This window comes from Oncorhynchus tshawytscha, linkage group LG31 (assembly GCF_018296145.1).
Source record: "Oncorhynchus tshawytscha isolate Ot180627B linkage group LG31, Otsh_v2.0, whole genome shotgun sequence".
NCBI classification, from domain to species: domain Eukaryota; kingdom Metazoa; phylum Chordata; class Actinopteri; order Salmoniformes; family Salmonidae; genus Oncorhynchus; species Oncorhynchus tshawytscha.
In genome coordinates, this window is record NC_056459.1 from 31484052 (window position 1) to 31556140 (window position 72089).

At 43.8% G+C, this 72089-nt stretch overlaps 3 protein-coding genes and 3 non-coding genes across 6 annotated transcripts; 4 read left to right on the forward strand and 2 right to left on the reverse strand.

Annotated features, from left to right (window-relative positions):
• Positions 1-15932: 15932 nt before the first annotated feature.
• Positions 15933-19607, reverse strand: LOC112260831 (60S ribosomal protein L14). Its single transcript, XM_024436191.2, has 6 exons — positions 19512-19607; positions 17740-17841; positions 17223-17317; positions 16737-16836; positions 16265-16318; positions 15933-16028 (listed from the first exon to the last, which is right to left on the reverse strand). Exons 1-6 carry the CDS (start codon positions 19512-19514, stop codon positions 15966-15968), a joined length of 417 nt encoding a protein of 138 aa, XP_024291959.1. The 5' UTR covers positions 19515-19607; the 3' UTR covers positions 15933-15965.
• Positions 19608-21142: 1535 nt separating this feature from the next.
• Positions 21143-21214, reverse strand: trnap-agg. The gene has a single exon. It is a non-coding gene; the product is annotated as a tRNA-Pro (tRNA).
• A 714-nt stretch (positions 21215-21928) lies between these two features.
• On the forward strand, positions 21929-22000 carry trnap-agg. Its single transcript has one exon. It is a non-coding gene; the product is annotated as a tRNA-Pro (tRNA).
• Positions 22001-26540: 4540 nt separating this feature from the next.
• Positions 26541-26612, forward strand: trnap-agg. Its single transcript has one exon. It is a non-coding gene; the product is annotated as a tRNA-Pro (tRNA).
• Positions 26613-30424: 3812 nt separating this feature from the next.
• LOC112260830 (serine/arginine-rich splicing factor 6) lies at positions 30425-38351 on the forward strand. Its single transcript, XM_024436190.2, has 6 exons — positions 30425-30637; positions 31711-31889; positions 33771-33883; positions 36255-36472; positions 36861-36926; positions 37390-38351. Exons 1-6 carry the CDS (start codon positions 30531-30533, stop codon positions 37880-37882), a joined length of 1176 nt encoding a protein of 391 aa, XP_024291958.1. The 5' UTR covers positions 30425-30530; the 3' UTR covers positions 37883-38351.
• Positions 38352-40580: 2229 nt separating this feature from the next.
• On the forward strand, positions 40581-57134 carry LOC112236737 (transmembrane protein 200A-like). Its single transcript, XM_042310374.1, has 2 exons — positions 40581-41001; positions 54696-57134. Exon 2 carries the CDS (start codon positions 54728-54730, stop codon positions 56075-56077), a length of 1350 nt encoding a protein of 449 aa, XP_042166308.1. The 5' UTR covers positions 40581-41001; positions 54696-54727; the 3' UTR covers positions 56078-57134.
• Positions 57135-72089: the final 14955 nt, after the last annotated feature.

The following is a 72089-nucleotide window of genomic DNA, read 5'->3' on the forward strand; positions in this document are numbered from 1 at the left end:
ATACATTACATAGATACATTACATTACATAGATACATTACATAGATACATACATTTAGATACATTACATTACATAGATACATTACATAGACATTACATTACATTACATACATAGACACATTACATTACATAGACATTACATTACATTACATAGATACATTACATAGATACATTACATAGATACATTATATAGACACATTACATAGATACATTACATAGATACATTACATAGATACATTACATAGATACATTACATAGATACATTACATAGACACATTACATTACATAGATACATTACATTACATAGATACATTACATAGATACATTACATAGATACATTACATAGACACATTACATTACATAGATACATTACATTACATAGATACATTACATAGACACATTACATAGATACATTACATTACATAGATACATTACATTACATTACATTACATAGATACATTACATAGATAGACATTACATAGATACATTACATTACATAGATACATTACATTACATAGATTACATTAGATACATTACATAGATACATTACATAGATACATTACATAGATACATTACATAGATACATTACATAGACACATTACATAGACACATTACATAGACATTACATTACATTACATAGACATTACATTACATTACATTACATAGATACATTACATTACATAGATACATTACATTACATAGATACATTACATAGATACATTACATACATAGATACATTACATAGATACATTACATAGACACATTACATTACATAGATACATTACATAGATTACATAGATACATTACATTACATTACATAGACACATTACATAGACACATTACACATTACATAGACATTACATTACATAGATACATTACATAGATACATTACATTACATTACATAGATACATTACATTACATTACATAGATACATTACATTACATAGATACATTACATAGACACATTACATAGACACATTACATAGATACATTACATTACATAGATACATTACATAGATACATTACATAGACACATTACATAGATACATTACATAGATACATTACATTACATAGATACATTACATAGATACATTACATAGACACATTACATAGATACATTACATAGATACATTACATAGACACATTACATAGACACATTACATTACATAGACACATTACATAGACACATTACATAGACACATTACATAGATACATTACATAGATACATTACATAGATACATTACATAGATACATTACATAGACACATTACATAGACACATTACATAGACACATTACATATACACATTACATAGACACATTACATAGATACATTACATAGATACATTACATTACATAGATACATTACATAGACACATTACATAGACACATTACATAGACACATTACATAGACACATTACATAGATACATTACATAGATACATTACATAGATACATTACATTACATAGATACATTACATAGATACATTACATAGATACATTACATAGACACATTACATAGATACATTACATTACATAGACACATTACATAGACACATTACATAGATACATTACATAGACACATTACATAGATACATTACATTACATAGACACATTACATAGACACATTACATAGATACATTACATAGATACATTACATTACATAGATACATTACATAGATACATTACATAGATACATTACATTACATAGATACATTACATAGACACATTACATAGACACATTACATTACATAGACACATTACATAGATACATTACATAGATACATTACATAGATACATTACATTACATAGATACATTACATTACATAGATACATTACATTACATAGATACATTACATTACATAGATACATTACATAGATACATTACATAGATACATTACATAGATACATTACATTACATAGATACATTACATAGACACATTACATAGACACATTACATTACATAGATACATTACATAGATACATTACATAGATACATTACATAGATACATTACATAGATACATTACATAGATACATTACATAGATACATTACATAGACACATTACATAGACACATTACATAGACACATTACATAGACACATTACATAGATACATTACATAGACACATTACATAGACACATTACATTACATAGATACATTACATAGACACATTACATTACATAGATACATTACATAGATACATTACATAGATACATTACATTACATAGATACATTACATAGATACATTACATAGATACATTACATTACATTACATAGATACATTACATAGACACATTTACACATTACATAGATACATAGATACATTACATAGACACATTACATTACATAGATACATACATTACATAGATACATTACATAGACATTACATAGATACATTACATAGATACATTACATAGATACATTACATAGATACATTACATTACATAGATACATTACATAGACACATTACATAGACACATTACATTACATAGATACATTACATAGACACATTACATAGACACATTACATAGATACATTACATAGATACATTACATTACATAGATACATTACACAGATACATTACATAGATACATTACATAGATACATTACATAGATACATTACATTACATAGATACATTACATAGATACATTACATAGATACATTACATAGATACATTACACAGACACATTACATAGATACATTACATAGATACATTACATAGACACATTACATAGACACATTACATAGATACATTACACAGACACATTACATTACACAGACACATTACATACATTACATTACATAGATACATACATTACATAGATACATTACATAGATACATTACATAGATACATTACATAGACACATTACATAGATACATTACATAGATACATTACATAGATACATTACATAGACACATTACATTACATAGATACATTACATAGATACATTACATAGATACATTACATTACATAGATACATTACATAGACACATTACATTACATAGACACATTACATAGATACATTACATTACATAGACACATTACATAGACACATTACATAGACACATTACATAGACACATTACATTACATAGACACATTACATAGACACATTACATTACATAGATACATTACATAGATACATTACATAGATACATTACATAGATACATTACATAGATACATTACATAGACACATTACATTACATAGATACATTACATAGATACATTACATAGACACATTACATAGACACATTACATTACATAGATACATTACATTACATAGATACATTACATTACATAGATACATTACATAGATACATTACATTACATAGATACATTACATTACATAGATACATTACATAGATACATTACATAGATACATTACATAGATACATTACATAGATACATTACATAGATACATTACATAGATACATTACATAGATACATTACATTACATAGATACATTACATAGATACATTACATTACATAGATACATTACATAGATACATTACATAGATACATTACATAACACATTACATAGATACATTACATAGATACATTACATTACATAGACACATTACATAGATACATTACATTACATAGATACATTACATAGATACACACAACAAAAAAACAGGTTCTACTGTTCACACATTAGCCAGCTTTTGACATTCATTTTAAAAGGAAGATTGTGCCACAAAATCATGCTGAAGTGGCTTTGAGCTGCTGTGGTAGTTTGTTCTTACCAGATAGACTCTTATTTAAAACAGTGAATATTACAGTCTCTGGCTCTGGTTTTATGCTGGTGGACATTTCTAACAAATGAAAAATAGTTGGATAGGTACCTGGGGTCTGAGTCCGTCTTAATTCTGTGGACCAGACTAAACTGAATTAATACTACTCTTTATCCACAGATAGCCGGCCTAGCTGTTTAAAATGCTGGACCTCCAGATGAGCATGAGGGGGATGTGTAAGTACAATTCTTACACGCTTGTTTTGGCTGGTCTGTAGCTTATTCTTGAGTTGTTTGGGGCTGCTGGTGTACCATGATATTCCTATTGGTTCTTCTGGATGCTTTTATGTGTGGTATGATTGCTAGTTAGCCTATTGCAGATCTGGACAAACAATCCACCACTATTGTCACTATGAATGGTGGATAGAGAACAGGATACACAGACTGGTAGACTATATTGAACTGTGGTATAGTTAACCAATAAGGGCTGTTCTTAGGTACGACACAACGCTGTGGTATATTGGCCATATACAACAATCCCAGCGGTGACTTATTGCTATTATAAACTGGTTACCAACATAATTAGAGCAGTGCAAACAGATGTTTTGTCATACCCGTGGTATAAGGTCTAATATACCACGGCTGTCAGCCAATCAGCATTCAGGGCTCGAACCACCCAGTTTATAATAAAAGTTAGCATGCGGAAAAGCGTAGTGCATAAGGGAAGAATCAAAACATCTTTATATAGAGGAGGTGCATGTAAACAGATGAGGAAATTTGGCTAGGATGGAAGAAATTAGAGTGCCTTCAGAAAGTATTGACACCCCTTGACTTTTTCCACATTTATTGGGGTGTGAATACATTCTGAATACTTATTCTGCCCAGGAAGCCACAGCATACGAGGCAGACACCACATACCCCACCCCCAGGCAGACACCACATACCCCACCCCCAGGCAGACACCACATACCCCACACCCTGCAGACACCACATACCCCACCCCCAGGCAGACACCACATACCCCACCCCCAGGCAGACACCACATACCCCACACCCTGCAGACACCACATACCCCACCCCCAGGCAGACACCACATACCCACGCCCAGGCAGACACCACATACCCCACCCCCAGGCAGACACCACATACCCCACACCCTGCAGACACCACATACCCCATGCCCAGGCAGCAACAGCGTACCCCACACCCAGACAGACACCACATAATCCACACCCATACAGACACCACATAATCCCACAGTCAGGCAGACACCACATAACCTACGCCCAGGCAGCAACAGCATACCAGGCAGACACCACATACCCTACGCCCAGGCAGCAACAGCATACCCCACACGCAGGCAGACACCACATAATCCCACAGCCAGGCAGACACCACATACCCTACGCCCAGGCAGCAACAGCATACCCCACAGTCAGGCAGACACCACATACCCCACACCCAGGCAGACACCAAATAATCCCACAGTCAGGCAGACACCACATACCCCATGCCCAGGCAGCAACAGCATACCCCACGCCCAGGCAGACACCACATACCCCATGCCCAGGCAAACACCACATACCCCACACCCAGGCAGACACCACATACCCCACACCCTGCAGACACCACATACCCCACGCCCAGGCAGACACCCATACCCCACACCCAGGCAGACACCCAGGCAGACACCACAAACCCCACACCCAGGCAGACACCACATACCCCACACCCAGGCAGACACCACATACCCTACACCCAGGCAGACACCACATACCCTACACCCAGGCAGACACCACATACCCCACACCCAGGCAGACACCACATACCCCACACCCAGGCAGACACCACATACCCCACACCCAGGCAGACACCACATACCCCACGCCCAGGCAGCAACAGCGTACCCCACACCCAGACAGACACCACATAATCCACACCCATACAGACACCACATAATCCCACAGTCAGGCAGACACCACATAACCTACGCCCAGGCAGCAACAGCATACCAGGCAGACACCACATACCCTACGCCCAGGCAGCAGGCATAATCCCACAGCCAGGCAGCACGCCCAGGCAGCAACAGCATACCCCACACCCAGACAGCAGACACCACATAATCCCACAGTCAGGCAGACACCACATAACCTACGCCCAGGCAGCCAGGCAGCAACGCCCAGGCATACCCCACACGCAGGCAGACACCACATAATCCCACAGCCAGGCAGACACCACATACCCTACGCCCAGGCAGCAACAGCATACCCCACAGTCAGGCAGACACCACATACCCTACGCCCAGGCAGCAACAGCATACCCCACACCCAGGCAGACACCACATACCCAGGCAGACACCACATACCGTGAGTATCTTTCAGATAAATGCTGTAACTACATCACTGGGGGCATGACCTCGACCCCGACCACCGTCGTCTCGGTCGTTTTCTATAACCATCTTCCTCATTGCACCAGCAAATGGAGGAAGAGCTAATTGTTTGTGATTAGAAAGCCCATGAGAACAAGCACAATGTCCACAGGGTGAGCACCCTCTACCACTATGGATGGGACAGTTTAGTTGGTGAAATGAAAGAAGGTCTCGTTTTCCAGTTGTTTGTTGAAGGAATTAATCAGAGCATCACGCTTATCATGTGGAAAAACCCAAACCCCAGTCGCTACATTCTTCTCTTATAGTCTGATGTGGAGACATCCCCACCCAACACTGACACTCTTCCGTCACCTCTATCTCGACGATCACCTCACCTGTCACATCAATATATCCTCCCTCCCTCCCACCCCCCCACCCCCCTGATTGCCGTAGCCTAGCAACAGCGTAGCCACAGAGACCTGTGATGTCTTCGAAAATGGAATCGGGAATAAACGGATACAGGTTTGTTCTGACCATAGTATTATGGGCTGTTAGTATTAGAGCTGAAGGATGGGAAAGGGGCAGGCTATCATCTGTAAAATCATCTATCCTGATCTTCTGTGACCTTCCCTGTCTGCAGCCGATGGCAAACCTAATTTTCCCTTTTTTGGGGATCAATGAAGTACAGTGATTGATTGATTTATTGAAATTAATGCATTAAGTTTATTAATTCATATATTTATTCATTCATTACATATCAAGACCTGAAGGAATTGAGTATGGCTCTCTCTCTCTCTCTCTCTCTCTCTCTCTCTCTCTCTCTCTCTCTCTCTCTCTCTCTCTCTCTCTCTCTCTCTCTCTCCCTCTCTCTCTCTCTCTCTCTCTCTCTCTCTCCACTCCTGTATCAGGCAGCAGATAAGAGCATATAAGAGAGTACATGTTCACAGGTTCAGTGTGTCAATAGTCAAACTGTTATATAACAGTCACCCCACTGTTATTATGCAACGGTTCTAATGCTGTGCTCTATAAAGACCCCGGGTCCAAAGTCCCAGTGAATGGACCACTTCTGTAGCTCTATAGATACGGGCAGACATCCAAGCATAATGCCAGTTCTGCTTCTGTTTAGCAACATTTACTATTGTATTAGGATCCTCATTAGCTATAGCCAAAGCTGCGGCTACTCTTCCTGGGGTCCACACAACTCATGACTCAATCACAGTTTTCACCCTAACAACCGTGCCGTTCAGCTCACAAAAGTAGCTACAGATGAAGATTCCTCCCAGCTAAGGCTTCAACTCAACCACAGTTTTCACCCTAGCGACCGTACCATTCAGCTCATAAATGAGCTCCAGGTGGAGATTCCTACCTGCTAGGGCTTCAATTGAATCCTTCACCTCAGGAATCGTGTTGAATTTCCCTCCCGCTAAAGTTTCAATTTAATCCTTCGCTTTAGCTACATATGTGGACTTTTTAGATATCCGTCCCTCCACTCCGTTCACTAAATTGAACAGCATCATGATCAGATTGGGGTTTCTTCAAACTCTATCATCCCCTGCTGGCACTACATGACTGGCTATGATTCTACTGTAGCTCTGTTGGAAACAGAGAAAGACAGAGAGGATGGGGGTCCATCCAAATCATCTTGGTGCCTGGACACTGTCCTTGCACTTCAAGGCCTGCGCTGAGACATTGATTTATCAACACCCCAACTCCCACTCAGGAAACCCCAACCATAAATGATCAGCATTATCATCACACTGCAGGCCCGCAACAAGTAACCATCATTGACTCGTGTTTTAGTCCATGTCCCCGCTGGAGGCTTAGGCTCAATGGTACAGTTCAAGAAAAGCTTGTATCTATGCCAATTCAAGCTACAGTAGCTCTATGTTATTTGCAAATAAGGGGTTACCAACTGGGCATAGTATGCTTGTATTAGAAACTCCGACTGATCTGAAATACCACAGCTGCAGCATTGGATTGGAGACTCCGACTAATCTGAAATCCCACAACTGTGGCATTGGATTAGAGACTCAGATTGATCTGAAATCCCACAGCTGTGGCATTGGATTAGAGACTCAGACTGATCTGAAATCCCACAGCTGTGGCATTGGATTAGAGACTCTGACTGATCTGAAATCCCACAGCTTTGGCATTGGATTAGAGACTCAGACTGATCTGAAATCCCACAGCTGTGGCATTGGATTAGAGACTCTGACTGATCTGAAATCCCACAGCTGTGGCATTGGATTAGAGACTCTGACTGATCTGAAATCCCACAGCTTTGGCATTGGGTTAGAGACTCAGACTGATCTGAAATCAGCTGCGGCATTGGAGTGATTCATGTAAATGGCAGAAGTTTGATCTCAAATGGATGTTATTTTTTAAATTTTACCTTAACTAGGCAAGTCAGTTAAGAACTAATTCTTATTTACAATGACGGCCTACCAAACAGCAAAAGACCTCCTGCGGGGACGGAGGCTGGGATAAAAAAAATAAAAATTAAAAAATTAAAATAACATATCAATATAGGACAAAACACACATCACGACAACAGAGACAACACTACATAAAGAGAGACCTAAGACAACAACATAGCAAGGCAGCAACACATGACAACACAGCATGGTAGCAACACAAAATGACAACAACATGGTAGCAATACAACATGGTAGCAGCCCTAAAACATGGTACAAACATTATTGGGCACAGACAACAGTACAAGGGTAAGAAGGTATAACTCACATATAACTCTTATGTTATTATAACTGTGGTGTGATTATAACACTGTGGTGTGATTATAACTGTGGTGTGATTATAACACTGTGGTGTGATTATAACTGTGGTGTGATTATAACACTGTGGTGTGATTATAACTGGGGTGTGATTATAACACTGTGGTGTGATTATAACTGTGGTGTGATTATAACTGTGGGGTGATTATAACTGTGGTGTGATTATAACTGTGGTGTGATTATAACTCTTATGTTATTATAACTGTGGTGTGATTATAACTGTGGTATGATTATAACTGTGGTGTGATTATAACTGTGGTGTGATTATAACTCTTATGTTATTATAACTGTGGTGTGATTATAACTGTGGTGTGATTATAACTCTTATGTTATTATAACTGTGGTGTGATTATAACTGTGGTGTGATTATAACTGTGGTGTGATTATAACACTGTGGTGTGATTATAACACTATGATGTGATTATAACTGTGGTGTGATTATAACTGTGGTGTGATTATAACTGTGGTGTGATTATAACACTGTGGTGTGATTATAACTGTGGTGTGATTATAACTGTGGTGTGATTATAACACTGTGGTGTGATTATAACTGTGGTGTGATTATAACTGTGTTGTGATTATAACACTGTGGTGTGATTATAACTGTGGTGTGATTATAACTATGGTGTGATTATAACACTGTGGTGTGATTATAACTGTGGTGTGATTATAACTGTGGTGTGATTATAACACTGTGGTGTGATTATAACTGTGGTGTGATTATAACACTGTGGTGTGATTATAACTGGGGTGTGATTATAACACTGTGGTGTGATTATAACTGTGGTGTGATTATAAATGTGGTGTGATTATAACACTGTGGTGTGATTATAACTGTGGTGTGATTATAACACTGTGGTGTGATTATAACACTGTGGTGTGATTATAACACTGTGGTGTGATTATAACACTGTGGTGTGATTATAACTGTGGTTTGATTATAACCGTGGTGTGATTATAACACTGTGGTGTGATTATAACTGTGGTGTGATTATAACTGTGGTGTGATTATAACACTGTGGTGTGATTATAACTGTAGCCTCTCAAACCAATGTGGACGTTCTGGTCATATCTGAAACGTGGCTACAACGTGGGTTGTGTCAGATATCTCTGACTCAGATCAGGCCCTAAATTGCTTTACTTTTCTGCTCAACTCTATTGCAGATAATCATGCACTGTTCAAGAAACTAAGGGTAAAGGATAGAGCTAATCCCTGGTTCACACATTAACTATCAGAGAAGGGAAAGGGGATACCTAGTCAGTTGTACAACTAAATGCATTCACCTGAAATGTGTATTCTGCATTTAACATCTGAATCAGAGATGTACGGGGGGCTGCCATAATCGACATCCACTTCTTCGGCACCCGGGGAACAGAGGGTTAACTGCCTTGCTCAGGGGCTGAACGACAGATTTGTACCTTGTCAGCTCTGGGATTTGATCCAGCAACCTTTCGGTTACTGGCACAACGCTCTAACCACTAGGCTACCTGCCTCCCCAGAAACGTATACAATAAAGTAGACGAGCTCAGGGAGAGGATCTCCTTCCAGCGAGACATCATGGACTGAAACATACTCTGTTTTGTGGATTCAAGGTTCTCTTCGGATATACTGTCCCCGTCTATTCAGCCAGCGGGTTCTCCGTCCATTGTGTGGACAGGGAAGCAAGAACTCTGTGAGATAAAGAAAGATGGAGGTGTATGTTTCATGATGAACTACTCATGGTAGTGTGATTGTGGTAATGTAGAGGAACTCAAGTTCTTTTGTTCTCCCGATCTGGAATACCTCACCATCAAATGCCGACAGGATTACCTCCTGAGATAATTTTATTCGGTCACCGTCACGATCCTCCCCTCCTATAGGCAGAAACTTAAAGAGGAAGTACCCATGGTAAGGACTATTCAACGTTGGTCTGACCAATCGGAATCTACGCTTCAAGATTGTTTTGATCACACAGACTGGGAAATATTCTGGGTTGCCTCAGAATTGTATTGACGTGTACACTGACTTGTTGACTGAGTTCACCAGGAAGTTCATAGAGGATGTTGTTCCCACTGTGACCATTGAAACTTATCTAAACCAAAAACAGTGGATAGATGGCAGCATTCACACCAAACTGAAAGTGTTAACCACCACATTTAACTATGGTACTGTGACTGGGAACATGGACATGTACAAACAGACCAGCTATGCCCTCTGTAAGACAATTAAAGATGCAAACGGACAGTACAGAGACAAAGTGGAGTCGCAATTCAACAGCTCAGACACAAGATTTATGAGACAGGGACTCCAGACGATCACAGATTACAAAAGGAAAGCCAGGCTCATCGCGGACACCAACACCTCGCTCCCGGACAAGCTAAACACCTTCTTCGCCTGCTTCTAGGAAAACAACGAGCCACCGACGCGGGCCAACACCGCTCATAAGTACTGTGAGCTCTCGTTCTCTGTGGCCGACGTGACACAGACATTTAAGCGTGTTAAGCCTCGCAAGGCTGTCGGCCCAGACGTTATCCCAAGCAGCTTCCTTAGAGCATGTGCAGACCAGCTGCCAGTGTTTGCGGACATATTCAATCTCTTCCTATCCCAGTCTGTTGTCCCCACTTGCTTCAAGATGTCCACCATTGTTCCTGTACCCAAGAAAGAGAAAGTAACTGAACTAAATCACTATTTCTGTCATCATGTAGTGCTTTGAGAGGCTATTTAAGGATCATATCACCTCCACCTTACCCGACATCTTAGACCCACTACAATTTGCATACCGCCCCCAACAGACCCACCGATGACACAATCACCATCGCACTGCACACTGCCCTATTCCATCAGGACAAAAGGAATACCTATGTAAGAACGTTGTTCATTGACTACAGATCATCGTTAAACACCATAGTGCCCTCAAAGCTCATCACTAAGCTAAGGACCCTGGGACTAAACACCTCCCTCTGAAACTGGATCCTGGACTCCATGACGGGCCGCCCCTGGGTGGTAAGGGTAGGCAACAACACGTCTGCCACGCTGATCCTCAACACGGGGGCCCCACAAGGGTGCATGCTCATCTCCTGTACTCCCTGTTCAGCCATGACTACACCATGATTAAGTTTGCTGACAACACAACAGTGGTGGGCCTGATCCCTGACAATGATGAGACAGCCTATAGGGAGGTCAGAGAACTGGCAGTGTGGTACCAGGACAACAACCTCTCCCTCAATGTGAGCAAGACAAAGGAGCTGATCGTGGATTACAGGAAAAGGTGGGCCGAACAGGCCTCCATTAATATCAACAGGGCTGTAGTGGAGCAGGTCGAGAGTGTCAAGTTCCTCGGTGTCCACATCACCAACGAACTATCATGGTCCAAACACACCAAGACAGTTGTGAAGAGGGCACAACAAAACCTTTTCACCCTTAGGAGACTGAAAAGATTTGGCATGGGTCCCCAGATCCTCAAAAAGTTCTACAGCTGCACCATCAAGATCATCCTGACCAGTTGCATCACCGCCTGGTATGGGAACTGCTCGTCATCTGACCGTAATGTGCTACAAAGGGTAGTGCGTACAGCCCAGTACATCGCTGGGGCCAAGCTTCCTGCCATCCAGGACCTTTATAATAGGCGGTGTCAAGTCATAGACTATTTTCTCAGCAACCGCATGGCAAGTGGTACCGGTGCACCAAGTCTAGGCCCAAAAAGCTCCTTAACAGTGTCTACCCCCAAGCCATAAGACTGCTGTACAATTATTCAAATGGCCACCGGACAATTAAATTGACCCCCCTCCCCATTTGTTTTGTACACTGCTGCTACTTGCTGTTTATTATCTATGCATCGTCACTTCACCCCCACCTACATGTACAAATTACCTCAATTAACCTGTATAATTGACTCAGTAACGGTACACACTGTATATAGCCTCGTTATTGTTATGTTATTTTGTTACTTTTTATTTTTTTAACTTTCATTTATTTGGTAAATATTTTCTTAACTCTTCTTGAACTGCACTGTTGGTTAAGGGCTTGTAAGTAAGAATTTCACATTAAAGGGATACTACCATTTGACTCCAATGCATCCCACAGTTGTGTCAAGTTGGCTGGATGTCCTTTGGGTGGTGGACTATTCTTGATAAACACAGGAAACGGTTTTTGCTTGAAAAACCCAGCAGCGTTCCATTTCTTGACACAAACCGGTGCTCTTGGGACCCACTACGAGGAGCACAACTTTCACTGGGGACACCCCCCACATTCTGAAATTGCATTTTTGTCCCCCACAGTTTTATAATTGGAATGTGATTCAAAACGAGGCAATGATTTGCTTTAGGACCATGTGGACGCCTCCGTGCGGACAGGTAGGCTGTTTGGAGTGTTGATCACTGGATATAAAAAAATATAAAAAGTTACGTCCCCCCCACTTCTAAAACCAGAGTTGTGCCCCTGCCTACTACCATACCCGTTCAAAGGGCACTTAAATATTTTGTCTTGCCCATTCACCCTCTGAATGGCACACATACACAACCATAGCTGTCACCTAGTCAGTCTATGACATGGAAAGAGCAGGTGTTCCTAATGCTTTTTTACAGTGTTTATGGGGCAAATTAGCAATTAGGATTTGTTATCTGTAATGGTTATAATAAAGCATTGTTGCTATCTGTTGGCTTATAGATAAATAAGCACTTTCTTTCCCCCAGTCAAGTACTCGACAAAAAATAAAGAACGGGAGAATTAGAACAGGCCAAACGCCCATCCCTAATAAATACATCCAAAGTCAGTTGGTTTTTCTACCATAAATTTCGACATTAAAAACGGGGCATTTGAAGACACTGGGTGATAGAACATTGTAGCGAGACAATGCCAACGGATCCCTCCATTGTGTGTCATAAAGCGCCCAATCTCATCTTCTGTTAGATAGAAACAGAGTTGTTCTCACTCCCATCTCTTATTATCCTGAGTCTGGCAGTATCTCAGATTGTGCTATTTTTGGTCCCCCCCCCCCTCCCCATCCCCTCTCTCTCACCCTGACCACAGTGAGAGAGAAGCGCCCGAACACAATAACAACCTACATTCCCTCCCCCACGCAACACCAACCCGACAACACCACTCTTCTCATCTAGACATGCCTGTTGAGGGTGGAGGGTGTTGAAGGTGGCACAAACAGACTTGAGTCAGCCACACACAGTAGGGAAGTGCTACTGACGATATACTACCCCCATAGCGCATTCATTTAGAATTGCGAACACAAATCTAGTATATTTATCGAACGTTTGATGAGGCGCATCTATCCCTTCTTTGCTGTTCACACATTATTCGACCACTAAGCCTTGTTCACACAACAAGCACTTATGCGCAAATCCGTTTTGGAATACTGATTGTCCAAACAGCACGTTTCAAGTGGCCAAAATCAGATGCGTTTATTCAGAAAGCAGTCATCCACTGACATGTCTACGAGAGTTGTCCTAGAAACGACGGGTGTGCGCGAAATATCTGATTCCATGTGCTTTTATAGTTGTTCAGACTGCAGGAAAGAAAACACTGATTTGAATCATAAAAAAATAAAAGTTTGAGTCACTTAACTGTCAATATGAACTAGGCTTAAGAAAAGCATCCCCCACAACAAAAAAACACATTTGAGTTTATTTGCCAGTTTCTCAATCTTTCACCACCACCTACTGCATTAAAAGAGAATAGCATAGCAACGGCGTTGTGTATTGCGTTAATAACATTTAGACTACGTTACCCGCAGGCTATGCGGATGGTTAAAGAACGCCTTGCATGGCTAAACATGGATTTTTCTAGCTGAAGTATATGTTCATTAAAAGTAGTTAAACCTACGCCCCGGTTTGTCATTATATAAGGAACAAACATAACAGGCGTCATATTCCATTATCTGATACAGGGTGTCAGTTTCCACCAGTTACCATTTTAAACGGATGCTCTCAATTTAATTACTTAAACTGAACATGTACAGGTTGTGACCATATAAAAGTAGTGATTTGATAATGATTTGTGTTGTTATTCAAGTGAGCCCTTTAAAACTAAAGAAATAGAGTCGGCTCTTACATCACCCCCAGCCAGTTAGATTGTGACCTGCACTAGTTGTCAAGGCGTTTCAGGAGAACAAACTGCTGGTCTGCAATGCAGATTATACAATCATAATATCAGTGGTACATACTACCTCAACTAACCCGTGCCCCCGTATATTGACGCTGTACAGGTACCCCCCCGTGTAGTCTCGGTATTGTTATTTCACTGCTGCTCTTTGTTACTTGTTACCTTAAATCTCATCTGTATTTTTGGAAACTGCATCGTTGGTTAGGGGCTCGTAAGTAAGCATTTCACTGTAAGGCGTTAATCGTGTTGTATTCGGCGCATGTGACAATAAACATTTGATTTCATTCACTTGCTCTTATCATGTTTTGTTTTATATTCTGTGACATTTTACCTTGAGAAATACGAGTTGGTTGTGCCTTCAACAGACACCGCAAAAATGACGTCTCAAAGCAGCAGACGACTGCAGTAAACGTAGCAATCACACCTTCTGGGTTGCAACGAACAGCAACGAACATGTAGACTAAAAGAAAGGACTAAACATTAAAAATGACATTCGATAATCAAGTCAGATGGGATCGGGCGGCTACCCGCTGCGTCGCCGTGTGTAATGATATACGCACACCTGGTTTACATTTAAAAAAGTTGCAAAGTTTCTAAGTGATCTATAAAATGTGTCTTAACTTTTACATCACACCGACCGCATCATTGCATTTTTTGGTACACCAGAATTACATTAATTTCCAATGAAACGTTGCGTTTGCCTTGCAGCATGACGTTGCCATGCGTTCTTTGTGGTGTTGGATTTATGGAACGGTATGCATCAGACTGTATGTGTAGACGGCTTGACAGAAATGGTAGCAGAAGGTGAATGTTGAACTTTTGATGCATTTGTATCCCGATGACCCTGCATATTATTTTACGCAAGGATGCTGTCTGTGTGATCTAAGCGATAGCTAGCCCTATGCTGTGATTGACAGGTGTGCAGTAGTAGTAAAGACCAGAGAAAGGGGAACAATTCAACCAGAGGATTTATTAATGACAGATCACGCCTTCTTCGCTGCCTCTTTCTGCAGCCTTTTCACCTCATGCTTGATGACCTTGTTCCTCTGTGGACACAAACAGCAAATCAGTGACCAGTCAAATCATTCAGGAATTGTATTTTTATCACTTACCACTGTATGCAAATAAGAATTTCTCCACCACATTAGGTTGTATTGTCACATACATTAAAACCCTTCATGTGTTTGGGGATTCAAATACAACATCTTGTCGTTTTACATGTATTGTGAAACCCAAAATATTCAATACAATAATGAATCATCTGAGCGTTTTCTCCACTCACCATCTTTTTGGCTTTCATCACCTTAAAGCGATCAAAGTCGGACATCTGGGCCCTCTGCAGAGACACACAACAGTTACACAACAGTTGCATCAAAATATTTGCCTATTGGACAGATTCAGGTAGGTCCATCCCCATTTTTAGCACATTTGGTTCTTTCTGAATACCACCCTGGAGTTGCAGAAACATTGCAGTAGCATAAGCAAGACAAAAATGTTTTTTTTTTTTTGGGGGCAGTGATTCACCTAAAGCCCATTGAACTATTGTGTCCAATTTGACAAAATGTTTAGCCACAAACCTCAAGGAACCAACTGTTAGCCACAAGCAGACCAACACCCCCCCCCATTTAGAAAAACAGCTCCAGGGCTACTAAGGAGACAGAAGGCCTAGTCCAGAGACTGTCAGAAACATGTAGACCCCATAAGGAGTTGCTTATCGATTAACAGCCTAAAAGTAATCTAAAAACACACTGTACCTTTTGCCTGGCTTCGATCTTCTTGGCCCAGTTGCTTTCTGCCCACTTCTCAGTGACTTGGGCCTTTTCCCAGGCGCGTCTCACAAACTTCTGACGAGCGCTGCAACACAGGAAGGGTTATGGCTCAGAGGATCGAAATGGGCAGAGAAGAACCAAAGGCATTGTGTTCTGTGAGGCTATTGCAGTAGGTCTGTGACTATCGACTCAAAATCCACCACAGGGAAAACAAAAGCCAAACTCAATTAATTGAAGTGTGTGTGTGTGCGCGAGAGGATGTGTTTTGGAACCCGCTCAGCTGTAATAAAACCGACTGACCCAATCAAGGTCTTGAGGACGGGAAAATATTCATGTGCAACCCACAGCGGAACATCTTGCAACGCAAATAAGTTTATATTCGACAAATTTCAGTAGGTACCTTCCCTGTTTCATTCAGTTTGCTTCTGCTTGGTTCCTAGTAAATACAACTCTCGAGGTTCTCTCACTCACCTGTGTGGAACTTTGATGACGTAGTCAGTGAGCTGCATGCACTTGAAAGGCATTGACTGTCTCTTCACCCCTGTGCAGGGACCATCCACCAATGCCTGAGACAAACACACCACAGACAGTTTAATTAAAACATGTCTATGCTGAGTTGAACCGTTCTTAAAATGTGTTAGTTTACGCCAACAACATGGCTCTACCACTCACACCAGGGGGAGTTTTTGGTTAACTCATTGGACACTTTGAAGCAGGACTCTGGGAAAGTGTTGGTGGATAAAAGACAGACAAACAACCGCTACCAGACTAAGTGTTTCAGGTACCGGTTTGGAACCGGGCTCATGCTCCAGCCCTGCAGCAACACCAGTCAACCAATTCCAGGCCAAAAAGAAGACTTGACTAGTTGATCATGTGAATCTGATATGTTACTGCAGTGTTGGAACAAGCCTGAACAACCAGTAACTTAAAAGGAAGAGAGTTGGAGACCTCTGGCATAAAGTCAGGATATCATCAATGCTATGCTTACTCTGTTTTGGTCGATGACATCAACGATGGCCACCAGGCTGCCTGCGTGGGGCCCGAAAGAGATGTAAGCAACGCGGCCAATCTCAACGTAGCGCTTGAACACCTGCAACAAATAAGTGTTGTTAACTAGCTTGGTAGGCTGAGATCCAGAAAAGAGAATTATGGTAGGCTGGACACTTAACAATGCTTTTTTTCTGATAAAAACTAGGTCATTGCATCTGCTGTGGAAGCCAGTTTCATAATATTACCATATGTCCCAGCTGCTTAATTTAATCACGAAAAAGCAGGCCTTATTTCGGGGCATTTTTTCACCCTGCCAGCTCCTATTAGTTCTAGTGAGCACCAACTCGCCTTCTGAACGTTCTATTTCCGTTTATTCTACGTTACAATGACTTCTTTGCTATTGTTGGCAATGAGATCTGCCCACGTTGCTTGTAGTTAAAATGTTAACAAATCACTCATGGAAATGTGGTAGTCGTCCCAATTGTTTACTGTAGGGAAATATAGGTATGTATTTTGCCAAATATATCGCAATGTGTACATTTTTTTCTTCAATTGGACACCCATTTTTAAAACTTGATAATCTCTCTCTAATTATGTAAGGCTGGGCAGCGTACTCATCCAACGCTAGCCCCGAAATACCTTTCACCCATGGAACGCTAAGCTCCCTCACTGTTTTGGAGAGGCATGCTGGTATATTTCGCCAAATATCTCGCATCATGTATATTTATTTATTTTTTCAAGCCGGACACCATTTTAAAAATCAGGATAATCTCCTCTTTGTAATTACACAAGGTTGGGGAGCGTGCTCAACTGTCATCGATCGCTAGATCAGAAATAACCAAAAGTTGCAATTTTTTTTACCCTACTTCCTCGTTATGCACACTTGGCACCACAGATGTGCGGATGTTTACTTTCTACACTAATTACTTCTCGGTTTGGTCCTAAGATTGTAGTGGTAAAAAAAAATTAAACGGAGGGGGATACATGTTGATGCCATTTAGGTGAAATTGAATTATAAGGGTCACTCCAGTCAAAACAGGCTCTGAACATTCGACACCATTCATTTGCTATGGGCTCGCGCTAGTGTTCCAGCTTAGCCACTGACTTTTCAGCTTTGGGTGAATTTTGACTCTATTGTCCAGCCTACTGACGGGCAAAACACTTCGGTAGACGTGGGGTCACTAGCTAACTACTTTCTTATAAACCTCTCGACACTGTCAAGAACGTAGATGGGTTATCTTGGTTAGCTAGCTACACATTTTACAAATTGTGATTTACATTTGGGACATGGCTATTAGTTTGTGGGAAAACACCAATACCGAGAAGTGTATAGACGCTAACAAGCTGTACCGGAGTGGTACTAGTAACTTACCCCTAAGCCTAGCACGCTAGCAGATAACGTAACTACCGTTAGTTAGTTTACATATGGCCGTGGAACGACAAAAAACAAACTAAGAAAACAAATACAGAAACTACTCTGCGTTCGCTCTTCCAATTAGTTTGATGCTGGCGCTGCCTGAACTCGATAGTTGACTAACGTTAGTCTACTGATTATCGGCCTGTTCTTCACCACGTTGTAGCATGCGGAACAGCCGACATTTTTATTATGTCAAAAACCCATCGAAACAATTTTCTTCAAAACCTTAAACGCTAATAAAGCGAACATAACGATACACTATGTATTTACATATCAGTTGAGGGTGCTTAACAATAAGGAATATTTTTATTTAATCAATTTTTCAAAAACCACAAGCTTCATTGCGAACTCACCATGATGGCAGTCCGCTTCAGAAAGGACGTACCAGTTTCCGCTCGACGCAATTACGCTTTCCGGTCTGTAAATGCGCATGCGCGTGTGAGGGATTTCTTATTCGCGTTGTTGGATAATATTCCAGTTCGGAATGCTCATCACGCCATCTACTGCAGAGAAGTGTGTTGGTGTCAAATACAGTATGAACAGCTTTATATATGTTTACACAATTATATGATCGTTCATTTGGTTAAACTTTTTTTTTTGGGGGGGTGTACACCTGAAGTGAATGATGAAACAGTGTATCTTCGCAGCTGCAAATGATAACTTGTTCTCAACTAGCCCACCTGGTTAAATAAAGGTGAAATCTTCAATCCACACAACAATCTGAATCAATTTGACTAGGCTTGTACAAATCAGAATCAGAATCATCTTTATTCGCCAAGCACATTTACACACAGTCTGAATGTTCATCCACGACTGTGTGGCCATGCACGCCTCCAACTCAATCATCAAGTTTGCGGACGACACTACAGTGGTAGGCTTGATTACCAACAACACAATCCCTGATGTCTCTCTGGGAAGCAACCCTTGCCCTGATTTCATCAACCTTGTAATCTAGGGACTGGATATTAGTGAGTAATATCCTCAGAAGAGGTGGGTGGTGTGCGTGCCTCCAAAGTCTGACCAGAAGACTGCTCTGTATCCCTCTAGTGGCATGAATTTTGGGTTGGCCTCTTGAATCAGTTCAAATGCCCTGGGTGGTGTGGACAAAGGATCCACTTTGGGAAAGTCATATTCCTGGTTAATTAACATCACTCTGATATTCTGACATTAAGAAGTTGTCTTTTATGGGTTTTGAACCCCAGACCTCTTGCACCCTAAGCAAGAATCATACCCCCAGACCAACAATCTTGATGCTTATACTTTTTACTTGTGGATATGGTGCTGCTAGTAGAAGACAACATACTCTGAACGTTACCAGGGGATATGGTGCTGCTAGTAGGAGACTAGTAGGAGCCAGTAGGAGTAGGAGCCAGACATCATTTAAATCGAATCAAATCAAATTTATAGTCAGAGTATAACAAAGGTGACATACATTATATACAACTAGGTAGAGTAATAGAATTAGAAGATATACAAATGTACAGTGGGTATACGCTTGATACAGTGAGCGTACGGTGTATACACAGTAGGTAAACGGTTGAAACACAGTGGGTATACAGTTGAGTTATAGTGGGTATACAGTTGAGTTATAGTGGGTTGATATAGAGAGGGTATATGGTTGAGTTATAGTGGGTATACAGTTGAGTTATAGTGGGTATACGGTTGATATACAGAGGGTATACGGTTGATATACAGGAGATGTACATATTTACAGTATCAGTATGAATATATCTAAATACAGAGAGATGGACAGAGTGCAATGCATAATAGTGAAGTTATTTTGTGTACAGTTCAGAGATGGCTTGATGTGGTGTGCAGCATAGAGTGCATAGTGCTTCAGTCTGTATGGGCAAGATTTCCTGTTGCTGAGGGCCACAGCCCAGGGGACGAAACTTTTCAGCTGGTGGTGGGAGGCTTTGGTCAAATGATTGCTGATCAGAATTTCTATGTCGTTTTCCATTGTGACAGTGACACATTAAAATATGGGCTCGTCCGGGATTTGAACCCGGGACCTCTCGCACCCTAAGCGAGAATCATACCCCTAGACCAACGAGCCACATGCCTATTATTTTATGATACATCATCACATATCATCCATTTTAACTCCAGTGTTACGGATGTTGGGGTAGAATACGCATAGTTGGCAGAACTCATGCTCTCATGATTGTCCTTAGTTACCACAGCCCAAAAGTCAAAATTGTCTATGACGTAAAAATGTATGTTTTGGTCTTCATTTAAGGTTAGGGTTAGCCACAAGGTGATCAGTGTAGTTAAGGTTAGGGTTATAGCCACAAGGTGAGCAGTGTAGTTAAGGTTAGGGTTATAGCCACAAGGTGATCAGTGTAGTTAAGGTTAGGGTTATAGCCACAAGGTGAGCAGTGTAGTTAAGGTTAGGGTTATAGCCACAAGGTGAGCAGTGTAGTTAAGGTTAGGGTTATAGCCACAAGGTGAGCAGTGTAGTTAAGGTTAGGGTTATAGCCACAAGGTGAGCAGTGTAGTTAAGGTTAGGGTTCAAATCAGATTTGCAGAAAGAGCGCTCTTGCCTTTTTGTTAATTCCCCGGTTGATTGCAAATTAACGACCAGCTGTCGTCGCCTTATAGTGCAACCCTGATCGACAGATTTGAGTGGCCATTGTCCAAACGCCCCAAAATCAACAGCAGTACCTCTCAGCACCACCAGAAGACAGTGCAGTACCAGAGAAGAATCAAGGTTTTCAGTACATGCGTGGCATTTAAGTGATTTTCAAAATCTCAGTATGGTTTTCAGACAGGCTCGTTGGTCTAGGGGTATGATTCTCGCTTAGGGTGCGAGAGGTCCCGGGTTCAAATCCCGGACGAGCCCTGTTTTTGGACTAGGCCAACCTTCATTGAGAAAATGAAAAGCTTACTCTGTGCCTGTCTGTTCTGTGGGCCTTTCTAGACAATTGGTACAAGGAGTTGTAATATTACTGGTGATAAAACTCTTGGATTTATTTATTTCTCCTTTATTGATACCAGTTATCATACTGAAATGAGAGGGGCCAGGATTGTGAGCAATCAAACATTTGTTTCAAACTATGAACAATACAGAACACATTTAATCAAACCCAGCAATCTGATTTACCGGATAAGTAAAACACAATAACAGCATTCTTCCTCTGCTGTCTAAGTTTTAATTCCTGCTCTCAGAACCATATCTACAGTCATGAAACAAAACAAATTGTGGAATTCAGGTAAACTTTGTTTGTATAGGAGGAAGGAGGTTGTTTTGACTCCTCCACAAAATCCAGAAGGCGGTTTTGATTGAACAGCACCTTGAAAGTAGAGAGGAGGAGTAGTAGTGTTCAACAGGACACTGGCAGCCATAGACAGAGATGTCTGGCTCTGTTTCATTCTCCACACTCCATTGAAAATGCCTTTCAGTCCAGGATTGGGCTTAATCTGTGACCGAAACCAAGGCAATAAACCTACCCCAGTGGTGTAGCACAGTTTCACGGGGCCCTGCAAGGTCCAAGCAAGCCCCCCCCCCACTTTAAAACATGATCTTCTTCCATGGCCCCCCCACTTTAAAACATGTTCTTCTTCCACTTTAAAACATGTCCTTCTTCCATGCCCCCCACTTTAAAACATGTTCTTCTTCCATGCCCCCCACTTTAAAACCCCCCACTTTAAAACATGTTCTTCTTCCATGCCCCCACTTTAAAACATGTTCTTCTTCCATGGGCCCCCCACTTTTTCTTCCATGGGCCCCCCCCACTTTAAAACATGTTCTTCTTCCATGGCCCCCCACCCCTTCCACTTTAAAACATGTTCTTCTTCTGCCCCCCTTTAAAACATGTTCTTCTTCCCCCCCCACTTTAAAACATGTTCTTCTTCCATGGGCCCCCCCCCCCCACTTTAAAACATGTTCTTCTTCCATGCCCCCCCACTTTAAAACATGTTCTTCTTCCATGGGGCAGAGAGAAAAATGTGCCATATTATAGCTAATCTTATCATAGCCACAGGAAGTACCACCTGACAGGTGTGGCATATCAAGAAGCTGATTAAAAAGCATGATCATTACACAGGTGAACCTTGTGCCGGAGACAATAAAAGGCCACTCTTAAAATGTACAGTTCTGTCACACAACCCAATGCTACAGATGTCTCGAGTTTTAAGGGAGCGTGAGCAACTGGCATGCTGACTGCAAGAATGTCCACCAGATCTGTTGTCAGAGAATTTTAATGTTAATTTCTCTACCAAAAGCTGCATCCAACGTCATTTTAGAGAATTTGGCAGTACCTTCAACTGGCCTCACAACCGTAGACCACTTTTAACCACGCTAGCCGAGGACCTCCACATCCGGCTTCTTCACCAGCGGAGTCGTCTGAGACCAGCCACTCGGACTGCTGTTGAAACTGTGGGTTTTCACATCCGAAGAATTTCGGCACAAACGGTCAGAAATGTCTCAGGGAAGCTCATCTGCATGTTTGAGTTTGAGTTTATTTTATTTTTACAGGGACAGTGCACATTAATCAACGTTTCAGTAAAAGTGCCGGTTTTAGCCAGCTGGCTAATTTTCAACCGCAGTCCCTGGGCAGGTTATTAAAAACAATTACAATGTAGACAATAGCAACATAGGACAAGCAAGACATAGCATACAGACACAGCAACATAGGACAAGCACGACATAGCATACAGACACAGCAACATAGAACAAAAAGCAGCAAAACAAAATTCATAAAAGCAACAGACCACATGGAAAGCGGCAACACACAGCTAGGGACCATGTTCACAAATCTGATTGAGCTTTAGCCATGTCTTCAAGCATTTTGTGAAAGTGTGATATGTGGTGCAGTTATGTGTGTCTGATGGCAGTGTATTCCAGACATGGGAAGCTCTCACAGAGAAAATGGATTTACTAAAGGTGCTTTTCGGCAGGGTAGCCTAGTGGTTAGAGTGTTGGACTAGTAACCGGAAGGTTGCAAGTTCAAATCCCCGAGCTGACAAGGTACAAATCTGTTGTTCTGCCCCTGAACAGGCAGTTAACCCACTGTTCCTAGGCTGTTATTGAAAACAAGAATTTGTTCTTAACTGACTTGCCTAGTAAAATAAAGGTAAATTTTCTTGAAAAAAAAAAATCCTTAAGGGAACTATACAGTCACCTCTCATGGCAGACCTTGTGGATCTGCTGACATATGTTTGGGTTTTCTGTTTAACAAATATACTGATTTGAGGGGGAGCCAGGCCATTTAGGATCTTGAATACAAGACATGTGTCGGTGTATTGCACAAGATTTTCCCAACTCAGGGGCTCATGCTTTCTGAGGATGTAACAGTGATGATGGCTATTGGGCTTCCTACCAAGCACTTTGAGAGCCTGTTTGTAGACAGACTGAATCAGTCTTAATGTTGTACAGCAAGCTTGGGCCCAACTAGTCAAGCAGTATGTTAAGTGGGTGGGGGAGTATCATAGATTTGAAGTACAGTTTTGCTACCTCTGTAGTCAAACAATCTCGTATAAATTGGAAATTAGCTAGGTTGAATTTGGTTATTTGAATGACCTTTTTCACATGCTTTTTAAAAGAGAGGTTGGAATCAAGTATGATGCCAAGGTACTTAAAAGCCACTTTGTAACCTGGACCATTACAGTAGTCAGTTCTTGTGCAGCTTGTTGTTTGCTCTTTCCATGCACATATATCACTGTATCATCTGCATACATTTGAACTTCAGACCCAGTACAGACAGAAGGCAGATCATTAATGTACAGGCTGAACAGGAGGGGCCCCAGTATTGACCCTTGGCCACATACGTCTCGTGTCTGAGCCATTGAATTGCGACTCCACTTTGCCTCTATACTGACATTTTGCATGTTTGATTGCATCGCGGAGGGAATAACTACACTGTTTGTATTCGGCCTTATTCCCAGTTACCTTTCCATGGTTAAATGCAGTGGTTCACGCTTTCAGTGTTGCTATCCACGGTTTCTGGTTAGATTAGGTTTTAATAGTCACAGAGGGTACATCATCTGCTATACACTTCCTTATAACTCACTCACCGAATCAGCATATACTGCATATATCAGCAATATTATTCTCTGAGGCTACCCAAAACATATCCCAGTCCTCGTGATCAAAACAATCTTGAAGCGTGGATTCTGATTGGTCAGACCAGCATTGAATAGTCCTTAGCAAGGGTACTTCCTGTTTGAGTTTCTGCCTAACGGTTGAAACACAGTGGGTATACAGTTGAGTTATAGTGGGTATACAGTTGAGTTATAGTGGGTATACGGTTGATATACAGAGGGTATACGGTTGATATACAGGAGATGTACATATTTAAAGTATCAGTATGAATAGATCTAAATACAGAGAGATGATGGACAGAGTGCAATGCATAATAGTCAAGTTATTTTGTGTGCAGTTCAGAGATGGCGTGATATGGTGTGCAGCATAGTGCTTCAGTCTGTATGGGCCAGATTTCCTGTTGCTGAGGGCCACAGCCCAGGGGACGAAACTTTTCAGCTGGTGGTGGGAGGCTTTGGTCAAATGATTGCTGATCAGAATTTCTACGTCGTTTTCCATTGTGACAGTGACACATTAAAATATGGGCTCGTCCGGCATTTGAACCTGGGACCTCTCGCACCTAAGCGAGAATCATACCCCTAGACCAACGAGCCACATGCCTGTTCTTTTATAACACATCGTATCATCCATTTTAACTCCAGTGTTACGGATGTTGGGGTAGAATACGCATAGTTGGCAGAACTCATGCTCTCATGATTGTCCTTAGTTACCACAGCCCAAAAGTCAAAATTGTCTATGACGTAAAAATGTATGTTTTGGTCTTCATTTAAGGTTAGGGTTATAGCCACAAGGTGATCAGTGTAGTTAAGGTTAGGGTTAGCCACAAGGTGAGCAGTGTAGTTAAGGTTAGGGTTATAGCCACAAGGTGATCAGTGTAGTTAAGGTTAGGGTTATAGCCACAAGGTGAGCAGTGTAGTTAAGGTTAGGGTTATAGCCACAAGGTGAGCAGTGTAGTTAAGGTTAGGGTTATAGCCACAAGGTGAGCAGTGTAGTTAAGGTTAGGGTTATAGCCACAAGGTGAGCAGTGTAGTTAAGGTTAGGGTTAGCCACAAGGTGAGCAGTGTAGTTAAGGTTAGGGTTCAAATCAGATTTGCAGAAAGAGCGCTCTTGCCTTTTTGTTAATTCCCCAGTTGATTGCAAATTAACGACCAGCTCTCGTCGCCTTATAGTGCAACCCTGATCGACAGATTTGAGTGGCCATTGTCCAAACGCCCCAAAATCGACAGTAGTACCTCTCAGCACCACCAGAAGACAGTGCAGTACCAGAGAAGAATCAAGGTTTTCAGTACATGCGTGGCATTTAAGTGATTTTCAAAATCTCAGTATGGTTTATCAGACAGGCTCGTTGGTCTAGGGGTATGATTCTCGCTTAGGGTGCGAGAGGTCCCGGGTTCAAATCCCGGACGAGCCCTATTTTGGGACTTCATTGAGAAAATGAAAAGCTTACTCTGTGCCTGTCTGTTCTGTGGGCCTTTCTAGACAATTGGTACAAGGAGTTGTAATATTACTGGTGGTAAAACTCTTGGATTTATTTATTTCTACTTTATTGATACCAGTTATCATACTGAAATGAGAGGGGCCAGGATTGTGAGCAATCAAACATTTGTTTCAAACTATGAACAATACAGAACACAATTAATCAAACCCAGCAATCTGATTTACCGGATAAGTAAAACACAATAACAGCATTCTTCCTCTGCTGTCTAAGTTTTAATTCCTGCTCTCAGAACCATATCTACAGTCATGAAACAAAACAAATTGTGGAATTCAGGTAAACTTTGTTTGTATAGGAGGAAGGAGGTTGTTTTGACTCCTCCACAAAATCCAGAAGGCGGTTTTGATTGAACAGCACCTTGAAAGTAGAGAGGAGGAGTAGTAGTGTTCAACAGGACACTGGCAGCCATAGACAGAGATGTCTGGCTCTGTTTCATTCTCCACACTCCATTGAAAATGCCTTTCAGTCCAGGATTGGGCTTAATCTGTGACCGAAACCAAGGCAATAAACCTACCCCAGTGGTGTAGCACAGTTTCACGGGGCCCTGCAGGTCCAAGCAGGCCCCCCACTTTAAAACAAGCTTTAAAACAGCCCCCCCACTTTAAAACATGTTCTTCTTCCATGCACTTTAAAACCCCACTTTAAAACCCCCCACTTTAAAACATGTTCTTCTTCCCCCCCACTTTAAAACATGTTCTTCTTTAAAACATCCCCCCCACTTTAAAACATGTTCTTCTTCCATGCCCCCCCCCCACTTTAAAACATGTTCTTCTTCCATGCCCCCCCCACTTTAAAACATGTTCTTCTTCCATGCCCCCCACTTTTCCATGGCCCCCCCAAAACATGTTCTTCTTCCATAAAACATGTTCTTCTTCCATGGGCCCCCCACTTTAAAACATGTTCTTCTTCTGGCCCCCCACTTTAAAACATGTTCTTCTTCCATGGCCCCCCCACTTTAAAACATGTTCTTCTTCCATGGGCCCCCCCCTTTAAAACATGTTCTTCTTCCATGGGCCCCCCACTTTAAAACATGTTCTTCTTCCATGGCCCCCCCTTTAAAACATGTTCTTTCCATGCCCCCCCACTTTAAAACATGTTCTTCTTCCATGGGCCCCCCCCCACTTTAAAACATGTTCTTCTTCCATGTTCTTCTTCCATGGCCCCCCACTTTAAAACATGTTCTTCTTCCATGCCCCCCCATGGCCCTTTAAAACATGTTCTTCTTCCATGGGCCCCCCACCATGTTCTTCTTCCATGCCCCCCCACTTTAAAACATGTTCTTCTTCTTCCATGTTCTTCTTCCATGCCCCCCACTTTAAAACATGTTCTTCTTCCATGCCCCCCACTTTAAAACATGTTCTTCTTCCATGCCCCCCACTTTAAAACATGTTCTTCTTCCCCCCCCACTTTAAAACATGTTCTTCTTCCATGCCCCCCCCACTTTAAAACATGTTCTTCTTCCATGTTCTTCTTCCCCCCCCACTTTAAAACATGTTCTTCTTTCTTCCATGCCCCCCCACTTTAAAACATGTTCTTCTTCCATGGGCCCCCCACTTTAAAACATGTTCTTCTTCCATGCCCCCCCACTTTAAAACATGTTCTTTTCCATGCCCCCCCACTTTAAAACATGTTCTTCTTCCATGCCCCCCCCCTTTAAAACATGTTCTTCTTCCATGCCCCCCCCACTTTAAAACATGTTCTTCTTCCATGTTCTTCTTCCCCCCCCACTTTAAAACATGTTCTTCTTCCATGCCCCCCCCCACTTTAAAACATGTTCTTCTTTCCATGTTCTTCTTCCCCCCCCACTTTAAAACATGTTCTTCTTCCATGGGGCAGAGAGAAACATGTGCCATATTATAGGGAGCTGTGCAAGGCCCGCAACATCTGTTGACTCATCCAGCTATAACGCATATAATTCACTGGCTTGTATGCGAAGCAGTAATCTGTTGCTTTTATACATGTATTCCTACTCAAAGGTCGTCTTTATTCTCGCTCAAAAAACTATGTGGCTTATTTTTCAAATTTCATGTTTCGTTTCTAAATGTCTGCGCAAGAGTGAAGGTTTCCCACAAGAGAGTAACGGTTAATGTAATTGGATGATCATTATTTGACTACATTAGGCTACCTGTATTTGACATTGTGTTGTTATTTCGCTGAACACTAGATGGTTAAATTGTATTTTTGGCAGTGAAACGAGGCTACTCAGGCGAGAAAAAAAACGCACCCAAATGTATAGCCCCGTTGGAAAATATAAATGTACTTTTTTATTTTTTATTTACGTGAATCACATTTTTATTTGGCGTACCCCCGACGGCATTGCTCATACTCCTGGGAGAATACCTGCTCTAGAGTGATGGATGACTGGGACATCAGGACACACATGAATTAAAAACATTTATGAAATAAAATTAACCAAAAAGCACTGTTGGGGCTTTTTTTTAAAGGGGGAAAAAATGAAATGTGACTTCACATTGGGTTAACACCATTTCAAAAATATTGTTTTCTGGAGAGAGAGAGAGAGAGAGAGAGAGAGAGAGAGAGAGAGAGAGAGAGAGAGAGAGAGAGAGAAAAGAGAGAGAGAAAAAGAGAGAGAGAGAGAGAGAGAGAGAAAGAGAGAAAGAGAGAGAGAGACAGGTCCTGGGGCTCTGTTCACAAACACACCCTACAGAGTCCCAGGACAGCAGCACAATTAGACCCAACCAAATCATGAGAAAACAAAAAGATAACTACTTGACACATTGGAAAGAATTAACAAAAAACAGAGCAAGCTAGAATGCTATTTGGCCCTAAACAGAGGGTACACAGTGGCAGAATACCTGACCACTGTGACTGACCCAAAATGAAAGAAAGCTTTGACTATGTACAGACTCAGTGAGCATAGCCTTGCTATTGAGAAAGGCCGCCGTAGGCAGACATGGCTCTCAAGAGAAGACAGGCTATGTGCTCACTGCCCACAAAATGAGGTGGAAACTGAGCTGCACTTCCTAACCTCCTGCCCAATGTATGACCATATTAGAGAGACATATTTCCCTCAGATTACACAGATCCACAAAGAATTCGAAAACAAATCCAATTTTGATAAACTCCCATATCTACTGGGTGAAATACCACAGTGTGACATCACAGCAGCAAGATTTGTGACCTGTTGCCACGAGAAAAGGGCAACCAGTGAAGAACAAACACCATTGTAAATACAACCCATATCTATGCTTATTTATTTTATCTTGTGTCCTTTACCATTTGTACATTGTTAAAACACTGTATATATATATATATATATATATATATATATATATATATATATATATATATATATATATATATATATATATATATATATATATATATAATATGACATTTGTAATGTCTTTATTGTTTTGAAACTTCTGTATGTGTGATGTTTACTGTTAATTTGTATTGTTTATTTCACTTTATATATTATCTACCTCACTTGCTTTGGCAACATTAACACATGTTTCCCATGCCAATAAAGCCCCTTGAATTGAATTGAATTGAATTGACAGGGAGAGAGAAAAGAAAAAAAAAAAAAACCCATACGTTTTAACCGTTAACTATCAATCACTTCAGATGAAATAATAATTTGGTATGATGAAGCCATAACAAAGGGAGAAACGCAGAGAACATTTAGATGGTCATTATGGAGACCCCTATTGGATGAATGCGGTAACTCCTCTCCTGTGACGGCAAAAAGAAGGGGCTCGTTTTCAGGCCTGGTGGGCGGGGTTTGAGTGGTCATTGACATTGGCAGAACATTTCCCTACGCGCCACTGTGTTCCCGAGATTGTGAAGGGACACAAAGATCAACACGGGGACATGTCGAGAGTTTACATTGGACGATTGAGCTATCGAGCCAGAGAAAAGGACGTGGAGAAGTTCTTCAAAGGCTATGGGAAGATACTTGAAGTTGACCTGAAAAACGGGTAAACAAAATGAACGCCTCGTCTCGCTCTGTGATATAGCTAGCCGCGTTGTGTTTGTGGCCTAGTCCTCGTTGCCAGGCCCGAGCCTCTTAAATCAATGTTTTAACTGGCGTTTATTGGAAGATTCACGTCAATTACTTTAGTTTGAAGACCTAGTTATTATATACTTAAGCTAGTTAAGAATTTGAGAAGCGTTTTTGCTATGGAAGCAAAGTTGACAAGCGTGGGTTAAGGAGTTAACATACTGTAGCTAGGCGTCAATCGTGTTTTGCTAGCTAGCTAAACTGCTAGCAGCACCTCATTGTCGTGTTTGTGTTTAGACCGAGGATACCATGTTAGTTAGTTCATTAGCAAGCCAGCTAAAACACACTAGGCGCTCTTTTCTTTGAATGAAATCGCAGCCACGTGTCAGAAGAGGTAACCTTAGTTATGAGGAAGTCCTACACGTGAAACTAAGTTAGCTAACTAGCTAGCATCTTCAAACAACAACTGAATGCTATATTGACTCGTATAACGTTACGAAAATGTTTTTTTTTTTTTTACTCCCTAACTGGCGTCGGGTAGATAGTTACAGTAGATAACTTGCGTTACAAATCCAATTGTATTGGTCACAACATACACATGGTTAGCAGATGTTATTGCGAGTGTAGCGGAATGAGTGTACAGCCAACGATGATGGTGTCCACTGGCATATTATGGTATCTGGTGGACGGGTCAAACATTTACAAGGCCATTTACAAGCACTCTAACCACCAGTATGAATGGCAGTCAAAATCATGTGTTAGCTACTGTAGGTCCATGGGTCAAAACACAATGTTGACTAAACTCAATATTCTCTTAGCTAGCTAACAGTACTCTGAATTTGACCATACTCACAAGTGAAATTAATGTGGCCCCTCTAACACCCTGCAGTAATAGTAGCACATATGAGAAGATTATAAAATGTTGCATTATGATATATGAAATGGTCATTTGGGTCTGGCGTTAGTAGTTTTTAACTACTCACATCATTTGATCCCAAATCTATGTGCCACCTCATCTCTGGCCTAACATACTGTCTCCTATGTGTAAAGGTATGGGTTTGTTGAATTTGATGACCCCCGCGATGCAGATGATGCTGTGTATGACCTGAATGGGAAAGACCTGTGTGGGGAGAGGGTTATTGTGGAACACACAAAGGGGCCGCGGCGGGACGGCAGCTATGGCTCCGGAGGAGGCGGCGGAGGAGGTGGCGGCGGAGGAGGTGGAAGAAGTAAGTATAAAACACCACTGTATTGTAACATTAGTGGGGATTTGAGACTGAGGAGGCCAACATGGCAGTGCATAGTATGTGGGATAGGCCACTACTGCATAACATCTCAAGTTTGTCCTTGGTGGTTGTAGTTCATGTAATTGGGTTCTTTTACATTAACATTTTGGTTGTTTAGCAGACGTTCTTATCCAGGCCGACTGCATTAAACTTAAGGTAGCTAGCTAAGACAACCACAAAGCACAATTTTATGTTTGAAATATAGTTAATGCTGCCACATCAAATCAAAATCAAATCAAATGCAACTGGGGAGCATCAGTTGTCGTCCATTCTTTACCTACGTGGTTTTACGTCTTGAAGATGTGTCTAAGTGCCATCTGTTCAAAGGCTTGTTGCTTCCTTGGGGATAGTAGTGATGGAAACTTAGTAAAAAATATACACAAGCAGTACCCTACTGGTATACATGGTCACAGCTGGCACTGTCATCCGTAATTTGGGTTGTGCTCGGCTCACTCCACATTCCCACCACACTGTAAAAGGATGATTCCACCACAGTTGTTTTTCTGTTTTTTTTTTTTAGAGGGCATTTCTACATAAAGATCTCTCCCATTTGCTGTAGTTTCAGGGAGAAGTGGTTGCCATCGTTCTGACTCCACCCTTGAATAGGCCACTTGTCATCTCCTTAGCATACAGGCGTGTAGGACAGGTTGCCGGGTTAGAGAACCACCTTTTTCTCTAGCATTCACGGAGCTCGTACTACAGACTAAGCCCTTCATGGTACTCCACTGTAATTGTTTTACTAATGGGTGTAGAGAAGACATTTTACACTTGAGTAGTTGAGGGAATTCGAATTACATGCACCACTGCCACCAATGACATGCCGTTATCTTGGGAGACGGTATGCTTGATTTAACTTGTTACACGGAAACAAATGCACTTGTGTTCATTCGGATTGTCGGGGGAAAATGAGAGGGAAACTAGCTTGAGATTTACTACCGTAGAATATTTGCTAGATAAATGAATTGTGATTTGAATAGAGTAATTTGAGAATCTTGTTTGAGTAATTTGAGAATCTTGTTTGAGTAATTTGAGAATCTTGTTTGAGTAATTTGAGAATCTTGTTTGAGTAATTTGAGAATCGTGTAATCTGCTTGTTTTATTCAGGATTATTTTTTTATTTTTGTTTTAATTAAAATGAATGTTGAATAATAAAGGTTTAACAAAGAACCTCCAATGTTTTAATTAAAAGAGTCCTTTGCTGACTGCCTGCCCCTATTGCTGGCCTGGCCATGGTGTCCCCTTTCCAACCAAGAGTGTGGTTTGACCATTCTGGGCCCCTGGGCAGACCAAAAAAGGGAGCCAATGTGAATGAAGACCGCTTGTCCCATTAGTCCCAGGCCGGGTGGTGAGGATGCCATTGGGTTAGGAACAGATGTGGGTTGAGCTCTTATAGGTGCCTGAAACATATGTGAATATATATTTAGATGTGCTAGTTAGAAACTTTAACTTTAGTGTCACCGTAAGTACTGTCTTCAGCCAATTATATATTTTTTAAAAATCTAGCTTTTCATTTTGATTTTAAGTTTGTATGTACAGTTTTTGTATTCAGTTCTACCCAAACTTGAATCAGGTAGTTATTTATTTGTTTAGATCTTGTTGAAGGGAAGGGAAATGTCAGTGTTGAGTTTTCTAGACCAGAGTAATGTGTACAGGTTTGATTTCCTTTCATCTTTTTTTTTGGATAGTTTGTCTTTACCCGTCCCTCCCCGTTTTATAAGTGGCCATTTTGTTTACAGAATGTAGCTTTTTGAGGTTTAGTATTGAGGCTGTCATCAGTGTGTCCCCTGCCGTAATTACTGCTGCTCTGTCCTTGTTACCTTGAAGGCGGGGGTGGGTACGGGCGTGGTGGCAGAGACCGATATGGCCCACCGGCAAGGACAGACTATCGACTGATCGTCGAGAACCTGTCCAGTCGCTGCAGCTGGCAGGACCTGAAGGTATGGTGACCCGTTATTCAGCCACGCTAATGATAATACTCTTCTCTTCCTTGTAATTTCGGCATCCTACGTTAACGTTTTGGAGAACGTTTAAGCCCTTTTCACGCAAAAAAATTACACGTACTTTTGTGTTGGGGTAATGCTTTTAGAGTACTCCGATTACTCTTTTGTGGTTAAGGGTAACTTAATGCGTTAGTTTGTCAATTTAAGTAATGCTACTTTTTATAGAAGGTAAAGTAAAAATCAATTTTTATTTTGCATCTGTCATTATTACATGTTGGTACAGCCAGAGTTATAGATTATGGATGAGGCTATGCAAGCGATTCAAAGGTACTGTGCGCCATCTACTGGGCATAAGAAGGACCAACGCACGCAAGGCATCTTCAGAGGGTTTTTAGTTTTGGTAACTCAAAAAGTAATGTAACCTGTAACTTTCCACAGTAAGTAACACTGTAACGTAACCGGTTACCTCTAATGGGCTCCTGAGTGGTGCAGCGGTCTAAGTCACTGCATCACTACAGACACCCTGGTTCGTATCCGGGCTGTATCACACCTGGTCGGGATTGGGAGTCCCATAAGGTGGCGCACAATTGGCCCAGCGTCGTCTGGGGTTGGCCGGTCTAGGCTATCATTGTAAATAAGAATTTGTTCTTAACTCACTGGCTTGGTTTAAATAAAGGTTAAACATAATGGAACCAACAATCAGTTTTAAAAGTAACGTTCCCAACACTGCTTAAGATTCATTGTTTACAATTGAATAAATGTCCATAATGGCAAATGTGCATAAAGATGGCAGAATTCACATATGATATCAGTGTTTAAGCACTATCCACTGCGGTTAAAAATGATTATTTTTTAACTACGGTGCACGATAAGGTTCAATGTGCCCATTGGCACAATCTACTTTCTCATTTGTTATTTAATTTCCGGCGTCTTGGAGCTAAAGTTGGGTTCCTGTGTATACTCTGCTAATGGCGGTACCAAAACAAAGTGACTGAGAGCAATGTACAATAGGACGAACTTAGCAAAGCTTTTATGGCGATGCATTCCAGCCGTTTTCCCACCCATACAAGTACATAGGTTGCATATATATATTACACACACTGCTCAAAAAAATAAAGGGAACACTTAAACAATACAATGTAACTCCAAGTCAATCACACTTCTGTGAAATCAAACTGTCCACTTAGGAAGCAACCCTGATTGACAATAAATTGCAAGAAGGTTTGCTGTGTCTGTCAGCATAGTGTCCAGAGCATGGAGGTGCTACCAGGAGACAGGCCAGTACATCAGGAGACGTGGAGGAGGCCGTAGGAGGGCAACAACCCAGCAGCAGGACCGCTACCTCCGCCTTTGTGCAAGGAGGAGCAGGAGGAGCACTGCCAGAGCCCAACACCGTGCAGGACGTTTTTCATTTGCCAGAGAACACCAAGATTGGCAAATTCGCCACTGGTGTCCTGTGCTCTTCACAGATGAAAGCAGGTTCACACTGAGCACATGTGACAGACGTGACAGAGTCTGGAGACGCCGTGGAGAACGTTCTGCTGCCTGCAACATCCTCCAGCATGACCGCTTTTGGCGGTGGGTCAGTCATGGTGTGGGGGGGCCGCACAGCCCTCCATGTGCTCGCCAGACGTAGCCTGACTGCCATTAGGTACCGAGATGAGATCCTCAGACCCCTTGTGAGACCATATGCTGGTGCGGTTGGCCCTGGGTTCCTCCTAATACAAGACAATGCTAGACCTCATGTGGCTGGAGTGTGTCAGCAGTTCTTGCAAGAGGAAGGCATTGATGCTATGGACTGGCCCGCCTGTTCCCCAGACCTGAATCCAATTGAGCACATCGCTCCATCCACCAATGCCATGTTGCACCACAGACTGTCCAGGAGTTGGCGGATGCTTTAGTCCAGGTCTGGGAGGAGATCCCTCAGGAGACCATCCGCCACCTCATCAGGAGCATGCCCAGGCGTTGTAGGGAGGTCATACAGGCACGTGGAGGCCACACACACTACTGAGCCTAATTTTGACTTGTTTTAAGGACATTACATCAAAGTTGAATCAGCCTGTAGTGTGGTTTTCCACTTTAATTTTGAGTGTGACTCCAAATCCAGACCTTCATGGGTTGATAAATTGGATTTCCATTGATAAATTTTGTGTGATTTTGATGTCAGCACATTCAACTATGTAAAGAAAAAAGTATTTAATAAGAATATTTAATTAATTCAGATCTAGGATGTGTTATTTTAGTGTTCCCTTTATTTCTTTGAGCAGTGTATATATCATGACACATGTCTAACATATACAACATTTAAATGATTCAATAGGATCTTTGGTTTTCTCACCTAATCCCCACCTTTCCTGTCCTTCACCAGGACTACATGAGGCAGGCGGGTGAGGTGACATATGCTGACACCAATAAGGGGCGCAGGAACGAGGGCGTGATAGAGTTCAGGCTGTACTCTGACATGAAGAGAGCCCTGGAGAAGCTGGACGGCACCGAGGTGAACGGCAGGAAGATCCGGCTGATTGAGGACCGCCCCGGGGCCAAGCGGAGCAAGCGCTCCTACTCGCGCAGTCGCAGCCGCTCCCGGTAAATAAGAATGTGGGGTTGTGTCCCAAAAAGCTCACTCTAGTCACCTGCTTTTGACAAAGGGCCCGTATGGCTCTGTGGGGAATAGACTACCATTTGGAATGCACACTGAGACTGGCTTATCTACAAACCATAATGAGTAGTTGGAATTATGCAAGATGATTTGTTGGTCAGTCAATCTTTAATCAGCGACTGAGTAGAATTTCTGCTTTTAAACATGGTCTCTGTATTAGAGGGGATGTGGCAATTTCAGTTGCCCCCACACACACACACACACAAATGTATTGCTTTCCCACCAGTTCACAATTACATATGAACTCGCATCACCCTAACCCCTCAAGGTACATGGCTTACTGCGATTCTACGTTCTCCTCCCTCTTGTCTGCAGGTCTCGCTCCAGGAGCCGTAGGTCCCGTAAGAGCCGCAGTGACAGCAGCAGTCGCTCCCGCTCCAGGTGAGGCTCAGAGTGCAGGCAACGTTTAACTCATAGACCCATACCCAAGGGTTACCCCTGACGTGTCCCAAATGGCACCCTATTCCGTATGTAGTGCACTACTTGCAACCAGGGCTTGTAGGGCTTCAGTCAAAAGTAGAGCACTATATAGGGTGCCATTTGGAACTATATAGGGAAGAAGGTGCCGTTTGGAACTATATAGGGAAGAAGGTGCTGTTTTCTGAGGGATCTCTTTGTAGACTTTCTTTTTGCAGACCTGTTGCACTCAAGTGACATCAACAGTAACAAGTTACAATTTGTGGTTTTCTTCAAATCTGTTTACCAAGAGCTCTTGCCTCAATATGGACCTTGTGTAGCTCCCCAGATGTCTTAACCAGCTAGTGCTAGGGGAGTGGTGGCTATTTCTACATCGCCTCATTTCAAGTGCATATGAGGTAACTGTCTGCTCCTTTCTATTTCCCAGGGGTGCTGGCTCCCGCTCCCGTAGCCGCTCCCACAGCAAGAAGGACAAGACCAAGGGTAGCAGAGATGAGGAGCGCACCAACGGTGCCCACAAGGCCAAGGAGGGGCGCGGGGCCCGCAGCAAGAGCCGCAGCAGGAGCCGCAGCAAGAGCAAAAAGAGCAGCAAGAAAGAAGGGAAGAAGAGCAGGAAGGATGAGTCTAGATCCAGGTCCCGCTCCAGATCAGCAGCTAAGGATCGCTCCCGGAAGTCGGGTTCAAAGAGCCGCGAGCCGGCCAAGAGCGATGACGAGGGAGCTGCAGCTGAGAAGGGGGCCGCCCGTTCCCGCTCTCGCTCCCACACCCCTGCCGAATCCAAACCCAAGTCAAAGTCCAAATCTCCATCTCCCTCCCCGGCCAAAGCCCGCTCCCGTTCCCCCTCCGTCTCCCGCTCAGAGTCCCACTCCAAATCTCGCTCCGCGTCTCGTTCTCGCTCCCGCTCTCTATCAGAGTCCTGAGCTGGGATGGCAGCATAACCCAGCAGTCGTGCCCCCCTCCCCCTGTTTGTTCTCGTCCCCTATCCCCCACCCCTGCGTCTGTCCCTTTTCGTTTTTTGATAAAATAGTTGTAGAAAAAAAAAACAGGCTCCTCATGCTCAGTGTCTTTCACTCACTCTTCCCCATTTCTTTTAAATATACAGTGTTTTGTTGGTCATTCTGCTTCTTTTTCCGGTAGTCTCTTAATCAAGGTGTTTTGTAAGATATTAAATATGTGAAGGAAGTTCGAGGGTATTTGCTTGGATAGATTTTTCCAAGTTGAAATGGGAATGTGCTGTAGTAAAGTGTCTTAAACTTTGTATCAATACTAGCATACTGTGCTGTCGATGTTGTGCGAGGGTGGTAGCTGTTTCATTCCGTTGTTGCATCTTTTCACTTCGTGGGAAATCCTTTTACCCAGTTCCTTAAATAAAAAACGCCTGATCTGGAATGTTTAGAGTTGTTTTTGTCTCGTCGCTTAAAGATATAATAATACACATTATACCCCTTTGTGTGTGTAATTTACTCTTATTTATACTGGGGATATTACTTTTCAACGGTAACTTTTCAGAACTGGCTAGGAGGACATCTTTGAGTTGAAAGAAAATGGCTGAATAGTTGGAAGTTGTAGGTTTTGTTTTTCCACAGAAGACATTTAGTTCTGGGTGCTGAGATTAGTGCAGTTGGAACTTACCACCACTAGCTTGGTCCCAGGTGTGCGATCATGTCAACCTCTCGTAACTTTTGAGTCCCACATGATATGAGTCGTCATATCCATAAAACCTAGCAGTCAAAACGGAAATGGTTTCTCCACCATTCATTTTAACCATAGGGGATTTTAACCTGGGGTGATATTTTGATAACAGTGTAAATCTCTTTAGGACAAGGGGACGTTTATCAATACATTTGCATTCATTTTACGCACACATCTCACGCGCACACACTTTCACACAATGTCCTGCTACCCAGCCGACAAAAGATTATGGGCCATGAAGACTCAGTGAGAATCACTCCCTGTCCTCTCCCTCAAGACACTATAATAGACACATTGTTTGACTACACACATTAATTATAACTTTATGATTCTGTTACATCCTTAGAAAGCATGAGCTCTTAAGTTGGGAAAATCTTGTGCAAAACACAGATGCATGTCACTAGCTGTGTGTTGCCGCTTTCCATGTCTGTTGTCTGTAGCTTGTGAGGTGTGGAAACACTTAGTTGCTTTTATGAATTTTGTCTTGCTGCTTTTTGTTCTATGTTGCTGTGTCTGTATGCTATGTCTCGCTTGTCCTATGTTGCTCTGTCTGTATGCTATGTCTTGCTTGTCCTATGTTGCTATTGTCTATATTGTAATTGTTTTTAATAACCTGCCCAGGGACTGTGGTTGAAAATTAGCCGGCTGGCTAAAACCGGCACTTTTACTGAAACGTTGATTAATGTGCACTGTCCCTGTAAATAAAAATAAACTCAACTCAACTTTATGATTCTTGTCAATTTCTACAATTATATGGTTTCTGAGTGGACTATTCTAATCATTCCTTTAAAGCTATAAATTCCATCAACAATTTACCAGCAAATGAAATGCTAATAAGCAATTTCAAACCAGAGGAAATTGAGTCTAATATATGAATCAGTCGCCTTGTCCAAGAGAGATTTACATGGTTATCAAAACGTAACGCCAGGGTACGCCAACACGAAACAGCCCTTATTTTAAGAGTCCAAACTTCCCTACGAGAAAAATGAATGGTGGAAAAACAGTTGGAACCATTTCCATGTTGGACCGCTAGGTTTTATGGGTATTCTGACACACCTCCACTTTGGGGCTCCATAGTCGTGCCAAATGCAATGCAATAACATGTTTGGCGTGATAATGAGCGATAAGGATTTGGTAAGCGCAGAATCAGACTGGCAACCGGGTTACTACACAATTATCGTGGCAACAAGAATGGATGCTGACCCATTGGTTTGGTGTTTGTGCCCTTGTTTAGCCACAAGATGGCGTAGTGCTAATTGGACAGTATTCCATCCGTGTTGAAATAAATGCCCTCGCTGTCAATGAAATAACTATTCCTTTAGCAATGAGAATAATGAATAACTATGGGAATATAATTAATGTCCAAGTTCAACCAATGTTTTAGTTATCACAATTATTAATTGCTGCCAATAAAGCTCATTTGAATGAGTAGGGACGTATATAATTGGCATATGTATCACAGTTTCCCAGTCACATTTAAATACCTATATGATTGTATGGGTGTAGGCCTCTTCTGTTTGTCACTCAAAGCATGTAGAAATCTGAATTATTTTAAGATAAGCTTAGCCTACCATATTCGACCATGGATGGATGTATGTAGCCTATTTTAAAGGATGTCTGAGACCACTAACAGGCTAGCGTACTATTAAAATGGTCGGTTGGTTAGTCAGTCAACAGTGCGCATCTCACCTACTAGTTCACGATTAAGTCTAAACTATCCATACCAGCTGCAATCGGCTCTCAATACGCTATACTATAGTACTGGTAGTTGTGCATATATTGCTGTATTTATATTATTTTAGTGTCTATTGTCTATTATTCTTATTACGCTCTGCAAAATGAATTGCCCCCGCGGATAATAAAGACTACTCTACTCTAAAGCATAAAGAATGATCCAAAATGCACGCGTATGCATTAAGCAACAGCAGCCTACTCAAATGCTCAATTTCTACGGAGGAGCAGTGCGCATCGCACCAGGGTTCGTGAAGGAAAGGAGGCGCCAAGGAAAAGTAGCAGTGGGAATTCGGTCCGTTTTGTGAGGGGGCGGTCGCATGTAGCGTAAATTTTGGTCTAAGGCTTTTGAAAATGCCTATTTCCCTGCAGTAACAAACGACAACGATATAGGCTATAGAAACTTACTGAATAAGAGACGGAGCACATATTAGACTGCGAGCAACAGAACCACGCACATCCTTGATCCTTCCGTTTTGGATTTAAACTACAGGCAAATTAAATTGCTTGACGGATATCACAATATTTTAAAGCTATATGAGGGAACAAACCAAACGATACTGTATCGACATGTGTCGGGGGACAATGAATACAACCGAAGAATACGGCATCAAAGGCAAGTAGGCTATAACTTTCCCCGGTAACCTTCAAAAGTAGCCTAGGCTATCACCCAGCCGGTAGATGAAGTATGATTATTACAACGAGAGCGGCAACTTCAGACAATTGACGTTGAAACGTTGTAGCAGCCTTTTCTGAGTGGTCTGAAGAGAGAAAAATTGTATTTGCTGAAGTTCAAGACAAATCAATCACGGTCTGGTTTCCCCTCTCCTATGCCTATTTCAACTGTGGGTTATTTTGGAGATTGTATATTTAGAGGAAATCAAGATTACATTTTCCCGCGGAAACCTTAATCAGTTAATTGATACAGGCAATGTATCAACAGTCAGCACCGAAGGAATTGCAACACCGCTCCATAGTTTCCCCCCCTTCTGCAGCTTGCTATGCCGCGACCGACATAAAACCGTTATTTGCCGGGGGGGCGGGAAACGTTTGTAACGTTTTCCCAATATGGGTATGATATTATACAGGGTAATTGGTCGAATACCATGCAGTTAATTTGGAGTGCGTGTAATACCATTTTGCACGAAATATGTGTAGGCTAAGTTATTGATAGGATAAGCAATGCAGGTAAAATATAATAACGGAAAAATATTGCAAGCATGACGCATGCATTTACTCCTACATAGTATGTGGACCTCTCTTGCATAGCCAAGGATCTTGGTAATCATCAAAATAATTGTTTTCCCAGCGTCGTGCACGTCTAGGAACAGGATTGAGAAAAAGAAAATTGCCTCAAGGGTATGTCGATTTCCATGGGGAAATAAAACATTGACGTAAAACCATTAAAACGCTGGAACTGTCACATGACTTGAATTTTGAGAGTAGACTGTCAAATTCAGATTGCCCATGCAAAGGTTCCTTCTCTCCCTGCTGTAAGTGGCTGTCTTGGGACCGAAGGCACTTAGCTAATTATATAGCCTAATATATCTCATATAGAATTCAAACGCATAGATTGATCTTATTCCAATGTTATGTAGTACTGCTTGTGACTTGATGCCAGTGTTTGGCCATACTCCACATTCCTGACTGGCTAATGGAAGGTGAGGTCTGGTTTGCCTCATTAAAAATACCATATCAGTGGCCATATGAGCGAGGGAATGATCTTGCCCCAGGAAGCCAGGCAACTAGAGAGAATGATCTTGCCCCAGGAAGCCAGGCAACTAGATGGAATGTTCTTGCCCCAGGAAGCCAGACAAATAGATGGAATGTTCTTGCCCCAGGAAGCCAGGCAACTAGATGGAATGATCTTGCCCTAGGAAGCCAGGCAACTAGATGGAATGTTCTTGCCCCAGGAAGCCAGGCAACTAGATGGAATGTTCTTGCCCTAGGAAGCCAGACAACTAGATGGAATGTTCTTGCCCCAGGAAGCCAGACAACTATTCTTAGAACTATTTAGGAGCAGTACCTGCTGTAATGCTCTCATTTGGACTATAGCTAATGTAATTCAGTATCAGCAGCTTTTAACTATCCAGATCACCCAGATGGGATTCAAACCTACAACCCTCTGGTTAGGATACAGTCTGGTATCCAACCCCTGACGCTGGTCATAGTAGACTCCTTGGTCCTGTACACAGTCAGGTTGTCCAACTGATGTACAACACATTTGACACAATCATTTTTCTGCACATATATGATTAGGCCCAACACAAGCATTGGGGAAACAATGGTTGTGTAGACATTTTTGTGCCCACAAAGGGTGTTTCTCAATATGCATACTACTGTGAGCCACACTCTTATGCTGCTAGTGCATTCTCTGAAGACGTTCTCTTGAGTATGTTTTTGTGAGGACGAGAGTGTGGAGAATGCATTAAACATTACATTTGAGAAGCACTCGCATTCCCCTCTACTGCCTTACCTCACACTCTCCCTACTGTATTACCTCACACTCTCCCTACTGTATTACCTCACACTCTCCCTACTGTATTACCTCACACTCTCCCTACTGTATTACCTCACACTCTCCCTACTGTATTACCTCACGCTGCTCCTCCCCCTACTGTATTACCTCACGCTGCTCCTCCCCCTACTGTATTAGCTCACGCTGCTCCTCCCCTACTGTATTACCTCACGCTGCTCCTCCCCTACTCTATTACCCCCACTCCCCTACTATATTACCTCACGCTGCTCCTCCCCTACTTTGTTAGCTCACGCTGCTCCTCCCCCTACTGTATTACCTCAAGCTGCCCCTCCCCCTACTGTATTACCTCACGCTGCTCCTCCCCTACTGTATTACCTCAAGCTGCCCCTCCCCTACTGTATTACCTCACGCTGCTCCTCCCCTACTGTATTACCTCACGCTGCTCCTCCCCTACTCTATTACCCCCACTCCCCTACTATATTACCTCACGCTGCTCCTCCCCTACTTTATTACCTCACGCTGCTCCTCCCCTACTGTATTACCTCACGCTGCTCCTCCCCTACTGTATTACCTCACGCTGCTCCTCCCCCTACTGTATTACCTCAAGCTGCTCCTCCCCTACTGTATTACCTCACGCTGCTCCTCCCCTACTGTATTACCTCACGCTGCTCCTCCCCTACTCTATTACCCCCACCCCTACTATATTACCTCACGCTGCTCCTCCCCTACTTTATTACCTCACGCTGCTCCTCCCCTACTGTATTACCTCACGCTGCTCCTCCCCTACTGTATTACCTCACGCTGCTCCTCCCCTACTGTATTACCTCAAGCTGCTCCTCCCCTACTGTATTACCTCCCACTCCCCTACTATATTACCTCACGCTGCTCCTCCCCTCCTGTATTACCTCACGCTGCTCCTCCCCTACTGTATTAGCTCACGCTGCTCCTCCCCTACTGTATTACCTCACGCTGCTCCTCCCCTACTGTATTAGCTCACGCTGCTCCTCCCCTACTGTATTACCTCACGCTGCTCCTCCCCTACTGTATTACCTCACGCTGCTCCTCCCCTACTGTATTACCTCACGCTGCTCCTCCCCTACTGTATTACCTCACGCTGCCCCTCCCCTACTGTATTACCTCACGCTGCTCCTCCCCCTACTGTATTACCTCACGTTACTCCTCCCCTACTGTATTACCTCACGTTACTCCTCCCCTACTGTATTACCTCACGCTGCTCCTCCCCTACTGTATTACCTCACGCTGCTCCTCCCCTACTGTATTACCTCACGCTGCTCCTCCCCTACTGTATTACCTCAAGCTGCTCCTCCCCCTACTGTATCACCTCACGCTGCTCCTCCCCTACTGTATTACTTCACGCTGCTCCTCCCCCTACTCTATTACCCCCACTCCCCCTACTATATTACCTCACGCTGCTCCTCCCCTACTTTATTACCTCACGCTGCTCCTCCCCTACTGTATTACCTCACGCTGCACCTCCCTACTGTATTACCTCACGCTGCTCCTCCCCCTACTGTATTACCTCACGCTACACCTCCCCTACTGTATTACCTCACGCTGCTCCTCCCCTACTGTATTACCGCCCACTCCCCCTACTATATTACCTCACGCTGCACCTCCCCTACTGTATTACCTCACGCTACTCCTCCCCCTACTGTATTACCTCACGCTGCACCTCCCCTACTGTATTACCTCACGCTGCTCCTCCCCCTACTGTATTACCTCACGCTACTCCTCCCCCTACTGTATTACCTCACGCTACTCCTCCCCTACTGTATTACCTCACGCTGCTCCTCCCCTACTGTATTACCTCACGCTACTCCTCCCCTACTGTATTACCTCACGCTACTCCTCCCCTACTTTATTACCTCACGCTGCTCCTCCCCTACTGTATTACCTCACGCTACTCCTCCCCTACTGTATTACCTCACGCTGCTCCTCCCCTACTGTATTACCTCACGCTACTCCTCCCCCTACTGTATTACCTCACGCTGCTCCTCCCCTACTGTATTACCTCACTCTGCACCTCCCCTACTGTATTACCTCAAGCTGCTCCTCCCCTACTGTATTACCTCACGCTACTCCTCCCCCTACTGTATTACCTCCCACTCCCCCTACTGTATTACCTCACGCTGCTCCTCCCCCTACTCTATTACCCCCCCTCCCCCTACTGTATTACCTCCCACTCACGCTACTCCTCCCCTACTGTATTACCTCCCACTCTCCCTACTGTATTACCTCCCACTCTCCCTACTGTATTACCTCCCACTCTCCCTACTGTATTACCTCCCACTCTCCCTACTGTATTACCTCCCACTCTCCCTACTGCATTACCTCCCACTCCCCCTACTGTATTACCTCCCTCTCTCCCTACTGTATTACCTCCCACTCTCCCTACTGTATTACCTCCCACTGTATTACCTCTCCCTACTGTATTACCTCCCACTCTCCCTACTGTATTACCTCCCACTCTCCCTACTGTATTACCTCCCACTCTCCCTACTGTATTACCTCCCACTCTCCCTACTGTATTACCTCCCACTCTCCCTACTGTATTACCTCCCACTCTCCCTACTGTATTACCTCCCCTCCCCCTACTGTATTACCTCCCACTCTCCCTACTGTATTACCTCCCACTCCCCTACTGTATTACCTCCCACCACTCTCCCTACTGTATTACCTCCCACTCTCCCTACTGTATTACCTCCCACTCCCCTACTGTATTACCTCCCACTCTCCCTACTGTATTACCTCCACTCTCCCTACTGTATTACCTCCCACTCCCCCTACTGTATTACCTCCCACTCCCCTACTGTATTACCTCCCACTCTCCCTACTGTATTACCTCCCACTCTCCCTACTGTATTACCTCCCACTCTCCCTACTGTATTACCTCCCACTCTCCCTACTGTATTACCTCCCACTCTCCCTACTGTATTACCTCCCACTCTCCCTACTGTATTACCTCCCACTCTCCCTACTGTATTACCTCCCACTCCCCTACTGTATTACCTCCCCTCTCCCTACTGTATTACCCACTCCCCCCACTCTCCCTACTGTATTACCTCCCACTCCCCTACTGTATTACCTCCCACTCTCCCTACTGTATTACCTCACACTCTCCCTACTGTATTACCTCACACTCTCCCTACTGTATTACCTCCACCCCCCTACTGTATTACCTCCCACTGCCCCCTACTGTATTACCTCCCACTCTCCCTACTGTATTACCTCCCACTCTCCCTACTGTATTACCGCCCACTCCCCTACTGTATTACCTCCCACCCCCCTACTGTATTACCTCACGCTGCACCTCCCCCTACTGTATTACCTCACGCTGCACCTCCCCATTCACTGAACCTTCTTCCACAATAGAGACGAAACAAGATATACACCAAACAAATGTTTTAATTAATGATAACCAGCTAGCTATATGTGAATCAAAATAATCTAGGTAGCCAGCTAGTTAAACAGTCAAAAATGTTTCGTAACACAAAAATGTTTAGTAACACTAATGTTTCGTGGGTAGCTAGCTACCAATTATTCATGGTTAGCTAGCTAGCCAGTTAGCCCTATTGAATTACTATGGATTTACACATTCACTGAACCTTCTTCCAGACAGGACAATGGCAATAGAGATAAAACAAAATATACACAAAGAAAACATTTGACTTCATAACTATCAGCCAGCTATATGTGAATCGTAATAATGTAGCTAACGAGGAGACCTAAAACTAAAGGGTAGATGTCAATTCTTCGTGTCTATCTGGCTAGCTAACAGTAGTAGTTAGCCCTATTGACTTACTATGGCCTTGTGCACACTACAGTGGGTCTATAGTGAAGGCAGGTTAACATGCCAAAATTAACACAGCATGTATTTATTAACGTATCGAGATTTAAAAAAATATATTGTAGTCCGGCAACATATGAAATGTGAATAGACAACATTTACTTCTGAAGTCAGAGTGTATTTTCTCTCGTTGCAGCTCAAATAATGGCCGTCATTGATTTCAAGAAATTTAGCTGCAATTTTATTTTTTCACAAGGTTTCGTCATATTTCTGTGCCAACTTTCTGTTGAAGCGGTCATAGATGCATGTTTCAAAATATGTACGAACACAGACTTCGCATTCGAGAAGAGCACGGTAGGATGCATTTTTATAAACACCCATTGTTTGTGTTTTATCACAAAAGCAACAGTTGTATCACAACCATTGTGTCAAATGTGTTGTACAGCCTGAGTGTATATGGGCCTTAGTGGATCATTAAAACTTGAATCTGATCATCATCATCTTTCTAACTGATCTGAATCACTCTCCTTGCGTCCCAAATGGCTCCCTATTCTCTTTACAGTGCACTACTTTTGACCAGAGCATAGGGATTAGGGTGCCATTCAGGACGCTGTTGTTGTCTAAACCAGCCCTGCATCTCCATTGAGGTCAAATAAGCCAAACAAAATCAGGACGGGATCCAAAGCAGTGTTGTAAATTACTTGCCACAGAGTAGAGAGAACCGTCACTCTGAGACTCCTGCCAGAGTACAGTTTGTTATTTCAGACCAGTTGAATTGGCCACATCTAGTCGTTCCTCTTCTGGGGGACGTTTTGTTAGTTTTTCTCTTCTCAATGTTGTTCAAACCCAGTGAATACATCAGAGGGCATGGTGTGTGGTCAGGGGCATGGTGTGTGGCCAGGGGCATGGTGGCCAAGGGCATGGTGTGTGGCCAGGGGCATGGTGTGTGGCCAGGGGCATGGTGTGTGGCCAGGGGCATGGTGTGTGGCCAGGGGCATGGTGGCCAGGGGCATGGTGTGTGGCCAGGGGCATGGTGTGTGGCCAGGGGCATGGTGTGTGGCCAGGCGTTCAAATGTTTAGTTGAATAATGATGAAAACATTTACATTCCAGAATCCACTCCCGAGCATTCGACTCCCGAGCATTCCACTCCCGAGCATTCCACTCCTGAACATTCCACTCCCGAGCATTCCACTCCCGAACATTCCACTCCCGAGCATTCGACTCCCGAGCATTCCACTCCCGAGCATTCCACTCCCGAACATTCCACTCCCGAGCATTCCACTCCCGAGCATTCCACTCCCGAGCATTCCACTCCCGAGCATTCCACTCCCGAGCATTCGACCAGCATTCCACTCCCGAGCATTCCACTCCTGAACATTCCACTCCCGAGCATTCCACTCCCGAGCATTCCACTCCCGAGCATTCCACTCCCGAGCATTCCACTCCCGAGCATTCCACTCCCGAGCATTCCACTCCCGAACATTCCACTCCCGAGCATTCGACTCCCAAGCATTCGAGTCCCGAGCATTCGACTCCCGAGCATTCGACTCCCGAGCATTCGGCTCCCGAGCATTCGAGTCCCGAGCATTCCACTCCCGAACATTCCACTCCCGAGCATTCCACTCCCGAGCATTCCACTCCCGAGCATTCCACTCCCGAGCATTCCACTCCCGAACATTCCACTCCCGAGCATTCCACTCCCGAACATTCCACTCCCGAGCATTCCACTTCTGAGCATTCCACTGTGCTTGACTCTCTCTTAAAATCAGTGATGACAGGCTGGGGGTTACGTAGTTCAGACAATGAGACACTTTAAAAGCAGTGCATAAGTCACCTTCATTTAGAGTATAAAGAAAACAACCACCAGTGATGCTCTCTGAGCAAAAATACAACCATGAACTCTGAGTTTCTGGGGGAAAAAACCCTATTGACATTTGATCAGATAGCTTTATAGCCCTGTACTGTTTCCCTTTCACATGTATAGTTGAAGTCGGAAGTTTACATACACTTAGGTTGGAGTCATTAAAACTCGTTTTTCAACCACTCCACAAATTTCTTGTTAACAAACAATAGTTTTAGCAAGTCGGTTTGTGCATGACAGTAATTTTTCCAGAAATTGTTTACAGACAGATTATTTCATTGTATCACAATTCCAGTGGGTCAGAAGTTTACGTACACTAAGTTGACTGTGCCTTTTAAACAGCTTGGAAATTTCCAGAAAATGATGTCATAGCTTTAGAAGCTTCTGATAGGCTAATTGACATCATTTGAGTCAATTGGAGGTATACCTGTGGATATATTGCAAGACCTACCTTGAAACTCAGTGCCTCTTTGCTTGACAATCATGGGAAAATCCCCCCCAAAATCTGCCAAAAGATTGTAGACCACCACAAGTCTGGTTCTTCCTTCGGAGCAATTTCCAAATGTCTGAAGGTACCACGTTAGTCTGTACAAACAATAGTACGCAAGTATAAACACCATGGGACCACGCAGCCGTCATACCGCTCAGGAAGGAGACGTGTTCTGTCTCCTAGAGATGAACATACTTTGGTGCAAAAAGTGCAAATCAATCCCAGAACAACAGCAAAGGACCTTGTGAAGATGCTGGTGGAAACCGGTACAAAAGTATCTATATCCACAGTAAAACGAGTCCTATATTGACATAACCTGAAAGGCCGCTCAGCAAGGAAGAAGCCACTGCTCCAAAACCGCCATAAAAAAGCAAGACTACGGTTTGCAACTGCACATGGGGACAAAGATCGTACTTTTTGGAGAAATGTCCTCAGGTCTGATGAAACAAAAATAGAATTGTTTGGCCATAATGACCATCGTTATGTTTGGAGGAAAAAGGGGGAGTCTTGCAAGCCAAAGAACATCATCCCAAATGTGAAGCACGGGGATGCAGCATCATGTGGTGGGGGTGCTTTGCTGCAGGAGGGACTGGTGCACTTCACAAAATAGATGCTTCATGAGGAAGGACAATTCTGGATTTATTGAAACAACATCTCAAGACATCAGTCAGGAAGTTAAAGCTTGGTCGCAAATGGGTCTTCCAAATGGACATTGACCCCAAGCATACTTCCAATTTAAAGGCAACGCCACCAAATACTAATTGAGTGTATGTAAACTTCTGACCCACCGGGAATGTGATGAAAGAAATAAAAGCTGAAATAAATCATTCTCTCTACTATTATTCTGACATTTAACATTCTTAAAATAAAGTGGTGATCCTAACTGACCTAAAACAGGGCATTAAATGTCAGGAATTGTGAAAACTGAGTTTAAATGTATTTGGTTAAGGTGTATTTAAACTTCCGACTTCAACTGTACACATACAGTACCAGTCAAAAGTTTGGACACACCTACTCAAAGGTTTTTCTTTATTTTTTATTATTTTCTACATTGTAGAGTAATATTGAAGCCATCAACCATCAAATAACATATGGAATCATGTGGTAACAAAAAAAGTGTTGAACAAATCAAAATGTATTTTATATTTTAAATTCTTCAAAGAAGCCACCCTTTACCTTGATAACAGCTTTGCACACTCTTGGCATTCTCTCAACCAACTTCAGCTGGAATGCTTTTCCAGCAGTCTTGAAGGAGTTCCCACATATGCTGAGCACTTGTTGGCTGCTTTTCCTTCACTCTGCAGTCCAACTCATTCCAAACCGTCTCAATTGGGTTGAGGTCGGGAGATTGTGGAGGCCAGGTCATCTGATGCAGCACTCCATCACTCACCTTCTTGGTCAAATAGCCCTTACACAGCTTGGAGGTGTGTTGGGTCATTTGTCCTGTTGAAAAACAAATGATAGTCTCACTAAGATCAAACCATATGGGATGGCGCATCATTGCAGAATGTTTCTTCTTATTGGTTTTCTTTAGTAGTGGTTTCTTTGCAGCAATTCGACCATGAAGGCCTGATTTATGCAGTCTCCTCTGAACAGTTGAGGTTGAGATGTGTATGTTACTCGAACTCTGTGAAGCATTTATTTGGTCTGCAATCTGAGGAGCAGTTAACTCTAATGAACTTATCCTCTGCAGCAGAGGAAGCTCTTCCTTTCCTGTGGCGGTCCTCACGAGAGCCAGTTTCATCATAGCGATTGATGGTTTTTGCGAAGTTGTATACAACAGCCAATTCCGGGACATAGACATGTCTTATATGGGCAGAAAACTTAAATTCGTGTTAATCTAACCGCAGTTTCACATTTACAGTAGCTATTACAACAAAAAAATACCATGCTATTGTTTGAGGATAGTGCACTACAACAAAACACATCACGGCAGCTGGTTTGATGCATTCACCTCTGAAGGTAAATAATGTACTTACATTCAGTAATCTTGCTCTGATTTTGTCATCCTGATTTGTCATCCAGCCATCTAGATGTGTGAAGGTTAGTGGCTTTTTTGTAGGGAAGCTAATGATCCATCATGTATGACATTCCTGGTAGTGTGTAAACTTACATTTTTTATTACCATAGCATTTTTGTATGTTCTGTATAGTTATGTACTTGAAAATGTTTAAATTGACCAATTCGGTACATTTGTGCAAACTCCTGTCAGACTTGATACAAAATGTTGTGTAGTGATGTAATTCTTCACTGGATCAGTCTGAAACTTTGCACACACACTGCTGCCATCTTGTGGACAACATCTAAATTACACCTAAAATCCTATCTCAATGTATGGCCTTTCTCTTGCATTACATAGATGATGAAAAAAAGAGAACGCATGTTTTTTTCTTTGTATTATCTATTACCAGATTTAATGTGTTATATTCTCCTACATTAATTTCACATTTCCACAAACTTCAGTGTTTCCTTTCAAATGTTATCAAGAATATCTATATTCTTGCTTCAGGTCCTGAGCTACTGGCAGTTAGATTTGGGTATGTCATTTTAGGCGAACATTTAAAAAAGGGTCCAATCCTTAAGAAGTTTTAATTAAATTAAAATGAATGATGGACTGTCGTTTCTCTTGCTTATTTGAGCTGTTCTTGCCATAGTAGGGACTTGGTCTTATACCCCCCCCCCCCTAGCTTGTCACAATACAACTGATTGGCTCAAACGCATTAAGAAGGAAAGAAATTCCACAAATTAACTTTGAAGAATCTCAAATATAAAATATATTTGTATTTGTTTAATAGTTTTTTTTGGTTACCACATGATTCCATGTGTTATTTCATAGTTTTTATGTCTTTGTTATTATTCTACAATGTAGAAAATATTACAAATGAAGAAAAACCCTTGAATGAGTTGGTGTGTCCAAACTTTTGACTGGTACTGTACACTATATATACAAAAGTATATGAACACTCCTTCATATGAGTGGATTTGGCTATTTCAGCCACACCCGTTGCTGACTGGTGTATAAAATCGAGCACACAGCCATGCAATCTTCATATAAAAACACTGGCAGTAAACTGGCCTTACTAAAGAGCTCAGTGACTTTCAACCAGGCACCGTCATAGGATGCCACCTTTCCAACAACTCAGTTTGTCAAATTTCAGCCCTGCTAGAGCTGCCCCGGTCAAAGTGCTGTTAATGTGAAGTGGAAACGTCTAAGAGCAACAACGGCTCAGCCGCAAAGTGGTAGGCCACACAAGCTCACATAACAGGACCGCCGAGTGCTGAAGTGCGTCTGTCCTCAGTTGCAACACTCACTACCGAGTTCTAAACTTCCTTTGGAAGCAACGTCAGGCCAATAACTGTTTGTCGGGAGCTTCATGATATGGTTTTCCATGGCCGAGCAGCTGCACACAAGCCTAAGATCACCATGCTCAATACCAAGTATTGGCTGGAGGGATGTAAAGCTTGCTGCCATTGGACTCTGGAGCTGTGGAAACGCGTTCTCTGGAGTGATGAATCACGCTTTACCGTCTGGGTTAGCAAGATGCTAGGAGAACGCTACTTGCCCGAGTGCATAGTGTCAACGGTTTGGTGGAGGAGGAATAATGTCTGGGGCTGTATTTCATGGTTCAGGCTTGGCCCCTTAGTTCCCATGAAGGGAAATCTTAATGCTACAGCATACAATGACGTTCTTATTCTGTGCTTCCAACTTTGTGGCAACAGTTTGGGGAAGGCCCTTTCCTATTTCAGCATGACAATGCCCCTATGCACAAAGCGAGGTCCATACAGAAATGAGTTGTCGAGATCGGTGTGGAAGAACTTGACTGGCCTACAGAGAGCCCTGAACTCAACCCCATCAAACACCTTTGGGATGAATTGGAACGGCAACTGCAAGCAAGGCCTAATCGCTCAACATCAGTGCCCGAACTCACTAATGCTCTTGTGCCTGAATGGAAGCAAGTCAAGCGATGTTCCAACATCAAGTGGAAAGCCTTCCCAGAAGAGTGGAGGCTGTTATAGCAGCAAAGTGGGGGACCAACTCCATATTAATGCCCATGATATTGGAATGAGATGTTCGACGAGCAGATGTCCATATACTTTTCGTCATGTAGTGTATACTGTATGAATAAAGAAGTCCTATGGGAGACCAGTATGGAGCCCATGAAGTTGGGCCGTGTTCCATAATTCATTCTAAACCTTATCTAAAGGCCTTTGATGAACTCAAGCCAAACGAGGAGTCCTGTGGCCGCCATCTGTCTGTCTGTGTATGCATATTTACCAAACAGCGAAGAAGAAGAAGACATGCCTTAGCCTTTAAAGAAAGACCGCTAAATTAAAACCTCACATTCATTTAATTGTCTAAATATGTGATGTTGTGTAGTGAAGAAGATACTACTTCCTGTTTTTCTCTTTTTTGTGTGTCATCTGGAGTGAGTCTTCCTGTTTTTCTCTTTGTCATTTGGAGCGAGACTTCAGGCTACATTTGATTGTGGGAACTCACCCTGTTTATGGTCATGTGGGCTCTCACCCTGTTTATGGTCATGTGGGAACTCACCTTGTTTATGGTCTTGTGGGCTCTCACCCTGTTTATGGTCATGTGGGCTCTCACCCTGTTTATGGTCATGTGGGCTCTCACCCTGTTTATGGTCATGTGGGCTCTCACCCTGTTTATGGTCTTGTGGGCTCTCACCCTGTTTATGGTCACCCTGTTTATGGTCTTGTGGGCTCTCACCCTGTTTATGGTCTTGCTCTCACCCTGTTTATGGTCTTGTGGCTTGTGGGCTCTCACCCTGTTTATGGTCATGTGGTCATGTGGGCTCTCACCCTGTTTATGGTCATGTGGGCTCTCACCCTGTTTATGGTCATGTGGGCTCTCACCCTGTTTATGGTCATGTGGGCTCTCACCCTGTTTATGGTCTTGTGGGCTCTCACCCTGTGTATGGTCATGTGGGCTCTCACCCTGTTTATGGTCATGTGGGCTCTCACCCTGTTTATGGTCTTGTGGGCTCTCACCCTGTTTATGGTCATGTGGGAACTCAAGTAGAACGCCACGTGTGAGTGTTTGTAGCATTTGAATTTAGAAGCTCGCCACCGACATGGTTTGGAACAGTTTGTTAGAGGAGTACGCTATAACTTGAATGGTCTTCTGTGAACATCAGCATTAAAAAAAATGTAAGATTACGAAAATGTGATAAACTGATTTTTCCAAATTTCCAAAGCATGGACTAAAAACATTCACAAAATACCTTTTAGTATCTCTCTCTTAAATTGAAATGTTTTTAACAAAGTATTTCAAAAGGGAAACATTTGGTTGTGTCACGTACCAAAACCCTGAGAACCAGAAGCTATTTTTTTTTTTTTTTTTACAATAGAGCAAAAAAATATTGTCAGTATGAAAGCGAGAACATATTAAATGAATTATAAGAGGCTGAGAGTTCAATGTTTACAGGATAAGGATGTGTTGTCGCATCAGTCAAGTCAAGAAGTTGATTTAAAAAGTGGGCTCACAACCCACTTTAGAAGATTAAAGAAAAGAGGAAAAAAGATAGTGGGGGAAAAGGTAGTGGGGGAAAAGGTAGTGGGGGAAAAGGTGAACAATATCAACAACAGTAGAAAAAAATGGATAGTCCATAATTAATGTGTCTTCCTAACCCTTGAACCCCCCCTTCCACAGTGTTCCGATAGGGCACTGGACCGAGCCGCACCATGAAGACCCAGAAGGCCGGGGACCCCGGGGGCCAGACACCAAGCTCTCCTTCCCCACGCCAACGGATGTCTGGTTTCAGCCTGCGGGGTCGGAAGAAGGAGGGCCTGATCCGCGGCGAGCTGCGCATCCACTCCATGCCAGGAGCCTTCCTGGTGCTAGGGGTCATCGTGGTGGTGGTGGGCACGGCCCTGGCAGTGGCTGGGTACTGGCCCTACCGGACCCAGCGTTCCCAGCTGCTAGGAGTTGGACAACAAGGCTCTGGTTCTGTAGATGGGGCAGGAGGAGTTAGAGGTAGGGGTGTCTCTGAACCCCAGTCATCCGGTTGGAACCTGGGGGCTAAGAGCCTCCTGACCACGGCCAGTCTGATCCACAGTGAACGGATGAAGCTCCTGGGACCAGTCATCATGGGCGTGGGGCTGTTCATACTCATCTGTGCCAACACGGTGCTGTATGAGAACCGCGACAGGGAGACCCAGATGCTGCTGGCCCAAATGCGAAGCGTCATCTGCTCAGTGTCGGCGGCCGTGCCCTCGGCCGATCTCTCAGACATGTCAGCAGCCAACTCCATGGCCAGACACTACCAGTGGGTGAGCAGTCTGCCTGCCACCCACCTTAACATCCTCTATCTGCAGCAGCTGGCCAGCTCAGAGCCCCTGCTGCAGACGACCAGAGACAGCAGAGAGGAGGAGGAGAGGGCAACTGACTGTATGTACCAGCAGGCCACCGTACAGACGGAGGCTCTACACCACCAGGACTCAGCCTCTACCCCTTCCCTCCACTCCTCCCACTCCAACTCATGCAACTCCAGCAAGATGGGCTTCAACACGGGGAGGGACGGTGGTGGTGGTGGGCCAAGGGTAGGGGGCTTCAGCCCGGACCCCCAGCCCGCTCACCTCTTTAAGCTCAACAACTGTCTGGTGTCAGCCAGCTCCCTGTCCACTCTGGGAGTCGACGACTGGGAGAGGTCGGAGGTCACAGCCACGCTGCCCAGGCGCTCCCACAGTCTGAGCTACAGGACTAACCCAGGCCCTCATGGGCCGCAGACTGTAAAATGCCAACAGGAAGGGGCCATACGACCCTGGGGACCTGGGGCAGACCCAGAGGGAGTGCGGAGTGAGCCCAGCTCAGACGTGTATGTGAACATGGTTGGGTGTGGAGGTGTGGAGCCCCCGGAGCTCACCCCCGTAGAGGAGCAGAGGCACCGCAGCTGGCCCCGGTTAGACCTGGGCTGTGCCCGCAGGTACCTGAAGCTGGACAATAAGGAGGACTCGGTGGACAGACTACTAGACCAGTTGGAGCAGCAGTGTTCTCAGTGGGATAACAGTTTCGGCTCAGGGCCTTTCCAGTGAGAGCCAGTAAAGGTCCCGTATCAGGGTCCTCTGTCTGTTTTTTAAAAGCAGCTTATGAAGAAAGATCCTTGTGGATGCTGATATATCCACAACTAGGAGTAGGAGCTTTTTCCATTGGATCATAACACTGTTTTCACTGACTCCTGAAACCGAGAAGGGAGGCCATAACAGAAACCGTCCCAAGTGAAATCCAGTTGATGTATGGAGCGGATTTCCTCTCTCTCGGGAAACACAGTACAGTGTTGAGCGGCTCCCAAATCTGAAGAGACAAACCTTTAGAAACCTTGTTTCTCGGACTTGCCATGGCGTGGATATATAAACACAAGTGTTGGAGGACTGCAGATGAATTGGATCAGCTTGGCAGACATCATTATTTAAGAGGGGAACAATACACATACTGTCAAATATGAGTTTGAAAGATTTGCCAGTCTGTTTACTGGGTGGCAGTTAGGCTTGGCACTTGGTAGTAATGTGGAGGAATCAATTTGTCTTTCATTGCCAAAGCGCTGCTTGTTTTCAGGACACAGCAAGCACATCCGAATGTGGGAGGTAGAACCCCATTCTAATGAGGGACCGTCTACACTTTGCAATCAATTTAAAAACCAAACAACTGTAACCTGGTGAGCGCAAGATGTGCTAATGACAACACCTAGTCAAATAAAATATATGTCCGTAGAAGACCAAAACAGGTGCATGATGATAGAGATGTCATGTGTAATCTACATCTACATAGTTATGCAGAATAATGGTTGTGTATTGGCTGTGTATCAGAACAAGAGAGAGTCAATAATAGGTTGGTTAACACTTTATTTAAATGGTACGTACATAAGGACTTCATAACACATGAATAAACAGTACATAAGCATGTATTAAGTATTATGTATGGCTTATGAATGTGTAATAAATCCCTTATGTAGGTACCCTTCAACTACTATGTTGTCCGTTTACTGTAGTTCTATTGGTTATTACCGAGGTTGTGTACCAAATGACACCCTACTTCCTATATAGCGCACTACTTTAGACCAGAGCCCTATTCCCTATATAGTGCACTACTTTAGACCAGAGCCCTATTCCCTATATAGTGCACTACTTTAGACCAGAGCCCTATTCCCTATATAGTGCACTACTTTAGACCAGAGCCCTATTCCCTATATAGTGCACTACTTTAGACCAGAGCCCTATTCCCTATATAGTGCACTACTTTAGACCAGAGCCCTATTCCCTATATAGTGCACTACTTTAGACCAGAGGCCTATTCCCTATATAGTGCACTACTTTAGACCAGAGCCCTATTCCCTATATAGTGCACTACTTTAGACCAGAGCCCTATTCCCTATATAGTGCACTACTTTAGACCAGAGCCCTATTCCCTATATAGTGCACTACTTTAGACCAGAGCCCTATTCCCTATTTAGTGCACTACTTTAGACCAGAGCCCTATTCCCTATATAGTGCACTACTTTAGACCAGAGCCCTATTCCCTATATAGTGCACTACTTTAGACCAGAGCCCTATTCCCTATATAGTGCACTACTTTAGACCAGAGCCCTATTCCCTATATAGTGCACTACTTTAGACCAGAGCCCTATTCCCTATATAGTGCACTACTTTAGACCAGAGCCCTATTCCCTATATAGTGCACTACTTTAGACCAGAGCCCTATTCCCTATATAGTGCACTACTTTAGACCAGAGCCCTATTCCCTATATAGTGCACTACTTTAGACCAGAGCCCTATTCCCTATATAGTGCACTACTTTAGACCAGAGCCCTATTCCCTATATAGTGCACTACTTTAGACCAGAGCCCTATTCCCTATATAGTGCACTACTTTAGACCAGCACTCATAGGGCTCAAAAGTTGTGTTCTGTATAGGGCAAGGGTTTCCATCCCTGTTCCTGGAGAGATACCGTCCTGTAGGTTTAAACTCCAACCCTGTTCCTGGAGAGAGACCCTCCTGTAGGTTTTAACTCCAACCCTGTTCCTGGAGAGATACCCTCCTGTAGGTTTTAACTCCAACCCTGTTCCTGGAGAGATACCCTCCTGTAGGTTTTAACTCTAACCCTGTTCCTGGAGTGATACCCTCCTGTAGGTTTTAACTCCAACCCTGTTCCTGGAGAGTGACCCTCCTGTAGGTTGTAACTCCAACCCTGTTCCTGGAGAAAGACCCTCCTGTAGGTTTTAACTCCAACCCTGTTCCTGGAGAGATACCCTCCTGTAGGTTTTAACTCCAACCCTGTTCCTGGAGAGAGACCCTCCTGTAGGTTTTAACTCCAACCCTGTTCCTGGAGAGATACCCTCCTGTAGGTTTAAACTCCAACCCTGTTCCTGGAGAGATACCCTCCTGTAGGTCCAGGGAATAGGGTGCTATTTGAGACTCAACCAGGTAACCAACAGTGAGGAAACCCTTCCCTTCCTCATGTCTACCACCCTGTTGATTTTCTCTCTGCCTCATCTCAGAGTGCATCTTGTGTTTGTCCCAAAATGGCACCAAACTCCCTACAGAAGTAGTGTACTGCTTTTGACCAGGACTCATAGGGCTCTGGTTAAAAGTAGTGTTCAATATAGGGAATAGGGTGCCATTTGGGAAGCAACCTTAGTGTTTACGAGGAGGGGTCAAGCCTTCCTCCGTCCAATACAGGTGAGGGAATGGAGGACAGACCAGTCAGTGTCGACGCTGTCTGTCTCTGATTTAATGGAATGGTCAGTGTTTTTGCATGCAGTTGGGGTGTGTGGGGCTACGTGATTAAGACATGTTTGGTTCACTAGAGAACAAGACCCCCCCCACACACACTGGCTGATGTGGAGAGAAGACTCCACTGTGTTTGCAATGCCACAGTCTCTCTCTTTCTCTCTCTTGTCAGTGTTGCCTGTCTTGTATGGCATGTCAGTGTGACAATATGTGTTCTAAATGAACAGTATTAACAAGCAATATCAGTAGGTCTGCCAGAACAATTATTGTCTGTGTCTGGCCCTGTAGACCCACATACCAAGGCAAAGCTTTAAAAAAAAAATTGGGGAAAAGATCCTTGTGTTTCGTTTGTTCAACTTGGGGTATTTATGTGGCATCACTATTTCTGTGCTCAACACTGATGACCCTATTCCTCACCAGACAGGGGCTATGCGTCTCATTGTTCCTCCCAGGTCGAGGATGTAAACCTGGGATGTGACGCAACGGGCCTCCTAGCTGTCCCCAGGCCGGTCCACACAACACCGCAGCCAATCAGCAGGCTTTACCACTACACAACGGATTCAAATGAGACAAAAAAAAAGTCTGAACAACATTTTGGGATCTCTCGTATCACAATCGACTATCTCCACTACTATTACTTCAATCTGTGCTAAAGACTGAGGACATCCTCGGAGTTAGATAACAGTCACCTACATTTACAAAACCACAAGTTCCTCCTCTGTGTAGATCGGCTCTCACATCATGGCTTCCTGTTGGAGCAGTCCTCCTGAGGGGGGGGAGGAAGGAGAAATTCCCAAGCCGTAATTATTCTAAGCAGCACCCCCCCCCCCATTTATTAGATTTTATGGTTCCTTCCGGGCAGGTATGCAGTCTCTCGTGATCTTTTCTCATTTAATTGGTTGTTTACAAGATGGCTTCTGAGATTCTATCAGCTCGTAAAGCTAGCAGGCAAGACCCAGGGCCCTCTCCTGCCAAAATCACAAGGAGGTGGAGGATTACATATGTGGGAGGGGGTAGGGGGGCATGGGGGTGAGAGTTACATCACCAAAAAGCCAATGGCAATTGTGTTGGCCCACTTTCCACGTTCTGTTTATCTGCTAAGCTATCTGTCACTCCAGTCGTCACATCCCCCCCCATAAAACCGGGGACCAACAAGGACCCCGGAACAAAATACCAGCCTCTAAGTTCCAAATTGACACAGCTTCTGCGCCACAAATTGATGAGGGTTTACGTGTTCACACTTACAATTTGCCCCAGCCAACCTCCTCCCCAGACCTCAGCGACCTTCGCACAGGAAGCAACATTTAAGAGGAAATAAGAAAACAAGACCAGGAGGGAGCAGACAGGACAGAGAGAACATGACAACACGAAACAATGGTCAGTCACGTAAACATTTAGGAACAGGGCGCACGAGAGAGCGCATCAGCAATCACGTTTTCAGTCCCCCGGATGTGCCTCACATCGAGATGGAATGATTGTAAAAATAAACACCATCGCATTATCCTCTGGTTTGGACACATCATGGACCTCAAAAAAGTGAGGGGGTTATGGTCGGTGTAGACCACAATGGGTACTACCCCCGACCCGACATACACTTCGAAGTGTTGTAGCGCCCAAATGAGTGCTAGCGCTTCCTTTTCAATAACCGAGTAGTTCAACTGATAATGGTTAAACTTTTTGGAAAAGAAACTAACAGGCCTCTCAATCCCAGACACATCTGCTTGCAGCAAAACTGCACCTGCCCCCACATGACTAGCATCCACCTGCAAGGTAAATGACAAATCCACGCGAGGAGCAGCCAGCACCGGAGTTGAGGTCAGCAACCTCTTTGCATCTTCAAAAGCGTATTGACAACGAGTAGACCAAACATAAACAGCCTTAGCTTTCAGCATATCTGTCAAGGGAGCGACCACAGTAGAGAAGTTATTACAAAAACTACGGTAATAACCAATCATGCCCAAGAAACGCATCAGCTCCTTTTTAGTAGTTGGTGGTGGAAAAGCATCAATAGCCACCACTTCAGCCCGAACAGGATGCACTTCACCCTGCCCAACCACTTTTCCAAGGTATGTAACGGTCGCCTGAGCAAACTCACATTTAGCCAGATTGATTGTGAGGCGACCCGCAGCCAGATGTTCGAACAAGGCTTGAATACGGGACAGATGTTCTTCCCAAGTATCTGCATATATTACTACATCATCCAAATAAACAGCGCACCCGGTCAGACCGGCGACAACCCGGTTCATAAGTAGCTGAAAAGTGGCAGGTGCATTGCGCAGACCGAAACTCATAACCGAATACGAGTACAGACCAAAGGGTGTAATAAAGGCAGAGATTTCACGTGCCCTACTCGTCAGTGGCACCTGCCAATAGCCTTTTAACAGGTCAAATTTGCTCACAAACTTAGCTGCACCGACTTGATCAACACAGTCCTCCATCCGAGGAAGAGGAAATGAATCTGGCTTGGTGACACTGTTTACCTTACGGTAGTCCGTACAAAAACGGTTTGTTCCATCCGGTTTACTGACCAAGATACAGGGAGAAGCCCAACTGGAGAAAGAAGGCTCTGCTATCTTACTCTCCAGCATGTACTTGACCTCAGCATCCAGACAACGTAGTTTCTCTGAAGAAACTCTATAGAACCGCTGACGAATGGGGTCAGCACCTCCAATGTCAATATCATGTTCTATTAAGTTTGTACGTGTATCAGAAAACAAACCTGGAAATCTCTGAATAAGACCAACCATCTCTTTCCGCCCATCAACAGGTAGGTGAGTGAGAAGACTGTCTAAAATATCAGAAACACTGGATATTTTCAATCTACCCTGCAATATACAATCGTCAGGACCAGGAACATCTTCCTCCTCTCATGCACAGATCTAGCACGACAAGAACCCAAGGAAACAACGGTATCAGCCAAAAGAACAGGTTTACCGTCCTCTGTAGAATCCCACTGTTCAGTCTCAGAGGAACGTGCATAATAGGGTTTTAACAGATTTACATGGCACAGCTGGTGTGCTTTCCTCCATTCTGGAGTGGAAACTAGATAATTTTGCTCAGTGTACTGGCGCACCACTGTATATGGACCTTGAAACTTGGCTTGAAAAGGAGAACCAACAATTGGCAGCAGAGCAAGAACCTGGTCACCTGGACTAAAGTGACGAGGCTCAGTTCGGCGATCAAATATGCCCTTCATCCTCTCCTGTGAAGATAACTTCTCTTTAGCCATTTCACCAGCGGCGTACAGTCACCGCCGGAAATCACACACATACGATAATAGGGACTGAGGAGGCTCGGGAGACTTCCAGTCATCCTGGAGAACAGATAAAAGTCCACGCACCCTATGTCCAAACACAAGGTCATTTGGACTGAAACCTGTGCTCTCCTGTGAAACTTCCCTAGCGGCTAACAGTAACCAAGGCAACCCCTCCTCCCAATCCTTATCCATCTCAGTACAATAAGCTCTCAACAAAGACTTAAGAGTTTGATGGAAACGTTCCAGTGCTCCTTGACTTTGCGCGTGATAGGCGCTAGACAAATTGTGTTTAATATGGAGCTGTTGAAGAACCTGACTAAACAGATTAGAGGTAAAATTAGATCCTTGATCACTCTGAATTTTTTTTATTTTTTTTATTTCACCTTTATTTAACCAGGTAGGCCAGTTGAGAACAAGTTCTCATTTGCAACTGCGACCTGGCCAAGATAAAGCATAGCAGTGTGAGCAGACAACACAGAGTTACACATGGAATAAACAATTAACAAGTCAATAACACAGTAGAAAACAAAGGGGGGAGTCTATATACAATGTGTGCAAAAGGCATGAGGAGGTAGGCGAATAATTACAATTTTGCAGATTAACACTGGAGTGATAAATGATCAGATGGTCATGTACAGGTAGAGATATTGGTGTGCAAAAGAGCAAGTAAATAAATAAAAACAGTATGGGGATGAGGTAGGTGAAAATGGGTGGGCTATTTACCAATAGACTATGTACAGCAGCAGCGATCGGTTAGCTGCTCAGATAGCTGATGTTTGAAGTTGGTGAGGGAGATAAAAGTCTCCAACTTCAGCGATTTTTTGCAATTCGTTCCAGTCACAGGCAGCAGAGTACTGGAACGAAAGGCAGCCAAATGAGGTGTTGGCTTTAGGGATGATCAGTGAGATACACCTGCTGGAGCGCGTGCTACGGATGGGTGTTGCCATCGTGACCAGTGAGCTGAGATAAGGCGGAGCTTTACCTAGCATGGACTTGTAGATGACCTGGAGCCAGTGGGTCTGGCGACGAATATGTAACGAGGGCCAGCCGACCAGAGCATACAGGTCGCAGTGGTGGGTGGTATAAGGTGCTTTAGTGACAAAACGGATGGCACTGTGATAGACTGCATCCAGTTTGCTGACTAGAGTGTTGGAAGCCATTTTGTAGATGACATCGCCAAAGTTGAGGATCGGAAGGATAGTCAGTTTTACTAGGGTAAGCTTGGCGGCGTGAGTGAAGGAGGCTTTGTTGCAGAATAGAAAGCAGACTCTTGATTTGATTTTCGATTGGAGATGTTTGATACGAGTCTGGAAGGAGAGTTTGCAGTCTAGCCAGACACCTAGGTACTTATAGATGTCCACATATTCAAGGTCGGAACCATCCAGGGTGGTGATGCTAGTCGGGCATGCGGGTGCAGGCAGCGATCGGTTGAAAAGCATGCATTTGGTTTTACTAGCGTTTAAGAGCAGTTGGAGGCCACGGAAGGAGTGTTGTATGGCATTGAAGCTTGTTTGGAGGTTAGATAGCACAGTGTCCAATGATGGGCCGAAAGTATATAGAATGGTGTCGTCTGCGTAGAGGTGGATCAGGGAATCGCCCGCAGCAAGAGCAACGTCATTGATATATACAGAGAAAAGAGTCGGCCCGAGAATTGAACCCTGTGGCACCCCCATAGAGACTGCCAGAGGACCGGACAGCATGCCCTCCGATTTGACACACTGAACTCTGTCTGCAAAGTAATTGGTGAACCAGGCAAGGCAGTCATCCGAAAAACCGAGGCTACTGAGTCTGCCGATAAGAATATGGTGATTGACAGAGTCGAAAGCCTTGGCAAGGTCAATGAAGACGGCTGCACAGTACTGTCTTTTATCGATGGCGGTTAAGATATCGTTTAGTACCTTGAGTGTTGCTGAGGTGCACCCGTGACCGGCTCGGAAACCAGATTGCACAGCGGAGAAGGTACGGTGGGATTCGAGATGGTCAGTGACCCGTTTGTTGACTTGGCTTTCGAAGACCTTAGATAGGCAGGGCAGGATGGATATGGGTCTGTAACAGTTTGGGTCCAGGGTGTCTCCCCTTTGAAGAGGGGGATGACTGCGGCAGCTTTCAATCCTTGGGGATCTCAGACGATATGAAAGAGGGTTGAACAGGCTGGTAATAGGGGTTGCGACAATGGCGGCGGAAAGTTTCAGAAATAGGGGGTCCAGATTGTCAAGCCCAGCTGATTTGTACGGGTCCAGGTTTTGCAGCTCTTTCAGAACATCTGCTATCTGGATTTGGGTAAAGGAGAACCTGGAGAGGCTTGGGCAAGGAGCTGCCGGGGGGGGCAGAGCTGTTGGCCAAGGTAGGAGTAGCCAGGCGGAAGGCATGGCCAGCCGTTGAGAAATGCTTATTGAAGTTTTCGATAATCATGGATTTATCGGTGGTGACCGTGTTACCTAGCCTCAGTGCAGTGGGCAGCTGGGAGGAGGTGCTCTTGTTCTCCATGGACTTCACAGTGTCCCAGAACTTTTTGGAGTTGGAGCTACAGGATGCAAACTTCTGCCTGAAGAAGCTGGCCTTAGCTTTCCTGACTGACTGCGTGTATTGGTTCCGGACTTCCCTGAACAGTTGCATATCCCGGGGACTATTCGATGCTATTGCAGTCCGCCACAGGATGTTTTTGTGCTGGTCGAGGGCAGTCAGGTCTGGGGTGAACCAAGGACTGTATCTGTTCTTAGTTCTGCATTTTTGAACGGAGCATGCTTATCTAAAATGGTAAGGAAGTTACTTTTAAAGAATGACCAGGCATCCTCAACTGACGGGATGAGGTCAATGTCCTTCCAGGATACCCGGGCCAGGTCGATTAGAAAGGCCTGCTCACAGAAGTGTTTTAGGGAGCGTTTGACAGTGATGAGGGGTGGTCGTTTGACTGCGGCTCCGTAGCGGATACAGGCAATGAGGCAGTGATCGCTGAGATCCTGGTTGAAGACAGCGGAGGTGTATTTGGAGGGCCAGTTGGTCAGGATGACGTCTATGAGGGTGCCCTTGTTTACAGAGTTAAGGTTGTACCTGGTGGGTTCCTTGATGATTTGTGTGAGATTGAGGGCATCTAGCTTGGATTGTAGGACTGGCGGGGTGTTAAGCATATCCCAGTTTAGGTCACCTAACAGAACAAACTCTGAGGCTAGATGGGGGCGATCAATTCGCAAATGGTGTCCAGGGCACAGCTGGGAGCTGAGGGGGTCGGTAGCAGGCGGCAACAGTGAGAGACTTATTTCTGGAGAGAGTAATTTTCAAAATTAGTAGTTCGAACTGTTTGGGTATGGACCTGGAAAGTATGACATTACTTTGCAGGCTATCTCTGCAGTAGACTGCAACTCCTCCCCCTTTAGCAGTTCTATCTTGACGGAAGATGTTATAGTTGGGTATGGAAATCTCTGAATTTTGGTGGCCTTCCTGAGCCAGGATTCAGACACAGCAAGGACATCAGGGTTAGCAGAGTGTGCTAGAGCAGTGAGTAAAACAAACTTAGGGAGGAGGCTTCTGATGTTGACATGCATGAAACCAAGGCTTTTTCGATCACAGAAGTCAACAAATGAGGGTGCCTGGGGACATGCAGGGCCTGGGTTTACCTCCACATCACCCGCGGAACAGAGAAGGAGTAGTATGAGGGTGCGGCTAAAGGCTATCAAAACTGGTCGCCTAGAGCGTTGGGGACAGAGAATAAGAGGAGCAGGTTTCTGGGCATGGTAGAATATATTCAGGGCATAGTGCGCAGACAGGGGTATGGTGGGGTGCGGGTACAGCGGGGGTAAGCCCAGGCACTGGGTGATGATGAGAGAGGTTGTGTCTCTGGACATGCTGGTTGTAATGGGTGAGGTCACCGCATGTGTGGGAGGTGGGACAAAGGAGTTATCAGGGGTATGAAGAGTAGAACTAGGGGCTCCATTGTGAACTAGAGCAATGATAACTAACCTGAGCAACAGTATACAAGGCATATTGACATTTGAGAGAGACATACAGCGAGGCATACAGTAATCACAGGTGTTGAATTGGGAAAGCTAGCTTAAACAGTAGGTGAGACAACAGCTAATCAGCTAGCACAACAACAGCAGGTAAAATGGCGTTGACTAGGCAATGGGGCCGACAGATAAAACAAACAAGCAGAATGGAGTACCGTGATTAATGGACAGAATGACCTTAGGGATTCCAAACAATGAGAGAAACTGAGTCAAAGCTTTTAACACCAATTTAGTCGTGATAGATCGGAGAGGATAGGCAGCAGGAAACCTAGTGGTCTGACACATCACAGTGAACAGGTAACTACTACCCTTTTTAGAACGAGGCAGAGGACCCACACAGTCAATAATCAGATACTCAAAAGGTTGGCTGAGTACAGGAATAGGAAACAATGGTACTGGTTTAATAGCTTGATTAGGCTTACCAGTTAATTGACAGGTGTGACAAGTTTTGATAAAATCAGAAACAATCCCTCTTTAATCTAGGCCAAAAGAAATGTCTTAATATGCGATTGTAGGTTTTCCTCACCCCCATATGTCCAGCAACGTCGCTGTGAGAAGTTTCCAACACCAACTCACGAAGCTTAACTGGTACAACAACCTGACTAATTGCCTCCCCCAGAAAACAACTATCATGAGACACCCACTTTCTCATCAGGACATCCTCTTGGAGAAAATAGCCATGGGCGACATCTCCCAACTGTTCTACAGGCACAATTTGATCACGCAACTCTTCCAACGTGGGGTCATCCCGTTGCGCATTGATTAGATCTGCCCGGGTTACAGATAACGGGATAACAGGGAAAACAGTGACATACTTTGTATTATTATCATTAGTCGGTGCAGTAACCAGTTCGCCACGGCTCATAGAACGTGTCACTGCACACGCAGAGAACACCTCTGGGAAACTCTGTACACTCTCATCAGGAATCCCAACAAATGACGGCTTAGTGGAAACCACTAGAGATGGAAACACGACTGGCCATACACGCTCACCAGCCAAGTTATTCCCAAGGATAACGTTGATACCCTCAATAGGCAACGAAGGACGCACCCCCACAACAACTTCACCCTTCACCAGCCCACAATCCAACATCAGTTTATGCAATGGAACTGACAGAGTGTTCAAACCTATTCCCCTAATTAGAACACTATTCCCCGAATCAGTCTCAGCAGAAAAGGGTAACACAGACTCCAACACAGCACACAAACCAAACAAAGGCAACCAATACTGGGCCTATCAAACTCAAACTCAATATGCAAACCAAACACGTACCTCCACGGTCTCCCAAACCAATAGTTCAAAGATCCCGGATGAGCCCCCACTTGTCACGAACCGGCTCAAAGCCCGTAACAAAAGGGAGACAACGTGGAGATAAGGTGTAACAAAATATATATTTATTAACTAAAGCAACTAAGGAAAATATACAATGGTGTGTGCAATCAGTAATCAGTAGTGTAAGTGAGTATTATGCATGAATGTGATAATGCAGGGTGTTGAAAGATGTTGTCGCAAACAACTCAAAAACCACCAAGAAACACAACAAAATCCATAAAGGTGTCTGCATGGAGAGAGTCTCCTCCATGAATGGGGAAGTGGTGTATTTATCCTGGGAGACACCAGGCCCAGGTGTTTCCCATGTAGCTGACGACCCTCCCAACTCCGCCCACCAGCATCCTAATAAGGAAATAACAGAGAGAGAATACGGCAGACAGAGTGGGAGGGTCGTCACATGAGGCATCGGTCTTATCACCTTTTCAGCTGATTAGACAATGCTACTTAAAATGCTCTCCAAAGTCCTCAGTCTTTCTCTCTTTAGTATTAACTAGTTATCATGTTAGACCAAACTACAGCAACTTATGTAACCCTGTGGGTGGCCCTGTGGGTGATCAGGGTTTTGTGATTTAGAAAGATGGCTGAAATGTTGTAGAGTTGTATTCTGTTGGAATAATCAGTCACTCGAGTACAGACTTAGTCAACTCGGTATTAACTTAAAGTTAATACCGAGTTAAAGCTAAGACATTTAATGCTGGTGGGTGGGGAGGACATGTCACCCAACTCAACCCAACACAACACAACTTTGCAATTAGTGTAATGTGTGTGAGGGAGTTGAGTAAACGACTTCAAGACAGTTTTAATTGTGTTTTACTGCAGTCACTCCCAGAGGCACAGACTCGTTGGCCTGTACGCAGGAGTCAATGGGAACCAGGTGTGGATGCAACATAATGCTTTCAAGGGATTTCTTCTCAGTTAAGAACAAATTCTTATTTTCAATGACGGCCTAGGAACAGTGGGTTAACTGCCTGTTCAGGGGCAGAACGACAGATTTGTACCTTGTCAGCTCAGGGATTTGAACTTGCAACCTTCCAGTTACTAGTCCACCGCTCTAACCACTAGGCTACCCTGCCGCCCTGATACTAATTTACCAAAGGACTGGAGAGACCAACAGAAAGGGATGAGAATGAATGTGAAAATGGAAGAGTTTAGGGGGGGAGGAGTTTGACACAGACTGCATTGTGTCCCTGAACTAATTCATTTAAAAATAAGCTTTCAGTGAGCATTGCTGTGTGTCCCAAAAACCACCCTGTTCCCTACATACTGTAGTGCACTACTTTTGACCAACTGGTGCGCTATATAGGGAATATGGTACAATTTGGGACCATGGCATTCCACCTATCCGAAACTACACAAATCTGCCCGTCAGATCAGGCTTGAGGGTTTCAGTGGAGAGCTGATGGGGTTTTCTGCCCGTCAGATCAGGCTTGAGGGTTTCAGTGGAGAGCTGATGGGGTTTCTGTTCCTGCTGTAAAAAAAAAATCTTTATTCCTCTCCAGCAGGCACGTCAAGTCACCCGGCTACTGCTAGTGAATCCAGGAGATTTTACAGGCTTTCCAATGAGGTAGAGACGGATTAACGACAATGTGGTGATTTATGGAGAATGTTTGCTTCCAACAATAGAGGTAAACTCTGCAGAGACTCAATGGATGCCCAAAATAGCACCCTATTCCCTATATAGTGCACTACTTTAAAAGTAGTACTTTAAAAGTAGTGCACTATATAGGGAATAGGGTTTAATTTGGGATGCAGATAGAGTATCTAAAAGGCATTACAGCATTATTCAGACATGGTGGGAGATTATCTGCATGTGATTAGCATGCTCAATTACAATATGTTCTGTAGGGCCATTATCTCAGTCTCTACAGTAGCCCAGTGGGGCCATTATCCCAGTCTCTACGGTAGCCAGTGGAGCCATTATCCCAGTCTCTACGGTAGCCTATTAGGGCCATTGTCCCAGTCTCTACGGTAGCCCATTAGGTCCATTATCCCAGTCTCTACAGTAGCCCTGTAGGTCCATTATCCCAGTCTCTACAGTAGCCCAGTAGGTCCATTAACCCAGTCTCTACGGTAGCCCTGTAGGTCCATTATCCCAGTCTCTACGGTAGCCCAGTAGGTCCATTATCCCAGTCTCTACTGTAGCCCAGTGGGGCCATTATCCCAGTCTCTACGGTAGCCCAGTAGGTCCATTATCCCAGTCTCTACGGTAGCCCAGTAGGTCCATTATCCCAGTCTCTACGGTAGCCCAGTAGGTCCATTATCCCAGTCTCTACTGTAGCCCAGTGGGGCCATTATACCAGTCTCTACGGTAGCCCTGTAGGTCCATTATCCCAGTCTCTACGGTAGCCCAGTGGGGCCATTATCCCAGTAGCTTATGCTGCAGTTCATTCTCTGTTATGTGTTTTTAATATGATTTTTTTTCCAATTATACAACAGCATGCAGTGAAGCAACGGAGGTAAAGGACTTATATGTTAATATATGGTTGAGTTGTAGATTCCAGAGCAATTCTTTACACTCACAAATGGATCATGGTTTACTGGTAATAATGAGTCAGATAAATACAGGTTTTAGTATGGATGACAGTACACAAAGTATTCCACCTTCCTCCCCTTGTTATTCGTAGCAGTGGATCACTCGGTTCATGGAAGAACCAATCACAGTGACATTTGTCACTCCGGAGGAAAATGGGGGAGGGTAATGTTTTTTTCAATTTCAGTTAGAGGAAGGGTTTATAATTGATTAAATGTCATATTGCTCAGGGTTTGAGAATGAGTTACTTATTATGTCCCGATGATGCCCCTCATCCCTGATTCTCTGCTGGGCGTTCGATATCAAGTAAGCATAGTTTGGTCTCAATCAAATCAAATCATCCATAACATATATTATAGGTTATAGGCCTAGGCTATGCGAAGAGCATAGTCGGAGAAGCACAGGGAAAAGTTATATTTCTCAGAAGATGTACTTCCCAAGTTTTTTGCGCTGCTGGGATGATGTACAACTTCCGGCGCCGACAGAGATGGCCGCCTCGCTTCGCGTTCTTAGGAAACTATGCAGTATTTCGTTTTTTTATGTATTATTTATTACAGGGTTAACCCAGGAAATATTAAGTCTTATTACATACAGCCGGGAGGAACTATTGGATATAAGAGTCAACTTACCAATATTATGACCAGGAATACAACTTTCCCGAAGCGGATCCTCTGTTTGGTCCACCACCCAGGACAATGGATGGGATCCCAGCAGGCGACCCAAAACAACGGCGCCGCAAAAGGGGCAGACGGAGCTGTCTTCTGGTCAGGCTCCGTAGATGGGCACATCACCCACCGCTCCAGAGTATACTACTCGCCAATGTCCAGTCTCTTGACAACAAGGTAGACGAAATTCGAGCAAGGGTTGCCTTGCAGAGATTGTAACATTCTCTGTTTCACGGAAACATGGCTCACTCGGGATACGTTTTCAGAGTCGGTACAGCCACCTTGTTTCTTCACGCATCGCGCCGACAGAAACAAACATCTCTCTGATAAGAAGAAGGTCGGGGGTGTATGCCTTATTATTAACGAGTCGTGGTGTGATCATAACATACAGGAACTCAAGTTCTTTTGTTCACCTGACCTAGAATTCCTTACAATCAAATCCCGACCGCATTATCTACCAAGATAATTATCTTTGATTATAATCACGGTCGTGTATATCCCCCAAGCAGACACCTCAACGTCCCTGAAAGAACTTCATTGGACTCTATGCAAACTGGAAACCACATATCCTGAGGCTGCATTTATTGTTGCTGGGGATTTTAACAAGGCTAATCTGAAAACAAGGCTCCCTAAATTTTATCAGCATATTGAATGCGTGACCAGGGCTGGCAAAATTCTGGATCATTGTTACTCTAACTTCCACGACGCATACAATTCCCTCCCTCGCCCTCCTTTTGGCAAATCTGACCACGACTCCATTTTGTTGCTCCCAGCCTATATACAGAAACTGGAAACGCCCGTGCTCAGGTCTGTTCAACGCTGGTCCGACCAATCTGATTCCACGCTTCAATATTTCTTCGATCACGTGGACTGGGATATGTTCAAGATAGCGTCGAACAACAACATTGATGTATACGCTGATTCGGTGAGTGAGTTTATTAGCACATGCATCGGTGATGTTGTACCCACGGTGACTATTAAAACCTTCCCCAACCAGAAACCATGGATTAATGGCAGCATTTGCGCAAAACTGAAAGCACGAACCACTGCTTTCAAATCAGGGCAAGGCGACTGGAAACATGACCGAATACAAACAGTGTAGCCATTCCCTCTGCAAGGCAATCAAACAAGCTAAGCATCAGTATAGAGACAAAGTAGAGTCGCAATTCAACGGCTCAGACACTAGACGTATGTGGCAGGGTCTACAGTCAATCATGGACTACAAAAAGAAAACCAGCCCCATCGTGGACCCCGATGTCAAGCTCCCAGACAAACTAAACAACTTCTTTGCTCACTTCGAGGACAATACAGTGCCACCGACACGGCCCGCTACCAAAACCTGCGGGCTCTCCTTTACCGCAGCCAATGTGAGTAAAACATTTAAACGTGTTAACCCTCGCAAGGCTGCCGGCTCAGAGCATGCGCAGACCAGCTGGCTGGTGTTACGGTTTTCTTCCGTTGAAGGAGAGTCGGACCAAAATGCAGCGTGGTGGTTACTCATGTTCTTTAATGAAAATGAACAAACGAACAATA

Coding starts and splice junctions, on each gene's coding strand:
- LOC112236737 (XM_042310374.1), top strand. CDS start 54,728: ATGAAGACCCAGAAGGCCGGGGACCCCGGGGGCCAGACACCAAGCTCT.
- LOC112260830 (XM_024436190.2), top strand. CDS start 30,531: ATGTCGAGAGTTTACATTGGACGATTGAGCTATCGAGCCAGAGAAAAG. Junction 30,638..31,710: donor GAAGTTGACCTGAAAAACGG/GTAAACAAAATG, acceptor CTATGTGTAAAG/GTATGGGTTTGTTGAATTTG. Junction 31,890..33,770: donor CGGCGGAGGAGGTGGAAGAA/GTAAGTATAAAA, acceptor GTTACCTTGAAG/GCGGGGGTGGGTACGGGCGT.
- LOC112260831 (XM_024436191.2), bottom strand. Junction 16,837..17,222: donor GTCATCAAAGTTCCACACAG/GTGAGTGAGAGA, acceptor CCTGTGTTGCAG/CGCTCGTCAGAAGTTTGTGA. Junction 16,319..16,736: donor AGATCGAAGCCAGGCAAAAG/GTACAGTGTGTT, acceptor GTGTCTCTGCAG/AGGGCCCAGATGTCCGACTT.